This window comes from Schistocerca americana, chromosome 3 (genome assembly GCF_021461395.2).
Source record: "Schistocerca americana isolate TAMUIC-IGC-003095 chromosome 3, iqSchAmer2.1, whole genome shotgun sequence".
Taxonomy (NCBI): Eukaryota; Metazoa; Arthropoda; class Insecta; order Orthoptera; family Acrididae; genus Schistocerca; species Schistocerca americana.
The window spans coordinates 425,656,670-425,728,758 of NC_060121.1; the positions used below are offsets into that span (position 1 = coordinate 425,656,670).

At 39.6% G+C, this 72,089-nt stretch overlaps 2 protein-coding genes across 2 annotated transcripts; one reads left to right on the plus strand and one right to left on the minus strand.

The window, feature by feature from the left end:
• Nucleotides 1–10,091: 10,091 nt before the first annotated feature.
• LOC124606131 (putative nuclease HARBI1) lies at nt 10,092–10,906 on the minus strand. Its single transcript, XM_047138096.1, has 2 exons — nt 10,859–10,906; nt 10,092–10,760 (listed from the first exon to the last, which is right to left on the minus strand). The coding sequence occupies exons 1-2, from the start codon at nt 10,904–10,906 to the stop codon at nt 10,092–10,094; spliced, it is 717 nt and encodes a 238-aa protein (XP_046994052.1).
• A 13,631-nt stretch (nt 10,907–24,537) lies between these two features.
• On the plus strand, nt 24,538–54,001 carry LOC124605420 (polyprenol reductase). The gene is made up of 7 exons (XM_047137075.1): nt 24,538–24,611; nt 24,796–25,111; nt 31,092–31,240; nt 38,623–38,817; nt 44,751–44,882; nt 46,347–46,510; nt 52,566–54,001. Exons 2-7 carry the CDS (start codon nt 24,927–24,929, stop codon nt 52,656–52,658), a joined length of 918 nt encoding a protein of 305 aa, XP_046993031.1. The 5' UTR covers nt 24,538–24,611; nt 24,796–24,926; the 3' UTR covers nt 52,659–54,001.
• The last annotated feature ends 18,088 nt before the right edge of the window (nt 54,002–72,089 follow it).

Genomic DNA, 72,089 nt, shown 5'->3' on the forward strand with positions numbered 1-72,089 from the left:
TGATGAGATCATATCTGAAGAGACACTATCAACCCACACTTTCAGCATGAAGTAGGACTACAATTACCAGAATTCTGAAATGTGGATCTAGTAAACCTAGAGTTGCTCTAGGAAAATAAGTAAGATGTGACATGTGTCCCAGATCAAAGATGAGAAAATGAAAGGTTGCTGTATTAGTTATAGCACACAAATATGCAGTGACTAAGAAGTGTGAAATGACTGTGTTCAAAGCTATGTAGACTTGTTTAATTCCTGGTTTAAGTCATTCACATTATTTCATTGCTGTGTTTCCTGCTGCCGTCCATTAATACCAGAATGTCAACAACTACTTTGTTACTTCAAAATCTTCAACATGTTCACTGTGGCTGACACAAAGGTCAATAAGAGCTTTTAAGTGTCAGCTGCAGTGAATGTGCAAAACAAGAAAATTTTTGCTATTTAATTTAAAGTCCTATTCAGCTTCCTTTTTCAGGCGTGTTTATTTTTAAATATTGAAACTGATGAGAGTTTCATTACAAGACCCCTAATTTTGAAATCTGGATGACATCATCCCAGCACTGCAACAAAATATGCACCATACACAACAGGTTCAATGTAATCTCTCCTCTCCACAAATTTGCACCTCAGATGTGTTATATGTCATATATATGTTATACATCATATAATACTACAGTTAATTTTCCATATATCTGAGCAAAATGAGTTATTGTGTGTCCATATTTATCTCATCTAGGCATTGCATCTTACCCTTAACTTCAGCGTGCTTTACAATAAAATTTGTATGAAGAGTTTTCTGTGTAAATTACCTATTCTACAGCTAATGCTTGTGTAACCCAATGTGCCATTCAGGTGGGTTTACTGGTGTGTCAATATAATTGTCAGGTTTGGTTTGAAAGGGGTTCTTGAAATATATTCCCACATAAATTTTTATCTATTCTCGGTTGCAAAATATATTACACACTGTCAGTGCCATTTCAATGCAAAGATTTTAAATCATGCTGGGGAATATACCAATAACACAGTTGCAGCATAACTCAGAAATTTAATTTTAGTTGCTTCAACCAATGACGATTACGGACCAAGTCTTGCACTGCCCTGTTTTGTGTATTAACCCGTTGGCTGGCATGAAGGTGCTGGTGGTCACAGCAGATTGCTCTGCTGGGGCCAGCACTGATCTCATGGTAACAACCAGGTATCAGCAATTTTACACTTTAATCTTACCGAGGAAAAATATTTACTTATATTTGATATCCCTTACCATTTCAAGACAATTTTTCAGTTTGCGGTATTTTTATTTAAATGACTACAAAGTTATTCATGAATTCAGTTTTAGATACATATTTAACATAATATATTTAACTGTGTAAAGGATAATTCCTGAAACAGTAATTAGCATTCTAGCTGTATCTTTTTAGCCAAGGCTGTACAGATGCATATACTTCACACTAGTTCCTAAACGACTGCTTAACACATTGACTACCATGCTGCTGACAGCAGAGCAGCACACTTAATGCTGTATTCCAGACCCAATCATGTCAGGGCCAAGAAATGCAGAAGATAATCTCTCAGGGAGTACTATAATCTAATAATGTAATCTTATAACTAAAAAGGCCATTTCCAATTACGTCTACCAAGCAAATTATGCTTTGAGTCAGTGATTTCTTTTGCCGTAACTGACTAGTGAACACACATGCCATAGGATGGTGAATATTTATACCTTGCCTGTGAGAAGCAGCTATGCACATACTCCAATTTATGTTGAAATTATCACCTGGGTATTTTAATTAAATTTGGTCTACTATAAGCGACATGATAAAGGAATCAAAAGAAAGACACACACAGATTTAATTTCTTTATTAACAATGCTCGGATTTCCACATCACCATGGAGGTACCAAGCTGGATGCGTTACTCGTTTTTTTACATGGCGAGTTTCCCCAGTAGGCCTATAAACCATGAAACAGACAAAAAAGGTACTTCTCGTTGTCTTCTCTTCCTTGGACTTTCACTTCAGAAACTCTGAAACATCCATTACAAAAACACATTACACCATGCACAAACCTGGATTCAGTCACTGCAATTCATATCTATTTTACTGTCAAAAATACTGACTATGAGCAATGATTAATTGTGAACATTCAAAAGTTTTCAAATGTGCAGGTTACTGTTAGAATACAGTTACTACACAATTTTTGATCAGGAAAAAGTTACGATGATTGCAACTTAAATACCGAAGCCATTTGTTATGAGAATACGCCGTTACCACAAATAATCCACATAGATGCATTGAAAGAAACTTTACTGAGTAACATAATGCATCAGAATACTATAGGCACAAAGAATGAAATTTCTGTAGATTTACCATACATTTTACTTTCCTTGCACATGATAAGATTACCGTCCATTGTCTGGAATATAAACTATCCTTTCTCATCTGCAAACACGTGCTTTTGCAGCAAGTATTATCAATTTTTCCGTGATTGAAAAGCTTTAACGCACACAAATCCCGCCATCATACACAAATCCACAAGGCATCAGCATGCCATGTTCAAAGAATATCCGCGTTTCGAAAACTACCAGCGATATTGGCTTGCATGAGAGACGACATCATGCCATGATATGACGTCATGATTCCTTGGGGCCCGCGAGACGCTTCTGACCACAGATAGTGAAGGTAGGTTATATAATTATCTTTGAGACAGTTCTCTGGTCCCCTTTGGCTGAACCAAAGAGTGTAAGTATACCAGAGCCTGGAATATGGCTGACCAATATGGTGGCAAGGTCCTCCCCCAATTCTGCGGAAGGATGACTGGATGAACGGCCATGTTTCAGCACTCTGTTGCTGGTTCCTGAGGTGTGAAGACGTGCTTTATGTGTGCTCCAGAAAAACAAAGTTAATTGAAAATGGTATGCTTATAGAATATTTAGGCGTAGATGAACTAACAATTTCTCTTTTCAGAAACTTTTGGTGGGAGGCTGATGTAAATTTTTCTTAAAAAGATAGGCAGGTAAAAATTCATGAGGAACATAGGATTCTTTGGAAGTGACAAAGAAACCACGTGTTGTAATCGTAAGACGAAATACTAGCATGTGGTAGTATTAAGATGAAATACTTGTGTGTGTAAATCTAAGTTGAAAATAATTAAGATTTCCGTGTACAGAACTCTAATTAGAGACAAGCAATTCCACATGGTGAGTACAGTGTGAGTCTCAACCGGACTATGAGACAATAAAAAGAGTTAGAAGTGTGATTTGCATGGGACAGTAGCGAATTTAGTGGGTCAATCATGATTTTTCCCAGTACAGCACGACAGTCGGTAAATTTGTTATGTTGGTTATGAATGAGATTACGAGAATGTGGGAGAGAATGTAGTAGCAAAAGATTCCTTACCAATCCAGAAAGTGCACAGTAGCAATAGACAGAAACATTTCGAGACCATAGAATAGTAAAATGCCCATTGGGTGGAGAATCACTTGTGTTGCTATTGTGTTTGAGTGGAATGCAACAAATTTTGCAACATTAGCATGAAAGAATTTACTGTAAAAAAGAGGAGATATGTGAGACAAATAGTGGTCTTGATTATGGAGTTGTGGGTGGCCATTTTGATGAGCTATTTCAACATAACCTCCATTCTTTCCATGTTAGAGCTCATTGTATTACTTCTCTTCAAATGACATTAATCATGGAATGGAAACACACAGCAACAGAACGTACCAGTGTGACTTCAAACACTTTGTTACAGGAAATGTTCAAAATGTCCTCCGTTAGCGAGGATACATGCATCCACCGTCCGTCGCATGGAATCCCTGATGCGCTGATGCAGCCCTGGAGAATGGCGTAAGTATCACAGCCGTCCACTACATTTGGTACCGGGGTCGCGTAGACAAGAGCTTTCAAATGCCCCCGTAAATGAAAGTCAAGAGGGTTGACGACAGGAGAGCGTGGCGGCCATGGAATTGGCCCACCTTTCCCAATCCATCGGTCACCGAATCTGTTGTTGAGAAGCGTACGAACAGTTCGACTGAAATGTGCATGAACCACATGTTGTGTCGAACTTAAAAGGCACATGTTCTAACAGCACAGGTAGAGTATCCCGTATGAAATCATGATAACGTGCTCCATTGAGCGTAGGTGGAAGAACATGGGGCCCAATCAAGACATCACTAACAATGCCTGCCCAAACGTTTACAGAAAATCTGTGTTGATGACGTGATTGCACAACTGCGTGCGGATTCTCGTCAGCCCACACATGTTGATTGTGAAAATTTACGATTTGATCACGTTGGATGACGCCTCATCCGTAAAGAGAACGTTTGCACTGAAATGAGGATTGACACATTGTTAGGTGAACCCTTCGCAGAAGTGTACCTGAGGAGGACAATCAGCTGGAATGTTCCGTGCTCCCTAAGACGCCGATCAATTGTGTCGTACGGCTTCCAGTCGGGAGACCTTCGTTCTGGAAATCTGTCTCGATACAAACGTACCGCGCCACGGCTATTGCCCCGTGCTAATCCATACATCAAATGGGCATCTGCGAACTCCGCATTTGTAAACACTTCTCTGACTGCAAAACCACGTTCGTGATGAACACTAACCTGTTGATGCTACGTACTGATGTGCTTGATGCTAGTACTGTAGAGCAATGAGTCGCATGTCAACACAAACACCGAAGTCAACATTACCTGCCTTCAATTGGGCCAACTGGCGGTGAATCGAGGAAGTACAGTTCATACTGACGAAACTAAAATGAGCTCTGACATGGAAATTAAGCGTTTTCGGACACATGTCCACATAATATTTTTTTTATTTATGTGTGAGGAATGTTTCCTGAAAGTTTGGCCGTACCTTTTTGTAACACCCTGTATACGACAGGAAGGAAATGTGGCCTTGCCAGGGTGGAGTGAGTCCATCAGAAATGAGCAATAGCTCTTTGTCAGATCCGTTATTCATTCCATTCCATTAAAAAGTAAGGATCAGAATAAATTATAGGTTAACTGAAAGGCACTAGGGCTCATATTTCAAGCAGTGGGTACGATAAACACGAAAATATTTCTGATGTATGAATAATAATTGCACTTGCTTGGCAAGCCACTCACCTTGTAGGCCTGACTATTAGATGCCACAGAATGGGGTAGGAACCTCCCACTTTCTTCAACAATATTCATTTTCATGAATAGCATTCCAGTTATTTTGAACACAATTTTTATTTTTCAGTCCAGTTTCTTTCTCAACACTACTTAATTTTTCCTTTCTAGTTACAGTTGTGTTCCGATTATCTTCGCCTTCTGGGATTTTTGGAAGCAAAATTTTTCTTACTTTTTCCATTCGCTCCAAATTATCCAAATACTCCAGTCCCTCATTATTTCCCATTGCTTCCACCAATTCCTTGCTGTCTTCTGTAGTAGAACCCACAACTTGTAATTTATTGAGCCCTATGTCTTCATCCTCACATATATCAAAAATATTTTTCCATAGCCTAGTTATACTAACAGACCTTTTACTTTCTTCTAGTACACACACTTCAGCTGGACTGTTCTGCACCTCACTGTTGCTATCCACACTGTCTTCATTTACTGTATTATCTTTCTGCTTTATTATTTTGTCCAGTATTTCGTTGATTTCTTCGATGTTCCCTATTATGTGTTTACTAAAATTAACGCCACAGTAGGAAATTTAAATGTGAGAGAGGGTGTGTGCACCAGACAAGTGGCTGGTTTTGAATATCTCTTTAAAGAAAGCAGAGATGGAATGGATAGTGGAGTGTGGTGGGTTGAGGGAGGGAGAAGGATAGGGGAATGGTCTGGGATGATAGAATGACAGTAGATCTAATGGGTGCAGAAATGTCTAGTCTCAGTAAGAGCTATTTGGTTCTTTTGCAGGGTGTGGTTGATTTCCTTCTCCACGCTACCTCAGTTCAAACTTGTGTTCCATCTTTAATGACCTCATCACTGATAAGATGATAAACTATAATCACCTTTCTTCCTTCTTGCTAGGTACCAGTGCTTGTATTTGGAATTGTTATACCCTTATTACTTATGTAACTTACAAAATTCGAGTCTGGAGCTATGAAGAGACAAGAATGAGGAGAGATCTTTTTATGATGATACTCTTTGTCACCCATTGCTGGGACTGCTACAGAACTTTTTGCGAGTGAATAAGCTCTCGTATTTGACAGATGGGTTGTAGAAATACACTCAGCACCTTTTTAAGAAGAAATGTGGTGATGCTATTTTAGATTCTCACTGTTTCCTAAGACAGACGATAAGATGACCCAACACCATTTGTAGCAACAATATCTTCTGGAATAGAATGTCGATCTTCACGACATCAGTTACATCAAGTTTTCGTGTTAGCTGACTAATTAACATGCATGACATCAGATACATTTATATTTCTCGTGAAGTTCTTGATTGATATTCTTAAACTCTTAGCAAAAGGCAAGTGAAGGATCAAAGATAGAAAGAACCATCTAAATGGGACAGCAAGTGGTTCCTTGAGTGATGACAGTTTTACATATTGATTTACTTCCCAAGTTACAGGGTGAACTCGGCGACAGAAAGAATTATTAGTATACAAATATCAACTGACCTCATAATTTCTTACATAATACAACAAAATACTTATTGTACAAGGAAAGCAATTTCACCACATGAGCGGCTGACAACATTACCACTCCTGGAATCAGAAATGAGTTGTAAAGATGTGAATTTTCAACACATATTGCAACACATTTATGTTCTCAGCCAATTTCGTTGGAAAATGCGGAATATGTGGGTCATTGTGGAATATTCCCACTTCAGCCCCTATAGTCTCATGATGTTCCAGTAGTTGGTGGCGCTATACATAGCCTTCAAAATGGCTCTATAATGGGGGTGGGTTCTAAGCAGAGAGCTGTCACTGTTTTCTTACGGTGAAAAACCTGAGCATTATAGATATTAATAGGCGCTTGCAGAATGTTGGCGAAAACCTCGCAGTTAACATAAGCATATTGGTCGAGGCATCTGTCGTCATCACAACAAGGTCGGACATATCTGTCCAATCTCCCATATCCTGGCTGCACACAGCTGTGACTCCTGCAAAGTTGGAGTGTGCAGACACTCTCACTGGAGGTGATCAATAGATGACAATCAGTCATCTTGCTGCACAACTGGACGTCTCTGTTGGCAGTGCTGATACACTCGTCGATATTTGAGATACTGAAAGGTGTGCACCAGCTGAGTTACTCGTTTCCTAACAAAAGACCAACGAAGTACCATCTGTATGGAACTGATTGTGCATTATGAGGCTGATCAAGACAATTTTTTGTCACACTTCGTCACAGGCGATGAAACATGGGTTCATCATTTCGAACTGGAAGCAAAATGGGAATCCCTGGAGTGGCATCACAGCAATTCTTCTCTGAAGAAAAAAATTCAAAGCCGCACCCTCAGACAGTAAAGTCATGACGACGATCTTCTGGGACTCTGAAGAGCTTGTTCTATATGATGTGCTACCTCATGCTGCAACGATCAACTATGAAGTGTGTTGTGATTCCCTCAGGAAATTGTAACTTGTTCATGACTGCAAAAATGTAAACAAACATCTTCTCCATGATAATGCAAGGTCTCACACAAGTCTTTTCACCTGAGAGGAGCTCAAAAAACTTCATTGGATTGTTCTTCCATGCAACCCTACAGACTGGATCTTGCACCTTCTGACTTCCACCAGTTTGGCCAAATGAAGGATGAACTCGGTGGGGAGCAATACATGGATTATAGGGAGGCTATTGATACAGTGTGACATTGGCTCAGACGTCGACTGGTAGTGTGATATCATGTAGGCATACAGGCCCTCCTAGTTTTGTGGCATAAGGTCGTCACATTGAACGAAGATTACGTTGAAAAACAGGATTTTGTAGCCAAAAGAGTGGGGAATAATATTGTGAATTTGAATCCTAAATTAAACTAACTTACTTTCAGAAAAAATGTGTTGCATTATATATTGAACCCTTGTATTTTTTGCTTTGTTTATGAGTGTTTAGCGACTCTCTTTTTCCTATCTAAAATACACCAGCAAACTTTAATACATTTTTATGGTAGACTTTCAGAACTATAAGCGTCTGTCTTTATTATTATTTTCCAGTTTTGTGTTCAGTACAGGAATATTGCTTCTTCTGATGTACTGATTTTATGGAAGTTTAATAGAATATTTTATCCACCAGTGAAACTTCAACGAACAGTTGCCTTGTTATTATGATTGCAGTGTTCCTTGCTCTTATCAGTCCAGTAAAGGCAGCTGGTCAGAGGAGGAAAGAGAGGGAAGGCCTCCTCACTTCCCTGTAGTAGTAGCAGTAATAGTAATACAAGTGGCCATAGAGATTTTTGCAACAAACCTTCATGCACTTTTGTAAGTGAGCATGAAAGACTTTAGCTTGTGTTATTTCCTCTAAACTACCAACAGCAGAGAGCAAATCAAAGTGCTAAAGCTGAACCCTAACCTAAAATCTATATTATCCAAAGAATCTGGAGGAGTGGGTATTGGTACTTCAGGACCATGAGGAACAGGGCGAATGGCTGACTGAATGTTAGAGTAAGAAATATCCTTTTTGTTTTTCAAATTGAAACCTTTTACATTGCAAGACCAAAAATAGCAGTCATCTCTAGGATTTTTGGGCTCCCTCCAAACCATTGGTATTCCAAAACGTCGAAACCATTGCCTCAGTTATTCAACACACACTGAACAAACTTGTGTGTGGCCCAAGGTTTATCTTGATCGCCTAACTTTAACCGAAATAGGCGAAATATATTTTTTCAACAAAATCGGAAATGTGTCTTTGTTGCTTTCTAATGGTACAGTTACCTCAAATGTAGCAGAAGCAATCTGGCGAGTTTATACATCCTCTGGTAGCCATTGTCCATTGTCCTTAAAACAACTTCACAACACAAGAAAACAGTCACTACTTTAAAGCACTAGTAACAACAACATGTGAACAGCACAGAGTGAAGAGGTACTGTGAACTAAAGGGCAATAGCAGAAGCTCACTGCTTGGTGATGGTGGGGGAAGGAGCAGTGTGACAGATAGGCACTGACATGAAAATGCTGCTGATTTCTCCTAATTACTATTTATTTTATGTATATCTTGTATAAAAATGGCTAAATAACAGTTTATGGAGATCCTAAAAACCAAAATTCAAATTCACCATAGTGCTGAAATATCGAAAAAAGCTAAAACTAGACAAGCAGTTTGTGAAATAACTGTATGTGATAAAACCTTTTCACTATTTTCCCCGAAATCAGCGTTGAAAGCAATATAAAAATCACTTAATAAATTTGAAACAATTTTTATGTCTCAAGGTACTTTTACACTGGGATACATGTATCGCGACATGTATGAGCGACATGTCAATTTGACATGTCGCGATACATCACCTCATACAAAAATTCACGGAACTTGTATGCGGACCCTCGAGCTCATATATGTCGTGTATATATTTTGTATATCGCTTTTTGGCCATATACGCGACATGTATGAGCGACATTTGAAGAACTCGCGCATGCGCAGTACTATCATTTCCTGTCGTCTTGTCGCTTCCCGCTCATTTTTACGATTAGCGCATGCATAGTACCAGGCTCTTTGGTGGCTGTTTGAGTTTTGGAGGTGCCGACTGTCGTTTGTTGTGTAGATATTTGTGTATTGTGTCATGTGTTGTGCCCATGTGTAATACTTTAAAATTTGCCATGACTTCTTGGTCAAAACAAAATACAGTGCATTTTATAAAGGCAGTGTGCAGGCATCCCTGTATATGGGATGTGAAACTAGGAGACTATAAGAACACTCAGAAAAGGTACGACGAGTGGGAGGAAATTGCTATGGCATTTAACGTGTCAAGGAAGGAATGTGAGGACAAGTGGCATAATTTAAAAAGCCAATATAGTCGCGAGTTAGCGAAAAGGAAGAGCAGCAAAGGAACTGGAAGTGCTACAAGCAATGTGTACCACTCTACATAATATGCTTTTGAAAGTATGCACTTCATAAGAGACAATTACAAGCCACTCTCTCATAGGAGCACACATGAAGTAGTACCAGTAAGTAAATTTGTTATATCATTTTATTAATCATATATTTGGCAACATTTTTTCGTGCTAATGCTTTGCATAATGTGTGCTGGACAATACCTTTGAGATTTTCTGTTTTGAAGAAAATTATGTAAATAAACACAGGCTAGTGCTACCACTGTAGCCTTTTCCGGACTGAGAAGCATTTGCTTCCTCAGCACTCTGTAAACAGCACTTATAATCCCAAATACATTTTCTATTACTCTTCTTGCTCTGTATGCTCTATAGTTAAAAATATATTGCCAACTATTTTCTTCGTGCAGACCTGGAAATGGTTTCACAATATTTTCCTCTAGGCCAAAGGCTTCGTCAGTGCCGAAAACATATGGAACAGGCTTGCTTCTACCAGGAAGAGGAGTTGATGGTGGTAAATGTAGAGTTTTGGTTTCTAACATTTTGTAAAATGTGGTGTCTTTAAGGACACCACCATCTGAAATCCCCCCCTGTGTACCAACATCAGTGTAAATTATTCTATAATTAGTATCAGCAATTGCTAGCAAAACAATGCTGAAGCGCTCTTTATAATTAAAATAAACTGTTCCACTGTTGGGTGGTGCCACAATGTCAATGTGCCTCCCATCTATAGCTCCCAAATACCTGGGGAAATTCCATTTTTCTTCATATTCTTTGGCAATTTTCAGCCATTCCTCTTCAGTAGCACGAAGCTGGAATGAAAATTGGTACTTTTTTAAATTAATTTACGCATGGACACTCAAAAAATTCTCAATACATTAAGATACCTTGATTATAATGTATGTATAACATATAGCTCACTTTGCCTTAGAAATGTGTTATGTATTTTAAAGGACATGGAAGCCCCAGCCACAGAAGGAGATGGTGAAGGAGAAGGAGAAGGAAGCATTAGTTTCCCTTTCGATATAACAGAAATGGAGGAGGTGACATTTGCCACGCCCCAACAAGACATTGTGGAAGTGGAAACCCCTCCAGTCATCTCTGTGCCTCCACATGAAAGTGGATCTGCAACCATGTCACCCTGTACCACTCCAAGTCCGAGTGGAAGAGGTAGATCAAGTGCACTGAAGAGAGCCAGGAGAGACCTGGATGAAGACCGAGAAGGTCTTTTACAGACCTTAAGAAAAGTTGGCGACAATTTAGCAGGCAGAAAAAGGGACCAGTTTACCCACTTGGGTGACTTTGTCGCCAATAAGCTCAGATTTCTTTAATAAAATGGCCATAGTAGAATTATGGCAAGACTTGAGAATGGAATATACAGATGTTTCCAGGAGGCAAACGATGAACTAATAGACGCAAATGCAACATAATTTATGGATTCTTTAAAAACATGCATAAATGTTGAAATATGCATGTCATGTGGTGTCAAGTACTACTTAATAAAACTAAATACAAATTAATGTTGTTGGATATCTTTACTGTGCAGAAAGTGTCCTCAGAAATTGTGATGTTGTAGTACTGAGTGAAGCATGTCAGTCGTTCCAAAGAACTAAAAGCTAACCCATTTCAGCAAAATTTGAGAAATTTATGGTCCAAAATGTATGTGCCGTTAAAATTTTAGTTCCTATTCCAGCAGCCTCACGTGGTTATGTTGGCAACATCAATGACGCGGTAGAAAATTTGTGCTGCTGTTCCTGATTGACACTTACTTGTATGTATCCTCATCTGCTCGTTAAAAGTAATTGCCCTCGTCAAACGAAGATTTCATGACAAAACATTTGCATTGTCGCGCGATTGCTAATGCCAACGTCTCACACACGATTGTCGGCATTAGCAACCGCCGGAATAATAGCAAAAAATTGATATACGTGCCAGATGCATGAAAAAAATTTATAATGTGCTACATACTCTGATATATATAAAACTTTTGCCTTCACTTCTTGGGATAAAACTTGCACAATGGCCTCGCAAGCACGAAGAATAATGTTGCATGTGGCACTTTTTGATATTGTATGCAGATACACTAACGTCGAAAAGGAATCCCCAGTGGCCAAAAAACGGAGTGTTACTGCCAACTGATTCTCTGGTGGAATCGCTTCCCGAAAGTTTGTGTTGGTTTTGGACACAAGAGGAGCCACAAGAGATAACAAACACCGGAAATCCTCCATACTCATCCTAACATAATTTCTAAAATATGCGCCATCCTCTAGCGTTAATTCCTGAACGAGCATTACGTAATCTCTGTGAGTAGCGCGTTTGCGAAGAAACTCTCTCTACCGCCTTTTCTTCCTACTATCTTCCAAAAGAGCAAGTTTACCAGCACATAAAAAAGTGAAATCTTCCAAATCGTCGTCGGAAGCCATCGCACAGTGATACAAATCAACCAGTGTAAACGCACGCTCATACATGTATGAGGTTGATACTTCTCAACACATACAAGTCGCGATACATGTCGCAAAGTCGCATATACATGTACCTCATATATGTGCCGATACAAATCGCAGTGCAAACGCACCTTCAGACCTGTGTAACTGACAGTCCACACTCTAGTGCAGTGGCTACAAGAGAAACCCATGGTTTCAATAATAGCCTTCTGGACATTTTCTTTTCTCTGTTTTTTCGAAGCATATTTTTAAAGACTGAACTGCTTTCAACATCCATCAGAAAAACAATGAGGCATAGTTTTGCAACAATGCTGCCGCAGAATGCATAGCTTACATGAATAACTTTAAAAACAAAGGTAAATTGATCGACTTTTTCTAAATTCCTAGAAGCTTTCACGGATAGAGCTGAAATGGTAGATGAATACATTGGCAATCCATTGGTGTCAAAATACAGACAGGAGTACTTCGAGGTATAGGATAACATTGTTACATAAGCGGAAACAATATTTTCACGTTGTGATTAATTGACATTCCTTAACTTAGGCAGTACCACTCAGATCGCTGATTATGCTCAGCATTTCCCTATAGATGGTGTGGATTCATTGTAACAAATGTGTGGTGTGTCCTTCAGTCACTCGCAATTGCGTGTAGAAGTGGAGACTATTTTCTTCCCAGCATAAAGCAATATTTCACTCTGTCAGTTTGGGAGACACAATCAAAAGAATGTCTGTGAAAGAAACGGACCAAATTCTTCCAGAAGCTTTCAGACTACTTTGTCTAATTTCTGCCACTCCTGCAAAAGTGCTTTAGTTGAAAGGCGTTTTCTTTGTCTTCGCTTAAAAACGCATTTGAGGAATAACAGGATCGCTTAGCAGCTCTTACTTGTACTCAGCTGAAAAATCAGTACTGCGAATGCTTGAGAGCTGAGACACGAAGTATGATGACGTTATCGAAAGATTTGGGAAGAAAAAGGATTGTCAAGTGAACTTGTTTTACAAGTAGCATCACTCAAATGATCAATCTACCAGTTCGTTTGGAAATAAAAATGAATGTCATTATTATTATAATTATTATATTCCTTTCTCAGACGTTATGTCTGGTTAAAAATGGAAAGTGACGCAGACCTTGATCAAGCGTGACTTCCTTTTAACTGTGTGGTATATGTTACATTGCATTTAGGAACTTTCGGGTAATTGAACATGTATCAATAATTACAGATTTCTGTAGTTGTATATATACGTTTGGATGTAGCTGTATTGCGTTGATGTACTGGTGGATATTGTGTGGTATGACTCCTGTAGTTGGTAGTATAATTGGTACAATGTCAACTTTATCCTGATGCCACATGTCCTTGACTTCCTCAGCCAGTTGGATGTATTTTTCAATTTTTTCTCCTGTATATTTGTTGTATTGGGTATGGATATTTCGATTAGTTGTGTTACTTTCTTCTTTTTATTGGTGAGTATGATGTCATGTTTATTATGTGGTGTTGTTTTATCTGTTATAATGGCTCTGTTCCAGTACATTTTGTGGTGCATACTTGTATGTGGGAACGTGTTGTTTTATTAGTTTATGTTGTATGGCAAGTTGTTGATGTATTATTTTTGCTACATTGTCATGTCTTCTGGGGTATTCTGTATTTGCTAGTATTGTACATCCGCTTGTGACGTGACCTACTGTTTCTATTTGTTGTTTGCAAAGTCTGCATTTATCTGTTGTGGTATTGGGATCTTTAATAATAGGCTTGCTGTAATATCTGGTGTTTATTGTTTGATCGTGTATTGCAATCATGAATCCTTCCGTCTCACTGTATACATTGCCTTTTCTTAGCCATGTGTTGGATGCATCTTGATCGATGTGTGGCTGTGTTAGATGATACGAGTGCTTGCCATGTAGTGTTTTCTTTTTCCAATTTATTTCTTTGTATCTGTTAATGTTATGTGATCTAAAGGGTTGTAGAAGTGGTTATGAAATTGCAGTGGTGTAGCCGATGTATTTATATGAGTGATTGCTTTGTGTATTTTGCTAGTTTCTGCTCGTTCTATAAAGGATTTTCTTAAATTGTCTACCTGTCCATAATGTAGGTTTTTTATGTCGATAAACCCTCTTCCTCCTTCCTTTCTGCTTAATGTGAATCTTTCTGTTGTTGAATGTATGTGATGTATTCTATATTTGTGGCATTGTGATCGTGTAAGTGTATTGAGTGCTTCTAGGTCTGTGTTACTCCATTTCACTACTCCAAATAAGTAGGTCAATATTGGTATAGCATAAGTATTTATAGCTTTTGTCTTGTTTCTTCTGTCAGTTCTGTTTTCAGTATTTTTGTTAGTCTTTGTCTATATTTTTTTAGTCCTTCTTTAATATTTATATTATCTATTCCTATTTTTTGTCTGTATCCTAGATATTTATAGGTATCTGTTTTTTCCATCGCTTCTATGCAGTTGCTGTGGTTATCCAATATGTAATCTTGTTTAGTGTGTTTTCCCTTCACTATGCTATTTTTCTTACATTTGTCTGTTCCAAAAGCCATATTTATATCATTGCTGAATACTTATGTTATCTTTAGTAATTGGTTGAGTTGTTGATTTGTTGCTGCAAGTAGTTTTAGATCATCCATGTATAGCAAATGATATGCCACGCTTAATCTGTATTGGCTGTGATATGATATTATTTGAATTTGTTAGGACATTAAGTGTGGTTTTCCAATTTTTCATTACTATGTTTAGGAATTGTATCAATTTAGGATCTACTTTGTATATTTCCAATATTTGTAGTAACCATGAGTGGGGTACACTATCAAAAACTTTTTGGTAATCAAAGTATGCGTAGTGCAGCGACCTTTGTTTAGTTTTAGCTTGATTTGTCACCTCTGCATCTATTATCAGTTGCTCTTTACATCCTCGTGCTCCTCTGCAACAGCCTTTTTGTTCTTCATTTATAATTTTGTTCTGTGTTGAATGTGTCATTAATTTCTGTGTAATGACTGAAGTTAACATTTTGTATATTGTTGGTAGGCATGTTATTGGGCAATATTTAGCTGGGTTTGGTGTGTCTGCTTGATCTTTAGGTTTCAGAAAAGTTATTCTATGTGCAAGTGTATCAGGGAATGTGTATGGGTCTGCAATGTAACTGTTAAATAATTTTGTTAGATGTGAATGTGTTGAGGTGAATTTCTTTAGTCAGAAATTTGCTATTTTATCTTTTCCAGGGGCTTTCCAATTGTGAGTAGAATTAATTGCTTGGGTGACTACATGTTGCAAAATTATCACTTTAGGCATTTGTGGTATCATCTTGTATGTGTCTGTTTCTGCCTGTATCCACCTTGGATGCCTGTTATGTTCTACCGGGTTTGACCATATGTTGCTCCAGAAGTTTTCCACCGGTGTTATGTTTGGTGGATTGTCTATTTTAATGTGTGTGTTATCTATTGTCTGGTAAAATTTCTTTTAGTTTGTGTTGAATGTTTGGTTTTGTTTCCTTCTATTTTCACTTTTTTTGTATCTTCTAAGTCGTTTGGCCATTGCTTGTAATTTCTGCTTCTTTTCATCTAATTGCTCTATCGTTTCTTGTTGTGAGATTTTACCTAACCTTTTTCGTTTTTTGTCTGATATTTCATTTCTTGTAAATGGTGTTAGCTGTCCAATGTCTTTTCTCAGTTTTTCTATTCTGATTTGTAGCCTGTGTTTCCATGCTGGTTTTGTGGGTTTCTTCTGTGTGTTGGTTGGTTCTGATCTCTGCCTAGTGTGTATATTTAGTGTAGTGAGTGCTCCTATATAAACCAGTAGTTGTAACTGTTCCATAGTTGTATTTTCATTTATTTTGTTGTGTATGATTGTGTTGATAGTTGTTATTGTTGTTTCGACTTGTGGGTTATTTGGGGGTCTATGCAAGAATGGTCTAATGTCTGTATTTGTGGCTTTGTATTCTATATATGTCAGCTGAAATTTTTCTTCTATATCTAACATGTGTGTCACTTCGTGTTCTATTTGTGCTTGTTCTGGTGGCTGTCTTAATATTTCGTTTTCCTCTGATTGTTACTTGATGTGTGTTGTTCTTTGTTTGTTTGCTCTTGGATGTTTGAGTCCATTACTGTATTTTCTTCTTCTTCTGATTGCACATTATTTCGTTCCAGTATTTGTTGTACTTGTTGTTTGATGTTTTCTAATTTTGACTGGGGTATCCTGATATTATTATTATTATTATTATTATTATTACTAGTTGTAGTAGCAGTAATAGTAGGTTTTGTCGTCGTCCTAGTAGTAGTAGTGGTTGTTGTAGTAGTAATAGTAATGGTGTTGGTCTATAGGAAAGTTACGTAAGTGTACATTAAAAGTGAAGGAAAAAGGGATCTTCCAACGCGTTTCTTAGTCTATCCAGAATTTAGGCCACTGCATTCCAGAAACACATGTTATTGCTATATGTTTTAAGAAATTCAAGAATGAGTTCTTCCTGTGGTGTCACTGCAAGGCACCACACTTGCTAGGTTGTAGGCTTCAAATCGGCCGTGGTCCGTCAGTACACATCAGACCCGCGAGTCGCCACTGTCGACGCTAGCAGACCGAGCGCCGCCACTCGGCTCGTCTTAACGAGACAAGCTAGCGCTTTGGCCAGTTCTACAGTTGACTTTAATAGGAATGGTTCACTCTGATATCTCATTTGTAGAGACGCTAGGTAGCATACCCTTTAGCTAAGTCAGTAGCTACTACCTAGCTAGGTGCCATACACAGTTTATGCATTGACAATTCATCTATTTGTGTGAAGCAATCAGACTTGTAAAGAAGTATGCGCAGTTCAGTCTATAACTGCACTGGTAAATATTATTGTACAAATTCAAGATCGATGTTCACTGCTGATGCTGAATTAAACCTAAGTATTTAATTGTAATCCTGTCTACTAACTTTCTAATCACCTAAGGTGTTCCAGATACATACCGTCAAGTATAGTTCATTGATCCTCACATCAGCCTATGTGATCAACGTGTGCAATTAATGGCACCCCTCGTGATCAGACTAAGAGTCAAATTGTGTGGCTCAGCCGGGTCACCCTTTCTCCATGAGGCCAATAGTTCTGCCTCATACAAATCAGTTTCAGTCATTTCAGAATTCGATGTACATACGAATAGGGGTAACACATAGATTGCGAAGATGTGTTGTGCATAGCTCTTTGGCGCAGTCACATCGTTGCACGTGGAGTGAAAATTACAGTTTGATCTTCTTCCAGACATCAGACGATGTCAAGGAGGTTAGATAAGTGAACTGATTAAAAGGGTCTTGTTTTGTGTGTACCGCGAATTACTACTGCTGACATTTCGATTTTACTTAAAACAGTAACAAAACGATCGGCTGTATCGCCATGATGCACCCCACGCTTGGCGAATAGAAATGGGCTTAGAAAAAAATTTCTTCAACTTTCTGATGTGAGTATTTATACACGAAAGTATACCGTTCCGAAGCAGCTACTCATAACTTTCAATTCAAATGTTTTTTTCGTCTGGAATGTGTACCAATAATTTTTATACCATACTGCTTTGATTCTCACAAAAACCGTTACCTCAGTGCCGATAATCTTCAAATGTCGAAATGTGTGTGAAATATTATGGGACTTAACTGCTAAGGTCATCAGTCCCTAAGCTTACACACTAGGCCTACTTAACCTAAATTATCCTAAGGACAAACACACACACCCATGCCTGAGGGAGGACTCGAACCTCCGCCGGGACCAGCCGCACAGGCCATGACTGCAGCGCCCGAGGCCGTTCGGCTAATCCCGCGCGGCCGACGATAATCTTAATTCAATCACTATATCGGGTAGTGAGAACATTAGAAAGGTCTTGTTTTGTGTGTACTCACCGAGTTACTACTGCTGACACTTCGATCTCGCTTGAAACAGGAATAAAATTATCGGCTGTTTTGCCACGGTGTACACCAGGCTTGATGAATGAGAATTGGCGTTACAAAAATTAGTTTTCATGTCTCGGTATCTGTAAATATTCATCCACGTATACTGTTTTACAGTACATACTCACAACTGACTGTCAGTGCAACGCATTAACGATATGAGCGTAGATTTAAGACAGGGCTTTAACGGAGAAACAGACTTCTAAGACTCCCCAAGATGGCGAACTCCTGGGCCCTCTGGCTTCAACTGACGTCTGTGCTCGGCATAGATAACGCCATCTCCCTTATCCTAACCTGCTTGATCCATGGAGGTTCCATGCCTTGAACCACAGACCACAGATAACATAAACTGCACATAACGTCATTTTACTCAAACCAACATCTAACTCACATGACTCGGTGCACGAAGCCGAGCATGTCATTACGCATTTATAGTGCACAATTTATAACGTTTTTGTTACAGATCAAATGTTGTGCATTTTAACAGATACAGAAGTAAAGACCTTCACACGAGCTCAATTAGTCTTGCTTTGTATCCTACAGATTAGGTAAAGTGACGAAAATCTCAGTTGTGTGAGTGAATTACTTTAAAGTACTTGCAGAGGTATTTCCATTAGTTGAAAGTTAGGATGTAGTCCTTGGATGTAAAACTTGGGGAATGACTTTAGATTTTGAAACGACATGTCATTAATATCTAGCCCACTACAACTGTATAATCAACGTTTTATAATATATAACGCTTCCTATCTTGATATCTTTTCGGTGTCTGTACTGGACTAAGCAAAAGTAAGAAAAAATTTGTGCTTATCACGTGTAAATACCTGACATTATGCACACAAACGAATTTCCTTTCTAACAAAAGCTTACTAAAGCACTTCACACATATTCTTGTGGAATGCTGCGTTCGAAATTGTTATTTTGTCTTCCACTCCTGTGGAAGCTGCGAACTATAAGAATTCACAGTGAAAAAAGAAGTATTCACTATAGATAATCATTGTGTCGCTTATTAAAAGCACTGTCAATTCGTCTCAACTTGACAACATGTAAAAACCATAACCACTGTTTTATTATCAGGAATTTCGGAGAAACTCGGTTAACTTCACTACAACATGTGCAAGAGAAGTACTACAGTTCATTGAATTGTTAAAATCAATGCTTGATTTCAGCTGTAAACGAGAGAAACTTTAACTGTCAGCTCCATTTCACACAGCGCGTAATGACACGAACTCTGCTTTCTGCCCCGAGTCATGTGACTGGATGTTGGTTTCCAGAGTTAACACAGCATAGATGGGGAAATGCGCGGGCCAAGTTATATCTGGTCTGTGCCTTGGACGATGCATTGTAACTTCTGCGTAACTCCTGGGCGCCACAGTCTAATATAACAGTCGCGACACTCACTGCTGTAAAAGTTGTTGCCGTTTGACAGATGGAGCGACACTAGCGCTCCAAGCGGTAGGTAAGGTGAACGTCAGACGCGTCGTAAGCATAATGTTTGTTTACATCCATTTCCTACGTAATTTCCGCATTATTTGAGTTATTTTCTTGCCTCCAAGGGTTTGTGTGGTATCAGAAGGCATATATGTTTCTAAAAATGATTCTAAAATAAGCGCCATCACGGACAAAAATCATGAATAGAGTGGCAAGCTACAACACATTCGTGAAGAAACACTTGTGACATTGGACAGAATTGCAGCTTACCACGTTCATATCAAAAGAATATAAACACACAGATTCACATGTCAGAAGCACAGACATGTACCTCTACTTGCAAAACCGATCGACAGCTCGTTTATCGTTCTGTAGGCCTACTGCGTTTGTTTGTCATTTTCGCCTGTTGCCACAAGTACGACCTTCATCTTCTTATTATTCTAAGTGGGACAAGCAACTGCCAAATAGTGGGAAGAATATGCTGAAAACACTATAATGAGCTGATTACACTACATTTCACGAAAAACCAAATATTTGTATAATTTTCAAACAATCTGTCAGTGAAGAAGGTGCTGACAAAATAATGTCATCACACGAAAGAAGCAAGGGAAATTAAGTGACTAACAACAGAAGTGAACGAAATACATACCAAAGAAATCAGCAGCCCAAATGAGCCAACTTCTTCAGTTTCTTATTTGCTTTCTTGTTGTTAGAAACTACGTCTTGATTCCAATATTTCAGCCTGTAAACGAGTCTCACTTTAACAAATAACTTGATTAACAGCAGCTTAGTTTCTTCACAACATCCAGGAGGAAAACTTGGGACAGCCATCAACAAGTTCACATATAATTCACCACAGTTTTTCTTGTGAGAATGTTCATCAAAAACTGAAGCCATCTGATTTTCACAATCCCTAAAAAATAAACAAATATTTTCACTGCAAATAACCAAGCTTCCAAAATTGTCTTCGTAACTTTTGAAATGGCAATAAAATTTGTCATTTGCATCTAAGTCCTGGCTGTTGTCTACAAGTAGATTCCTGCACTTGACACAATTATGTAAAGAAAAAAGTTTCTTCAAGATGTAACCAAACAAATATCTCATACTGTTTTGTTCTCCAAGGTCTGCTGGAACTTCCACATTTGGTAGCTTTGTTGCAGAACTTGTATCACTACTGCATAACAACTGTGAGACCTTTAATGTTTGAGCAGATTTCATGTCCAGTATTGCCTGACCCCAGTCAATTCCTTCACAATTACTGCTTGCCACATTAGAAGAATTTATCAGTTTGCTTAGTGTACAGTTGTTAAATGCAGCACAAAACTGCCTTGGAGATGGGTTGCTGCAAAAACCACCTCTCTGCCTTATAGTTGAAAAAAAGTTTTCCAATGTGTCTTGGTTAATTTTACGTGAGAATAAGTACAATTTTGTTCCAGTCAGTACCTCGGCAGCAAGCATTTCCAAAGCACATATATTGCTTAGAAGCCCCTTTACACATTTTATCCTCAGGGAGTAATCTTTTCCATCAGAGCCTACAAATTTCCAAGAGTGAATCCATGGCTTCATCACATGTAGAACATCCAGATGCTCTGAATCACTCCTAATACAGTTCCTTAGATGCACAGGCCCTTTCACACTGTATGTATTAAAGATATCAAAAATGGCATACTACCACAAAACACAAGTGTGTCAATACCAGCTGCCACTGTATGGCTTAACACACGAACTGCAGTACCCACTTTCATTTTTGAAAAAGCTGGCAGTTCGACAGCTTTTTTAGTCAGCTTGGGAGCTAACTTGTATTTCCTGTGCAAGTCATTTGAATAGAGCTGAGAAATGTCCTTCCACGAAGCAGTACCAACCAAACCATCATTTGATGTATGAATTATGTCATACCTAAATAGGTTGTTTCTGATGCTCTTAAACAAATGTGGGGTGTCATAGAAGAAATAGATCTTCTGCTCCTCATATACCAAACTTGGATTGTCTTGTGTAATTCCCAGTCTCTTTCTCCAGTCCACAAAATTTGAACCCTGATCAGTCACACAGGTCTTCACAACCAAGCCAATTTCCTTAAGTCTTTTGACTACTTCATAAAATATAGCAGTCAAATGAATAGCTCCCACTGTTCCTTTACAAAAACAGTAAAGCAATGGTTGTTTGAAACATGAAAAAATGCCATTAATCATTATCACCAACACACTGTTGGCAATTTTAGCTGTGCGTGTAAACCCCAAGTCCTCAAAACCAATAACAGTGTCAGAAGTGCTGTCATATGTCAAATTTGCCATTAGTGACATTTCATCCAATGACATATTCACAAGTTTATCATTATCAGAAAAATGTTGCACCTTTTGCTTTAAAAGATGGAATATATTGTCACTTATCCCACATTTTATTTGTATGCCTTCCACATACCTTTGTAGTGTACGCACTGATGGAAGCATAAAACATTCTGATAAAAACCTGTATGCCTGAGTGCTGTAATATAGTAAATTTAGAGCAAACAGCTTATTTTCGTCTTTCCATCTTGCAGCACGTTTCTCTTTCAATGGCATGCTAATCTGGCTTAACAACAAGTCAAGGGCATCTTTTTTTAAATATCGGGATCCTATAGTCTTTAACATTCGTTTGTCCTTGTTCACTTGCTCCTTCTGATACAATTTCTGTCGCTGTCTGTAGGCACTTTCCTTGTCCCGTAATAGTTTCGCTCGAAGTCTAGCGATTTGCACATTCTGACACTTCACACGCTTTTGCAAGACACGAACAGCTGCACTTAATCTAACCACTTCATCGTCAAAGCAGGTCTGTGTTGACGATTCACACGAATCTGGCACTGATACATGGTGAGCTGAACCAGCTGCTTCTGTGTCATAGGACTGTTTTACTGCTTTAGATTGACTGTCGAATCTTTGTGGCAGTTTCCTCTTCATCGTCAGCTGAGGTGGCTTATTTGGAATGTCAAACAGGGTGGGTACTGCATTCCACACGAGTTTGTTGTTGTCTGCGTTCATGAACTGGTTTTGTTCGAAATGTAGCGAACAAAACCTAATATTACTATACAGGTACACTGGGTCTTTCTTCATGAGGTCTTCTCGCCTGCTATTAACAAGCCATTTTCTGCTCCTAAAACGAAACATTCATCATTTATACACATATAGTTTGCAAGTGAATCCTGACGATACAGTTTAGTAACATGATGGTTATACCTCTCAGGATCCTTAGGAAACCTAAAAAAAGACAGCTTTGGTGTCTTCTTTCTGTTGTTGGTGCAATTTATTGCGCTACAAACGCTCCCGCCAGTAAAAGCCATTGTAAAAATCAAAATAAACAACCACTATTCTCCTTCACGATCGCGCCGAACTCACAGTGTAACCTACCAGCCGCTTGGGGCGCTGCTGGCGCTGTACGCAACAAAATCGAGGCGAAGTGTCGCGACTGTTATATTCATGGAGGTAAAAATAAGAGGAGTTGTCATGACGTCATAAACTTGAAGCCGACCCAAGTCAAGATCCGCCATGTTAGCTACCCCAAAACATTCGCTTCTGGTAGTTTGATTTCGTGTAGTCGTGAAGTGTTTTGATAAAAAATGCCGGCTTGCGTCGCTTACTGGTGTACTAATCGTTCTGATTGTAGTCTAAAGTTTAAACAAATCACATTTCATCCCTAAGTGGACTTATTTAATCGCTATTTTCTTATATATACTTGAAATTCTGATGCACTGTGAAGTAATACAGTATGGTTTTATTTCTGTGATTTGACTTTAGATTTCCTATCAGTCCAATGCGAAGAACTCTCTGGAGGTGAGCAATATACTTGGTTTTCATTGTTTGGTTATTCCCAAGTAACTGAAAAGTCCTGGCAATAAATATCCTGGAAATGTAGACTAATGTTTTAAAATGCGATAATTTAATATAAAAGTAGTGTAACTTCATGTAGTTAATTAAATCTTCAGTAAAATCTGTGGAACACATGTTACAGTGGTTAAATTATGAGTACTTAAGGTTTACATATTTGTTAAAGCAAAGTTCCCTATCAATGTCCAGGCTACATAGATCATTAAATTAATCACTGTGTTGTCGTGTTAACCTGCAAATTGCTGTTATTTGCCACACTGAATGTCACTTGGTAGGTACAATTTAAAAACAAAGTAGATGTGTAAACTACGATGGGCCTGACAATCTTAAATTCCGTTCTTTTCCTTCGTAATTTAACGAACCCTTCACTTTGTTGACATGACAGCTGGCTTGTTTATATCGTCCCTGCATACATCTATGGGACACCAAAGGAAATAAGGCAAGTTTCTTGCAACCCTGAACATTTGAAAATGCAACGAATACAAATCGGTGCCTGTAAACTATGAATCATTGTTTTGGAGTTCTGGCTTTATCAATTATCGGCACACACACAATGAAAGTGAACAGAAATGGATTATGAAAGCACGCTTTTCACAGCACATACTTCTCTTCTCGGTTATTCGTTGTATAAACAAAAAGGAATTACAGTACTGAGGCCAGAAACTTCATATTTTGGTGTCGTATTACTGCATCGAATATGCATTTAAGACCAGAAACACGATTGAAGTTGCATTCCTTATGCTGTGTTGTTCACTAAAACAGTGTAACATTTACTATATAAAATAAATATCGCGTGCACACGACAGAAATAACGAACACGAAAGAATTTAAACACTCGTCTGCTAATGTTTTGGGGGATCCAAGATGGCGGCAGGCCCCACCCACTGGCTTCAAAACAACGTACAGCGTAAGTCTGTAGCGCCATCTCCCCTTATTCTACCTCCATGGTTATATTAGACTGTGTGGGCGCAGTCACAACGTTGCATGTGGAGTGAACGTTGCATTTTGGTCTTTCTTCCAAGCGTTAAACATCTTTGGTCAGTGCTGTGCGGCGCACGTGGAATGTGTTTGTTTATATTTATGTTAGGTTGAAATGAATAACGTTTGAAAACTTTGAACTATACCTAGTATCAGTTTTTTGATTATTTGTTATCAGAGTTCAGTAATTTACGCAGGCTATCACGTTCGAGAGGGTAATAATGCGTTACTCTCATTTTGTAGATAATGAGTTGCGGACTGGGAAAAGTGTGTTAGTAGCACGGAAAAGAAAACCACCTTTCACCAAGTTTTTATACCTCTTTCACGAGACGTCATTGCTGTGTTGCTGCCCGTTGTGAAATCTACCGTTCACAATGCTTGATCTAAACTTGCTGAAAATTGGATTTGCGTTATTAACTCTGGTGATGATAGTTTTGGGAAGCCTTATGAATACAGTTGAGAAACGTTTGCCTAGTTTTGTGAAACAGAGTTTTAGATACGGTAGATTCGCTTATCAAGGCAAAGATACGTTTCTGAAACCCATCGAAGTTCCTAAAAGGTAGGCCTATGTCGTAAGTAATTCTGACAGTTCATGCGACTAAGAACAAGTGTTTGTATGAAATTGGTTTTTAAGATGTTTTTACACAGTTAGTAATTGTAGTTGAAATCTGCTTTTGATTGTGAACGTTAATTTAAATTACCAAACTGTACGGTATTGTAAATAGGGCTAATATATGTATAGAGCTCTCTTCCTTAACTGAGAATCCCTGAATTCTTTTTTGGATGATATTAATACCGTATAAAAGAATAGAGCTAATGTATGTATGGTGTCCACGTCCATGATTGAGATGCCCTGATTTTTTGGGCATAATACGACTACCACTCAGAATGCGGTCATCATACATATTCACACCATACACGATTCAGAGATTCTGCAAGTAACAAATTAAAACTTCGAATAAAATGGAGTATACAAGGCTTTTTTCACCTTTTGAACATTTTTCAGTACAACCAGGGTTGACAAAGTTTGCATGAAACTGTAAACAAAGTACTACATAATATTTACACCCTGCATTTTACACATTACATGTTAGGCTAATTCTTTTCACATTATTGTAGGTTACAGTGCTAGTAGTAAGCCCTTTCTAAAGTTTTACTGTGTTTATTATTTTAAATAATGTAACTTCACTGTATAGTATTTCTTGTTTTTAGTCCATTTCCTATGTTTCTTTTTTTAAATTTTTTATTCATACACTCTATATGGGCACTTTGTAGAATTTTGTTAAGAGGCGTTAGAGCAAGTGAATCCCTCTCAACATGGGGTTGTAAGGGTCTTGCGCACTATACATCAACGGAAACGTCTGATTACACCCGTTGGCTTTGACCTGTGATGTAATCCTGGTGTGGTGTGTGATGTCACGATGCCGCAGAGTTTAGTTTGTGAGTGTGAAGTGTTTATAGGTGTCGTTTTGATGCGGTCGGTGGTGCTCTCTGGTGGTGTGTTTATGGGTTGCGCGTTATGTGGTGTATAGGGTGTAGTTGCTTGTTAGTCCTTGGCGTGTTAGGTATTTGTGTTGACTGTACGTTTACAGGAATAGTTTTCAGTGAGTTAACGATTTAGTTTTTGTTGTGTCTAAGTTATTGTAGTGTTGTTTGGTATTCACCATGTGTGAATTTTTTTAAATTACTTTGCTTATGCCTTTATTGGGTATGGATATGACTGACAAATTGAATAGTACATGTTTGTGTGCGTAGATGGAGGACAGTGCTTAGTCCCACATCAAATTTCTCCAGCTTTTTGGGCTGTTGGCCGAAGGGGTGAAGTGCTCTGTCTGTCTGGAGGAAATGCAATTGACGAAAGTTCCGACGTCTCGTACCAGGGACGGCTGCATGTGGAGATGCCATAGGGATAACCTATGGCGCTCTATGGTGAGGTTTCTGGTTCGAGAAGTCTAGGCTGGGCATGCGAGAAATTGTGTTACTTATCGTTTTTGTCATCCTCTCACAGTTTCTCTGCGCATGAGATTGGTGTGAGTGAGAGGACTGTGCTTGATTAGTTTTCATTTTGTTGTAAAGTGTGTTTGGAGTATATTAACTACAGGGGTAAGTTGGGTGGGCCTGGGGTGGTGGTGGTGGAGGAGGAGGAGGAGGAGGTTGATGTGTCGCAGTTTGGGAGGAAGTAGTATGGGAGTGGTAACTCTTTGGTTGGTATATGGATGTGGGGCGGCTGCTGTATCGGGGGGTGGTTTTTCAGACTGTGTATTTAGGGTTTTGGAGGGGCAGACGAAAAGGGAATTAGTGGGATTAATTGAAAAGTTCATAGAAGAGGGTAGTACCATAGTTGCAAGCGCAGATGCATTTTCATCTTTGGGTTTGGGTAAGCGGGGGTACAATCATTTAGTAGTCAATCATAGTGTTGAGTTTAACAATTTTGAGACCGGAGCCTGTACGAATACCATAGAGGGGTTTTGGGCAGTTGTTAAGTCACTTATTGGGAGGGGGAAGAGGCGCTCTTCTAACCTTCAGCCTCATTTAGATGAGTTCTGTTGGTGGAAGAGAGTCCCTGATGGCTATAGTATTTTTAGGGCTTTTTTTTAAGGGCTATTAGTAGGATGTATCGGCCAAAGGTTGTTGGTTAGGGAGGTGTCGGGGGGGGGGGGTTGGCTGCGGCTCGGGCGGAGAGGTGAGTTGTTGGCAGGGTTTTTTGGTTTGGAGGTGGGGTGGGGAGTGGTGGTTGTTTTGTGATGTTGTTGTGGAGGATCTCTCTTGTTGCAGTTGTTGTTGAGTTGTAGTGTGTGATTGAGATATTTTTGGTTTTTATTTGTTTATGGGTCTATGATTTTTTTGGGGGGGCGGCGGTGTGGGTTGGGAATTATTTTTAGTTGTGGTTTTCTGTGTGTGTGTGTGTGTGTGTGTGTGTGTGTGTGTGTGTGTGTGTGTGTGTGTCCTAGAGTGCAGTGCCGGAACTTTTTTGTAGTAAGTTGTATTTTTTGGTTGGTTGGTGGGGTATTTGTTAGTTGTTTGGTTGTTGGTATTGGTGATTCGGTATTGTGAGTTGCTGTTGACCTATGTAGGTCAAGGGAAGTGACCGATTCCAGAGGATATGGTGTGTAGTGAAATTTGGGAAGGTTGTGGGTCGTTTTATTTTGTAGTTTTGTGTCGTTTGGTACAGTGGCGTGTGTTTGTATTTAGTTTGTCCCCACCAAAAAACCTCCAATTTCCTACACTTGTCCTGTTAGTTTCATTATATATTTTTGGAGGAAGATTTGTTTGATGGTTTTTCGATCTATTTTCGTGTTTGTTGTCATGTTCACATAATGACGTCGTAGGCACGATATGGAAGTTGTTGTGAATTATTGTTTCCGCCATATTGGTGACATCATGGGTCAAAACAGGCAGGTGGAATCGGATGCTTCCGTGTTCCCCATGATGTCTTATAAAAGTTAACAGGCAGCTCAACAGGCGCACTGTCTTTCCCTTAGGAAGTAAATACATTCACATTACACAAAAAATGCACGTTTAATTGACATGCCTTACACCATACTAGCAAAAGTCCACTATAGTAAGGTGCCTTTGACTGATAGTTTAATTATCATTTGATCTGCTGTCTGCAGGAAGGTATAATGAAAGGCAAGGGACAGCTAGGTGATGAAGATACACGGGAAGGTCGTAAAATAAGTTGATAAATGGTTGTTGCTTAGAATGCGGTATACCGTCATGGTTCAGTTCTGGCAAGGGTAGGGGAATATGTAGACTGTGACTTTGTAGAACAGTTGGTTCTGAGATTGATCTGGAATGATTCAGATACACCACAAGAAAATGTAACCTTCATTATTATATATGTCATAATTGCTTACTGACGTGTAGGAAAACACCTAAAAAATTTTGGATGAGCTTTACATTGTTTTATCATGGAAGGTGAAATGATGCATTTGCAGCTGTCTGTATGAAGAGGTGTGTTGTATGTAGCTGTTGGAACTGTTAGTTGCTTTTCCAGGGAGAAAAGAGGAGTGGGAAGGGTGGAAAGTACAATAAGGTCACTCAAGACTCCAGGCTTAGGTGACCCTCCATCCGTTCTTTCCTTTAACATATAATTTTTTTTTCTAATGTTGAACTTATCAATCAACATTACTTAGAATTTATTCTCCCAATCATTTGATCTCTCTATAATTTTACTCTTTCTCAAGTTTCCTTATGATACTATTTTTCATACAGTGGTGATTATGAGCAGTGCCTAATAGTGACAGTAAAATAGTGATTTGTGAGTTGTCAAGAAAGACACATGTAAAATCTCTGCTTGAGCTACATATGCCGATGTGGTAAGCACTGATTACTTTTCATATTAGACAGAGAATATTTATTTTAGTGGCAAACTCAGCTCTGCAACAGCAGTTTATGTGTGCATGAATGAAGGAGGAGGAAAATGGAGCCAAACTTTATGGAAAAAAATATAGATTCAACAGTTTAGAGCTGAGAAGTATATTGTGTGATCAAACAGCATATTGCTATGCTCTACATGTATTGGTATAATGCTCAGTGCATTGGTGTTTTGGAGGTTATTCTAAGGCACTAAATTGTGTGGACTCCATTTTTATAGAGAATTCTCTTTGGAGTATTGCAATTTGTATATTAAAATAACATGTAAATTAGTTGTGTAGATATATGAAAATTTTGTTTGTACTGATCTCTGTAGAACATTTAACTATTTGCTCAGCTGCTCATAGCTTAATGTACTCCAGTTTTGGAAAAAGCTTGCATTTTTTAGTATGGCGTGGGCATAAAAATTAGGCTTCATTGTCAGTCAGTTTGTTACCGCAATCAGATTTTCTGCTGTCTCATTCATTGGCTTCACCAACTCACAACCAAATTGTCACCTTCAAACCGGAAAAATGGAAGCGTCCGATCCCACCCGTCTGCTTTGACCCATGAAGTCACAAATATGGGGGAAACGACCATAAACCACAATTCCAATATGGCGCATGTAAAGTCGGTACGTACACATTATGAGGGCGAAAATACATCGAAAAACAAACGCACACACTTTCCGCAAAAAGCCTAATGACACTAACGGGACAAGCGCGGGAAATGGGGTGTTTTTGGGTGGGGGCAAACTAAATATAAACAAATTCAGACACCCGCCCCTATACAAAACCACACGAAACGACGAAAAAAAACCGACATCACAAAACTCCCCAAATACCACTAAAAACAATATCATCTGAAATCGGACCCTTCCCTTGACCTATATAGCTCAACAGCAGCTCCCGATCCCATAAATTAGGATCAAACACTTCCGTTGGCCTATATAGATACCAATATCAACATACACAGCCACACATTGGGATGGGACACTTCCCTTGACCTGCGCACTGTTAATTTTATCCGTCATAGCCATACCTGAACAAAAGCAACAACTGATTCATTTTACTAAAATTACTCCACGATGTACAGCGAACAACACTAAATTAACCTTCGCACAAAATTGTTAACTCACTGAAGCGAATTCCACTACAAACACAGCCGACACACGAACAATTCTGGATAATGAGCAAAAGCAAACTGAGCCCATTACACCACACAAACGAAAACCCTAGACATACCACCAGAGAGCGCAACAAACCACAACACAATGACATCTACAAACATGCCACACCCACAAACGAAACTCCGCGCCGTCATGACGTCACACACAACACCCTTACATCACGGGTCAAAGCTGACGCGTGGGATCGGATGCTTCTGTCGACCCTTCAAACCTAACCTTAGACCTGGGGTTGCGATACAGGTCAGGCTATCACCACAACCAGGTTGGATGTGGTTGGGACTTCTTTTACAGTCTTCTCAGTCTGTGACCCCCGACTGCTCCCCCTTTTTTTTCTTCCAGTTTTTTTAATTTGGTCTCACCTTGTATGCCATTACCGTGTGATTGATGTTCATTAAGTTTTATAACTGGACTCCCCTGACTGGGTCCATCCACTTTTAGCAGACCCTCTTTCTTCTGTAACTCACTTCGGAATCACGGGACTGATGACCTCGTCGTTTGGCCCCATAACCCCTCTGTCAGTCAATCAATCAATTATCACCAGAACCAAGATTGCAGGGAGGGGGGGGGGGGAGGGAGACATGTAACTTGAGCCCTAGTTTCTGCAGGTTAGGCAGCTTCTAGGAAAGTGCTGTCTTGTTTTACAAATTGGTAGTTTCTGTAGCTGTGTAAATACGGTTTTGCATACTTTCAATTAAATTATACTTTTTTAAAAAATTATGGGACACAATTTTTGTGTAGTATTTACCATCAGGAGGTGACGGATGCGTATAAAGGTAGGCACAGTATACTTGTGTCTACAATTATATTTGTGTATAAGCAGTATTGAAATTTTGCCTCCTGAAGGAAAGTGATGGTTAGCAATTCTGTCTCATAATTTTATATAGTCTTTGGAAGTGAATTTTTCTTTTGATAATATTACATTTTTAATCAGATGATGCTTACCTGTTGGCAGAAGTGTGGTGTTTCATGCAGGCTGTTCGTTTTTTCTCTGCAGGTGGTTTCGCCATTTTTATGTTTTTGGAGCTTTTTTCACATCATTAATATTTGTGGTTGTACTGAGAGTATACATTTTTCACGGCAAGCCACATCCATTGTTGCTTGCTTTGCTGGATTTGCTTGGGTCAACTAGCCGCAGAGCAAATGGTAATTCTTCAATATTTTGTAATTTCCTGTTATGATATGGTATTGCTGTATCCGGAGTGAACTATAAACAATAGAAGAAGGGAAGATTATCAGCCAACCATTCAGGGAATACTAATGGCATTGGTAGTGATGTTGAGTGCTGTGGCCTGGCCATAATACAGAAACAGTGAATCTGTGTTTGCCTGCTGTCATTTTTTGTGTACTGTCTGTAATAATAAAAGTTCCTCCTGTTTCCAGGTTGCTCATATGTATAAGCTGCATGACAGAATAAGACTTTGAACTACACTGCCAACAATAGCCCTGTGTACACTGGCAGTACTTTAATCATTCTCGGTGTCTTCGCTGTGCTGAGTTTTGTAGACAAATGTGAACACTCGCTAAACTCACAATCAGTATTGTCTGCCAATTAAATCATGCTAGATTATCTTTGGTGAGGGAAAACTTTCAGTATCTTTGAAGTGTGTTCAGTTTGTATTGATTCAGCTAGCCCTCTTGTGCCCCTTTCCACCAGTGATTTGCTGCTCAACCAGGGAGTTTTGAGTGTCCTTGTGTTTCCTATTTTATTTTATCATCATCTATTTCTCCACTTTGTCTTTTTCCTCCCTATTTTGTACTTACTCTCTTCTGTTTTACCTGTACTTTTTTTCTCATACCACTTTCTATTTTCTTCTTTTTCAAACTTTCATGTCTCTTCCACACTGCTTACCTAGACTCGCTATTATTTGATTAGATGTTTGACTTTTGTTGATTAACTACCATGGTTTGAATACAATCCCAAAAATACACTATAAAATGAACAGTGGCTAGTGTATTGAGACTGAATGGTGGAGACAGATTGTTAAATTTCAACAAAGAATTCTGATGTAGTGCCTGGGAAGTTGTATGTCACACCAACACACAACAAAGGAAATAAAAGCAATATGCTGATTATAGACCTGTATCACTGACATTGATTTGTAGCAAGACTTTGGAACATGTAGTGTGTTCCAGCATTATGAAATACACTGGTGAAAATGAACTATTGATACACAGCTACCATGAATTCAGAAAATATTGTTCTTGTGAAACACATTGGCTGTTCATTCTTATGAGGTGATGAGTAGTATCGACAGGAGCTGTCAAATTGATTCCATTTTTTTCTAGATTTTCAGAAGGCTTTTGACACTGTACATTACAAGTGACTTCTTATGATACTGCCTGTGTATGGAGTATTGTTTCTGTGTGTGACTAGGTTCATTATTTTCTGTCAAAAAGGTAACAATCTGTGGTAATTGACGGGGTGTCATTGAGTGAAACCAAAGCGATATCTGAAGTTCCCAAGAAACTGTTATAGGCCCACTACTGTTTTTAATGTATACAGACAGTGTAGGAGCCAATATGAGTATCCATCTCAGATAGTGTGTTGATAATGCTGTCATTTAGCATCTAATAAAGTCATCAGAAGATCAACATGAATAGCAAAATGCTTGAAATAGGTTTTCTGCATGGTTCAAGAAGTAGTAGTTTAGCTTAAATAATAAAATGTGCAGAGATCCTCCATAAGAGTGCTAAAAAATCTCATTACACTTTGGTTATGCGATAAATAACACAAATTTAATGGTTGTACATTCAGTTACGTGCCAAAAGCAGAGTCGGCGAAAGGAGGTCCCTGACAGTTGACAATGCTACTGCCAGCTTTCAAGTGAAAAATGAAAATGGCTGCAAGTGAAAACAATAGTTATCTATAGAGCTACGGCATCACTGAAATGTCGCTATAGAGACATAAAAAATCAAGTTATGTGACTGGTTGAGGCTGACATGCAAAGTAGCTTTGCCAAACCCACTGCAAACGCCAGAGAACATTTTTTACAATCTCTACTCTAGCGATTACCATTACAGACATCTTAAATTGAAGCAGTCACATTGGAAATATTATGAGGAAGATGAATCAAAGACTGTGTTTCATAGACAAAACACACTTACAAGATGCAACAGAACTACCGATGAGACTGCATACACTAATGAGTCAAGAAGCAAAATCCTAAATTTATCCAAACTGGTTTTGATGCCCGAGTCCAATGATGGCACAAATGTGTACAGTGGCATAGTGACCACAGCTTGTTCACAAAGAGAAGAGCAAGGGCTCCCTAGGCCTAAAATCAGCAGAAGTCGATAGGAGTCAGTTGGCTTTGTTCATCTGGGTGCTGCCTATCTCAGCAATCTAATACAGGACATTCTGTATGTAGCCATTGTGAAGTGATTGGTGTGCCATGTTGAACTCCACAATAAGATACTACATCACTCGATGGGTGATGATGAAGCACTTCCCTGCCCATAGAGGGCAACTCCTGATACTCCTACCATTCCTCAGAGAGGGGCTAGGGGTAGCACATTACAGAGTGGACCAAGGAAGTTAATTAATGATATTGCTGAATGTTGCGAGCCAGATTGTTTCATCGTCTCTCACCTGACAAGATGTACCACGACATGGGCAAGCTTCATCTCAGTGAAAACAATTTGCAGATTTTGCAAAGAGAATCCTGGGAAATGACCAGAAACTCCTGGCAAGAAGAATTAAATTTCAGTTCATATTTTTCTGTTCGGCAGTGCTTCAAAACTGCCTTCTGCTTTGTCTAAATTACTTTAAAGTGTCATTTTGTTATGAGTGTAAAAGAATTTCTTGTTATCCAATAGGTGACACACATTTCTCTCAAACCCTAACATAGTCTGGTGGTTAAGGTGCTAGGTTGCAAGGCCAAAGGTGGTGGGCACAACTCCTGTCACACGTCAGGATTTTTTATTTTTGTGCACATCAAGCTAGAAATGCATCATGAAGTGGCTATCTGTTTTCCGAGATACATACTCACAGCTGTGGTTGCTCTGGCTGTACAGTCTTTTGTGATAGAAATGACTGCCATCAGTATTTTTATTCAATTGCTCATGGCAGCAATGTGTGATACTTGCTACCGTAACCTACACTACTTTATAAGTGGTTTCTAAAAGTGGTTCATTTCCTTTTGGGCCTCTCCTCATTACTTCTAACTATACATTGTGCATCCAGTAATTCCGACATGGCTGTCTTGAAACAAACAATTGAAGAATTCTATATGGTGCAGAGATTGCTCCCAGTCTGCAGAAACTTCAGGCAATACTTAATGAAAATATCGACTGGAGTTGGGGTATTACATCTCTGTGGAATATTTCGTTATCCATGGGATTTATGTGGAAAAAAAAGTACAGAATAAGAGATCTTTACTGCTAGAGCATTGAGACATTGTTGATTGGCAGAAATGAAATATGAGGAAAGCAGCCACAGAAATATTCTGTTTGAATGAAACTTGGATAGACAGTAATATAATGGTAAATTTTGGCAGTAGGATGATGATGCCAGCTTTAAGAGATGGGGAACCTCCTCTGAAAGACTTGTTATTGGAAGCCTCGATTGAGGAAGAGTTTGTCAGAGAATCCCAACTATAGTTCTGGACTGAACCTATGAAAGGTGATTACCATAATCAAGTGACCGCTGTAAACTTTGAAAGCAGTTCTGCAGATATGATATATGATTCTCCCAAATCTTCTCAAAAGTCAATCATTGTAATGAGCAAACCTCTATACCATAACAACAGACAGGTGGACAAAACACTCACATGATATGATACCAAAGTGAGGATGTAGGAATGGCTGCAAAAGAGGTGTGTTGCCTGCAATGAGAGCATGAGGAAGCAGGGTTGCTTGCTTTAATTCAAGAACATAGACCTGCTAGAGAAACATATGTAATTGATAATATGGCAAATGAGGTAGGTCACTCGGTTGTGGACCACAGCACTTCAGGCTAAATGTCCAAAGGTAATCTGTTTAAGATTGCAAGTGAATTCTTTCTGTCGGTAACTGCTAATGGCTGGGAAGGGTACTTCAGGAAGGTCCAGCCACTAGAAGGAGGGTACTGGAGGCGCAAAGGTGTCATCAAACTTGAAATAGGTGAAATCAGTATCAACAATGGTAATATTGAATTGCAGTAGCAAAAATAATGCACAAATGAGAAACTTAATGAGACTGAGTCATAGTGATTTATTTTTCTGTTCATAGACAGACACTGTGTAGAGCAGTTGACAACTGTTGTGGTGGTGGCTAATAGATGCACTCCCAATGCCACTAGGAGTACAGGTTGCATTTGTACGCGAGTGTGTTTCCAGCACTGCTCGACATTAGCATGTTCCCCTCACACTGCCCCTCTCCTCTAGACAGTCTGTGTACTGGCGGTCAGTGGATGGAGCTTGCTTACCATTCTCCTTGCACCCCTCTCAGAATTTGCTCTTTGTCTTGTGAACAAACTGTAAGTTGAATGGTAGTGTTCTTTAGAGGACAGTTCAATCTTCTGCGCCAGTTCTGCTGTTACATGATCATTATTAAATTTTATAAAAGACAGGAGACATTGCTTTTTGAGTCAAGCTTCTATAATACAAATGACCCAAAAGTTATTCAAATACTTACATAAAACATCAGTATCATCATCTTAGTTACGAAGGTCACATATGCAGTCCAAACAGTAATCATAATTAGAAATGTTAATGTAGTAGAAAGTATAATGGCAGCTTATATGGAGAAATGGAATGTAGATTCTTTTCTTTTGTAAGATGTCTCATCAGTATTTCTAAATGATGATTAACAGTGAAGGATCCCAGCATCCTTGATAGCGATGTTCAACTGTAGGAATGTCTAGGTGGTAGTGTTCACCCTGTTCGTTCCTTACAGCACCCAAGTTTTAACAGAAAATATCAAGATACAAATATGAGAAGTGTATTTTTAGGGTTCAATTTTCCATTTGCTGTAGTTCTCCAACAGTGCATTTACTACAGAAACATGATGTCCTTCTCTTCTGTTGCCCAAAATCTATGAACAGTGGCTTCGAAAGCAGTCCAAGAACATAACTTGACATTTGTTACTTTAACATCAAAGGTCTCATTGATCAACAAATTTCTGATTTCTGGTCTGACAAACATAGCTTCTTCTGACTCGACTTGTTCTTGAGAAAGTTTATTCAAACAGTTCAAAGCGACACAGTGTTTATCAAGCCCCTTACAAAATTCTTCATCAGTCCTAATGTAATATGAAGCGGAAGCAGCGTGACTTTGCACAGCTGATAGATTATTCTTTACATTCTCCCGCCCAGCAGTATACAGTTGTCTCATTTGCCATTCTTTGAAATTGTAGTGGTTTTTAATGTCATGCTTGTTCCACAACTTCTGAAAACAACAGTGGTTTGTGAAAAAGTAAAGCAGTCATCAACCCAAAGGTTAGTTTGAACACCAGAATGCTTTATTAGGCATGGTTTTATTGAAGGTGATATGCCCTTGCCCTTCTCTGACCTATAAACTGACTTAAACATCCAGTTACAAGGGGACCTACAGTGTAACATCCAGTTACAAGGGGACCTACAGTGTAATGTGGATTCTGAACAATGGTGCAAGTCATCATTTTCCAGCCTATAAACTATGAAGTAGCGCAACTTTTATATCACAAGTGATCAGCTACTCATAATTTAATTTCCTCCGGTAACAGGATATGAAACTCAAATTGGAGAGGCTTGCACATTGGTTGGGTTAACTCAGCCCTTTCAGAAGCTGGCAAAAAGGCAGTATGCAATACTGTTATGTTCTCCTTGTGATAACCGTGGTCCATAAATGTTGACTGTTACGGTGAGTAGAATAATATTTCTTTGTGTTTATTTGTTTCACTGAACCAGAAAGTGAAGCTGAAGTGGCTCTCATATTTTTCCAGTTGTGTTTATTGTATTGTACACAAAAATATGAAAAAATATCAAATACCTTAAGAGCATTTCTTTTTGGCTTGCCTCTAGTACTTCCTTGAAAGAGCATCCCTTTTCACTGTCCAGTAATATTCACATAATAAAGCAGTACCCCATTTCCCTTTGTACCATTGCACCAAAATTCAAATCCCCCTCTGGTCATTCAGTTTAAGATTTTCCATTGTTTCAATAAGACTTTCAGGCCAAAGCCAGAATGTTTATTTCAGACGGGCCACAGCCAATTTGCTTCCTCAACTTTCTTCACTACAAGTTTGTTCTCTGTGTCTTTACGACCTCAGAATTAAACTATTGTTTTCATCCTTCCCTTGATCAGTTCTGTGAAATGTTCCACCACCTTCTCGTGCGTCAGCTTTCATTTCCTTTCCATACTTGTAAGTGTTAGTATCTCACGTAACTCAGTCTGCAGTACCAAACTTACTAGTGTATCTGTTTTGAGATCTTTATTATCCCAACAAAGGATGGAAATTCAGAAGATTCGTGGCGGTCTGTATGCTACCTGAATCTTACCCATCACAGTGAGTAGTGGTCCATCTTCTCAGGCACTGTTCCTTTTCCATCCATGACTTCCATTGTCATAATTCTTTCTTCTGTTACCAAAGTTCATTTGTTTTGTAAGATGGGCTATGTCTTCCATAATCTAATTATGCTGTTTTTGTGACTGATCGGTAAGTGCCACGTTACAGATTCTATGGTTCTGTATTTGATAGCTAGTTAGTCCTGGTAACTTTTTTCCATATCATTTATCAAAAATTTCGCCACTGCAGCATCTTTAAGATCCTATGTTCAACTTTAGATCCCCCCTATCGGTTACTGGATAAGTCCGTTCACAGTGCTGAGTAACACAATGACATGCCACCAGCAACAGGAACTTGGGGACACTGAAGCTGAGCCCTGTTTGTGGTGTTCCAACTTTTGGTTGATGAGGAGCCAGTCTCTCTTACACCGTCATGTGCTTGATGTCTTAGGTTCGTTTTTCTCCTATTTTATGAAAAGGTATGTGTTTTCTTGCATTGTTGAGTTTAAAAATAGTACAATCAGGTATCTTACTTCCTAACAATCTGCGCAAATGTTCTGTTACGTGTTATATTTTATGCAGCACTATCATGTAAGGATTCCACTGTGCTGTAACTGATTTTGACTACACAGAGGTCATATCTAGACTGTCAATAGATGAAAGGAAGAGACTATTCTTTTGTACAAAGTTTGCCATTATCCTTTAGTTAAAGGTAAATAGCAAGTTCATAATATGCATGGGTGTGGAAGTATTTAATTATGACATGTAGATAAGTTTACTGTAACTGTGTGACAGAGTACTTCTAGTAAGTTGACCATGATAAAATAGACATTTTATTTGAAGCTGTACTGGATCAGAATCTGTATTTTCTAATGCTCAGTGTTTCGATACAGCTTTTTTGATCAGAAATCCCTCATTCTGTATCAGAATAACAGAAAATAAGACATTTCATCTGTATGTTTAGTACGATGATGGTGAATTACTTACATGAAGTGACGGCTTTTATTTTTAAAGCATGACTTCCCTGTAATATTCTTACATACTTTTTTTTTTTTATTCCAGTTTCACCTACGTCAGTATTGGTTGCTTTGTTCCTGTTAACTCTGCAGTCTTGGCACCGCTTTTATGAGACATGGTTCATTAGCATATATTCAAACTCATACATAAATATATATCATTACATCATTGGTTATGGACATTACTTCGGATCAGTTATGGCTGTCCTGTGTGAGTCTCCTGGTTTTATAAATAACCAAGGTAAGAAAATATAAAGACTTATTGTGTAATTATGGCCATGAACCAGACATAAAGGTGTTCCATTTATCTGATGATTGCAAGCACAGTGCAGTAGATGGCAGGCAGTGAGCACTCCATTGCTGGGTGAATCAGATGCCATGTTGCCCTTCTACTACTGCAGTACTAAATTTAAAATCTATGCAAATTTTGTACTCACCCATGTTATGCAAGGAGATGCTGGAAATGCCTGCCATTGTTTTCCATACATTTCTCACATCTACTCAAGAAATTAATCATCACATGGTGTAATTCTCATTGAGAAATTGAATTAATTGACTTTCTTATATTATCATTGAGTTTCTGTAATGTGTGCAGATTCATTTTGTAAACTTTATTATCTTGTGCTCCCCACAGATAGAAATCACACTGGGTTAAATAGGGACTTCAAGTGGGCCAGATATTGTTGCTAATGTCTCTGTCATGGAACACACCATGAACTGCATGCAAAGAAACATTGGCTGTGTGAGCCCTTGCTGAATCCTGTAGAGAAAACCTGGGCTTCATTCTGTGTCACTCAGTTTGTTAAAAATGGTTGCAAAATGTTTTGCATGTATCTTTCACTGTGTGATTAAAGAATTGGTCCTATTATTATGTCATCACTAACTGTGCATCTCACTCCTGTTTTCTGATTGTGAAAGGGATCTGTATGAAGCAGAAGACTAGATCTATTGTCACTCCAATGTCAACACTTTTGGGAACCATATATTACGGACTATAAGATGCTACAGACTGTAAGACGTACCTTAATTTTTAAGCAGTTTTTTTCAAAAATAACATTTTTACTATTTGTATTAAGTTACAAAGCCAGACTAAAAAAACCTTAGTTTATAAAACTGAACTGACCTTCAGAATCCTTGAAAATCATCATCTGAACTTTCTTCTTCCTCCTCCTCCTCCTCTCTGTCGTCATCATTGTCCTCTTCATATATAAGATTGTCTTCACTGTCATCAAGAGCATTACTTATGCTGCAGTTTTGGAAATATTCCACTCTCATATACGCTTTAAATGGTTTAATTATTGAGACATCAAGAGGTTGCAATTGTGAAGTAAGTCCTCCCAGAATAACAGCAAGTTCTGTATTTCCCTGTCTCAATTTCTCTCCCACATAATTTTTCAAACGACTACTAAACTGGTCTAACACAAGAAGAGAACTCTTCTTCAATAAAGCACCTTCCCTTTTCTCCCACATTCTGTTAATGCATAATTTCATACCAGCCTCGTCCGTCCAACCCTTACGTACATGCACCACCTGACGATATTTCAGAAGGTTTTGGAACTGTTTTGCACTTGAATATGATCATTGGATTAAGTTTAGTACTGTCAGCACAACATGAAAGGACAACAGCGTAGTGCATTTTTTTCATGTCTGTTTCTTTTTATAGTTAACGGTTTTCATGGCAAGAGTTCTGTAACTTGGCACATCAAATGTCAGAGGAGTTTGGTCCATATTAGCTTTTTGGCTTAGTTTCACATTGGTTTTCTTTTGATGTTGAATAATAAAGCAATGGAAAGATACTGATAATATTCTCTCTTGCGGCAATTTCTGAGATATTTTGGTTGTGGATCACATGCTTCCATGAGTATATGTCCATTTGTAAGATTGATGGGAATTTTAAATCAAACATTGAACATTTTTATATTAATTTTGAGTATAAGATGCACCTGAATTTTGGAGACATTTTTTTAAAAAGAAGTGTGTGTGTGTGTGTGTGTGTGTGTGTGTGTGTGTGTGTGTGTGTGTGTGTGTTTTCTAGTCCATAAAATATGGTACCCACTTAAATGGAACCAAGCCTCATCGTAAAACAGAATGCGGTAAAGATTCACTTCACCATCATGTAGTTGTTTCAAAACCAATCTAACCCTGCGTGTAGGATCACCGGGTTAATGTTGTTGCAATACTATTACTTCATAGGGGCTTATCCCAAGTAACTTAGCAGCTCTTTGTTGCAGAGGTGCAAGAAGTTTGTGTTCGTTGTGCAAGATGTCTAGAAGACTTTATATGGGAGTTTTCCAGACACTGTACATTGTTGTTTATGCTTCTTGTCATGACACTTCCCACTTCACGAAATTTGTTCATTAATTTTTTATTTGCATCACGACTCAGAATTCGAACACTTAAATTGTGACTGAACACTTGTTGTTGAATGAAATAATTCCATCTTGTCATTGTTGCGTTCATGGACTTCACTGTACACTTGTAATGTTTGTTTCACTGTTGGAATGACACTGACCGAGATGTGGGACCCATTTGATCGATCTGTGAGCCTCCGGTGGCCAGCAAACACAACCCTGCGTGTGCTGTCGTCAGATAAATGGAACAGTCTGTATTTAATATATGTGTATGTTTATCCAGTTATAGATAAATAAGTTACAAAATCTTCTTTATATACAGTATATGTATGCTAAGTATGCTTACTGTTTGGCTAGTGGTCTATTTTACAGTGCTTTATAGTTTGAGTCATAGTACATGGTTCCCTTGAAGAGATCTCTGTGTGACTTGGAAAGAGTTCTCAGACATACATTGTATTAAGTTCAGTACAACAGAATACCTTAATCTTCTTGTAGAATTAATAAACAGCCAGTCAGTTTGCAAAGTGGAAAGTTTACTTAAACCCCTTTACTGTGGTTCCAATGTTCATAAAAATGTCTTCTTCAGAAGAAGACATTTTTAGAAATGTTGCAACAATGGTAAGGGACTTAAATAGACCTCCCATTTTTCAACTGACTGGCTTTTTATTACTTCTACAGGAAGATTTCATCATGTGATTCCTGCTCCAGCCATGTACAAAATTTCAAAAGAATGCCTTAAGTTTGTGAAATTACAGTATTACAAAGCTAATGTGCGGGGAGCTCACCTGACAGTAGCACATGTTGACATGTACTGTGTTATAGTTCAACAAACTTGAACACATGTAACTAGAGGTTGCAGCTGTTGGTAATTGTCCTGAGCACAAAAAATTCATGATTTTCAAAGTATAATAATACACTGAAGTGCCAAAGAAACTGGTATAGACATGCGTATTCAAATACAGAGACATGTAAATAGGCAGAATATGACACTAAGGTCGACAATGCCTATATAAGACAAGAAGTGTCTGGGGTAGTTGTTAGATCGGTTACTGCAGCTACAAAGGCAGGTTATGAAGATTTAAGTGAGTTTGAACGTGATGTAGTTGGTGCACAGGTGATGGGACACAGCATTTCCGAGGTAACGATGAAATGGAGATTTCCGTGTATGACAATTTCACAAGTGTACCTTGAATATAAGAAATACGATAAAACATCAAATCTCGGACATTGTTGTGGCTGGAAAAAGATACTGTAAGAATGGGACCAACAATGACTGAAGAGAATTGTTCAACATGACAGAAGTGCAACTCTTCTGCAGATTGCTGCAGATTTCATTGCTGGAGCATCAACATGTGTTAGCTTGCAAACCATTCAACGAAACATTAATAATATGGGCTTTCTGAGCCAGAGGCCCACTCGTGTAACCTTGATGACTGCACGGCAGAATGCTTTATGCCTCGCCTGGGCCCGTCAACACTGACACTGGACTGTTGATGACTGGAAACGTCATGTGGTTGGACGAGTCTTGTTTCAAATTGTATTGAGTGGATGGACATGTAGGGGTATGGAGACAACCTTATGAATCCATGGACCCTGCATGTCAGCATGGGTCTGTTCAAGCTGGTGGAGGCTCTGTAATAGTGTGGGCCGTGTGAAGTTGGCGTGATACAGGACCCCTGATACGTCTAGATATGACTCGGACAGGTGACATGTAAGTAAGCATCCTGTTTGATCACCTGCACCCATTCAGCTTTTGTATGTCCATCCTTTTAGCAGGACGTTTCTGGGACGACGGCCGTTTACTATTGTGACAAAAAATAAAAAACACCTACAGCCATCCTTCTGATTTTATTTTATTTTGTCGCTACCAGTTTCAGTGCTTCATTGTGTCATCTTCAGGCTGTTTTGATGCGGTACAAGTTGATACGATCCCCATGGACAACCAATCAGTTGCCAGCACTACTGGATTCGCAGATAATGTGTCAGCACTCCAACCATCAACTGATGGACAGTGTGATGAAGTGTGAGGTCATCCACATGAGTGCTAAAAGGAATCCGTTTAACTTTGTTCACACTATAAATCAGTCAAATCTAAAGGGTGTAAATTCAACTAAATACCTAGAAATTACAATTATACTGTGTTTTATTGGCAGAACACTTAGAAGATGCAACAGATCTTCTAGAGACACTGCCTACACTATGCTTGTTTGCCCTCTTTTGGAGTTCTGTTGCATGGTGTGGTATCCTTTCTAGATAGGATTAGCGGAGTACATCAAGAAAGTTCAGAGAAGAGCAGCATGTTTTATATTATCGAGAAATAGGGGAGAGAGTGTCATTGACGTGATACAAGATTTGGGGTGGAAAAATTAAAACAAGGTGTTTTTCATTGTGGCAGAATCTTCTCATGAAATTTCAGTAACCAACTTTCTCCCCTGAATGGGAAAATATTTTGTTGATTCCGACATACATAGGGAGAAAGGATCATTATTAATAGAGAATTATTGTGAAGGTGGTTCGATGAACCCCCTGCCAGGCACTTAAGTGTGATTTGCAGAGTATTGAGGTAGATGTACATTTAGGAAAACAGAAAGTGTAGTTTCAAGTGAACATTGGAGTATCTTGTGCAAGAAGAGATGGAGTGAATGAAACATTATGATATGCTTGTAGGGAAGGCAGTGTGAAGCAGTCAAATGAGGAATGCTATGTGGTGAGCTGGAGAGAAGATAGGCATGTGAGGCGAGCAGCATGTCATGTCAAAGCTGGGGGGGAATATCAAAAACATGAAGCCATGGATAAGGGACTGTAGGAATGTCGCCTGCAGGAACCAGTTTAATAAAGACATAGGGATCTTCTTTCTTTCACACTGCTGCTGTTCATTGGACACCTCTTGCAAGTCACAAAGATCAATACTGTGCACACATTGTAACATGCCACTTTTCATGGGGGATGCTGGGAATGTAATGGTCACTGTTTATTATATGGGCTGCTGCAGGAGGAACGGAAGAGAGAGAGAGAGAGAGAGAGAGAGAGAGAGAGAGAGAGAGAGAGAGAGTGTGTGTGTGTGTGTGTGTGTGTGTGTGTGTGTGTGGGGGGGGGGGGGGGGGAAGCAACATCATCTCCTCGCTAGGCAAGCAGCACACTAGAGTTAACATTGCATTCATGATACTTGCCACAGTTCTGTATTACAGTAGTATGCTATGTTAACAACAGATAAAAATAATCCACACCTGACCAAACACAACTGACTTCCTTCCAGTCCTCCATTCCTGGGAAAGTTCCAAGTTACATTGTGCATGTAGTATTTCATATTCACATAATGTATTAGAGCTCTCAACACGTAGCACGTGCTGGTGGCGTAACATTTTAAACTAAATTGGGCATGTGAAATGTAAAATATTCTTGTGAGAAGCAGTTTTTCATCCCAAATGTAAATCCTAGTCTTTCATTTCTTTGTGTTTTATGTATCTCATCATCTGTCTGTTCATCCCATTCCTGCACCTTATTCTAAATCTATCCTTTCATTACACACACTAGGTCATATTTTGTATCACTATATCACATTCTAGTCATAGAAGAACTTGCAAGCAGCAAATTGCCACAGTATAGGTTTTATAAAGTCAGGTGGATAATGAAAAAGCCGAATTTTGTTCATTAATAGTAGCACATCACTATGGGGACTGGTGGTCCAGATTTTCCTCTTCCTACCCGTTTTAATACATTCATGCATGTATTTCAATGATTCTGCTTATGGTGGTGATTGTTGACTTTTGTCATTGTGCACTTTGTTTCACAAATTTATGATCATATTTTCTCAATTGACCAGAACAAAGAGTGCAGTTAAATTTTGGGGACATCTCATTCCTTGAAGTCATTGGAGTGACTACGTTTCTTTGGGCATGCTACAATCAGTACAGGTCTGCGATAATTCTTGCAAACTTGAGAAAAAACAAAAATGGTAAGTGCATACCAGTTTTACCACAAATGTTCTCCAGAATTTTGTGTAGTGAATAATTACAATGTTTTCATCTTATCTGCCTAGTTAATACTTGTACAACTTTTCAGTTGTTAACATCATTTTAGTCACTGTCCTATGTTTTTAATTTGTTATTTTGTGAAAACTTTAGTTATTTCCTTGTGCAGTAGAATAGAAGACCCCTGCAACAAAAATGCGGTATGGTCTAAATTTTCATGGTATACATTTTTTTCCTCTATTTTACAGGATAACTTTCTCTACCATGTAGAAACTCTAGGGATTGATAGAAGAGAGGATATGGAACAAAAAAGATGTAATGAACTTCTGTCCAGATATGCATGGTTTCCATGCTAGAGACCATTTATTCAGTCATACATTCTTACAGAGACTGTGGTCTAATATGCACTGTACCATGCAGCCACAGATACAGTGTGTGTTGAAAATGGTTTCCATGTGCCTCAATGCATGCTTATATGTGCCCTACCATATTCTGTCTCACATGTTGACATTGCCCAAGCTGCTTCCGAACAGTGTTAAAGGCAGCTTGAGTACGCTGCTCCATTGTTTCCACATCTGGAATGGGCTCTGCATACACGATACTTTTGAGATGGCCCCATAAGTCTGTCTCTGGTGAGTCCTGCACACGTTGTAAGTGATAAGGGTAGTAACTATTGTCATGGAGAATGTTCCACATGCTCATCTGGCTTACTCTGTACTAGTGGGACAACTGCCTGTCACTGACAAGGCGGTCACCTTCCATAGTGTTAATTGCATTTTCCTCGAAGTCTGGTGTTCAGACATTTCGGGTACATCCTCCATGATTTCCTGCTTCCTGAAATGAGCCTGCCTCGGACAAATGGCGAAGCACTGTAGCCAACATTGAATGCTGTGGTGGTTGTCGGTGAGGACACATCTCCTGATACAACCTCGCTCCCCACTGCCTGTTGTCATTTGCCTTTATGTGAGTAAACACAATGTCGGCAAGCTCTCAATTTGAATATGAAACCATTGTGTACAGTGCTGTATCACATCCACTGCAAGATAGGTCAGCAAGAGAAGTGAATCAGACACAACTTTACCAATTACGATGGCAGGAGAGGGCGCTAGGGCGTGACGTATGAGGAAGAAACCATGCGTACTGTAACTGTGGCTGCATGGTACCGTATTAGACCACAGTCTCTGTAATAATGTATGATTGAATAAATGGTCTCTAGCATGGAAATGTAAGTTCATTAGACCTTGTTTTGTTCTGTATCTTCTCTTTGATCAATCCCAAGAGTTTGTACACGGTGGAAAAAATCACCCTGTAGAAAAATATTTTCTTGTACTATTGTTGTTGAGACTATGTACTGAAATTTTGGGATAATCATGTATCATTTACCTTAACATCTTGTGTGGTTAGATGTATTAATAATTATTTCTGTTTATTTTTCATCTTTTTGCCAGGCCAAGTTGTAACAACAAAACATAGTATACCCTACGGAGGATGGTTTGAACTTGTGTCATCTCCACATTTTCTTGCTGAAATATTAATGTATATGGCAATATCAATAATTTTAAGAGCAGCAAACACGTGGCACGTAGTCTTTCTTTGGGTTCTGAGCAATCAGGTAAGGAGAAGTTTGAGTGCGCAAAATAAGATATAATCAGTTACAATAAAGATAGCTCATCTTTCAGAAAATAAAAAATAAAATAGTGCATTAACGTAATTGAGAAACTTTTGATTCTGTGCTTTTTAACGTAATAAATAAACCGCTTTCTTTTTCAAATTAATAGTTAGAAACTTACTTTAGAGAGAAAGTTGTGTTCATATTTGTTTAACATATCAGATCTTCAAAATACTGCTTCAGTTGTAAATTACTTTATTTTCTCACGACCGGTTTCGGACTGTTATAAGCCAATCTTCAGGTGTCATACTGGAAATAACAAAAGATGGGAGATTATTTTCATGTGCCGCAACACACACAAAAAATTTCTAAAAAGTTTTGAAAACTTTTAAAAAACATTTCGAAACCGCCAGTCGGGCTAGGTGCTATGAAACCTATGTCAATGCGCAAGTGGCACCAGACAGTAGTACGGACCACTGCCTGAGTAGGGAATATATACAAATGATATCACTACACTTACGCTGTGCTGTGGTCCCTGAGCGCCGCATGAACCAGGTGCGGTATGCTGCCTATGAGCGCAGAATAGGGAGTAGCAGATGCGAACGAGGCGGCAAATTGGTAAACCGGAGTGGCAAAAGTGCTGCCATCTATTGAAAGACAGAACAACACGGGGCTGCACCTGGTACACGCGGTGCTTGGGGACCACAGCACAGTGTTAGTGTAGTAGTATCATTTGTATATATTCCCTACCCAGGCAGTTGTTTGTGGTACTGTCTGGTGCCACTTGCTCATTGACATGGGTTTCGTAGCACCTAGCCCAACCGGTGGTTTTGAAATGTTTTTTAAAAGTTTTCAAAACTTTTTAGAAAAATTTGTTTTTTGTTTTTTATGTGTGTGGAGACTGGGAAAGGCAATCTGCCTAGGAAATGGTAATCCAAAATATTACCCAGCAAGCTTGGAAGCTGTGAGGTGGCAGCCCCATCACCAAGCTTAACCTGTGTAGCACTTGTAACGCGGCCAGGGGATTCTATACCTACTGGCTCACATCAACAATTTGCCTCGGATAATGGATTCAAAGGAAACGGACATAGGCTATGGAACAGAAATTCGCGAGATAGAAACAAGGAACACTGCTTCGCATTTGGGACATGGAACACTCATAGTGTTAATAAACCAACTGCAGCAGCGACTTTGATATCTGAACTAAAAACATACAAGACAGATATTGTAGCTCTACAGGAAGTTAAGCGGCTTGGAGAAGGGATACACACGGAGGATAATTGTGTCATTTTTTATGGGGGAGATGGAAAACATCATGAATATGGTACTGGTTTTGCTGTTAAGAACAGGATTGTTAATCGGGTTAAGGAATTCCATCCCATTAACAAAAGAATGTCTTACAAAACAATCAAACACCAGTGGTACGATATAACATTCATAAATGTCCATGCAGCAACTGAAGATTCAACTGAGGATGAGAAAGATGAGTACTATGAAGAACTAGAGAGAGTAGTCGAAAGTATTCCAACAAGAAATATGAGAATAATCATAGGGGACTTTAATGGAAAATATAGGTAAAGAGGATATGTTCATCCCCACAATAGGTACTTGGGATGTGTTGCAGAGTGCTGTGAGGCAGAAGGTGATGTATTTGTGAACTTCATGGCACCAGCAGGACCAGCAAGATCATTTCATTGGCCATGTTTGACAGACAGGTGTTGGATCCCTTTTGAACATATTCTTATGACAGTTCCAGTTCCTACCACAGTGTCAGGAAGACAGTACAAATTTGCCACTCAATGTACAGAGTACAGTAGCTAAAGTTTGGGAGAACTTCTGTTTGAAGCACAATCGACTGGGTTTTAGCAGTTAAGGTGCAGTGAACATTAATGATAGGTTGTGTTAATCTGTCTGTATGTTGAAACTTCCTGGCAGATTAAAACTGTGTGCCCGACCGAGACTCGAACTCGGGACCAATGCCTTTCGCGGGCAAGTGCTCTACCAACTGAGCTACCGAAGCACGACTCACGCTCGGTACTCACAGCTTTACTTCTGCCAGTACCTCGTCTCCTACCTTCCAAACTTTACAGAAGCTCTCCTGCGAACCTAGCAGAACTAGCACTCCTGAAAGAAAGGATATTGCGGAGACATGGCTTAGCCACAGCCTGGGGGATGTTTCCAGAATGAGATTTTCACTCTGCAGCGGAGTGTGCGCTGATATGAAACTTCCTGGCAGATTAAAACTGTGTGCCCGACCGAGACTCGAACTCGGGACCAGTTCCTACCACAGTGTCAGGAAGACAGTACAAATTTGCCACTCAATGTACAGAGTACAGTAGCTAAAGTTTGGGAGAACTTCTGTTTGAAGCACAATCGACTGGGAAGTTTCATATCAGCGCACACTCCGCTGCAGAGTGAAAATCTCATTCTGGAAACATCCCCCAGGCTGTGGCTAAGCCATGTCTCCGCAATATCCTTTCTTTCAGGAGTGCTAGTTCTGCTAGGTTCGCAGGAGAGCTTCTGTAAAGTTTGGAAGGTAGGAGACGAGGTACTGGCAGAAGTAAAGCTGTGAGTACCGAGCGTGAGTCGTGCTTCGGTAGCTCAGTTGGTAGAGCACTTGCCCGCGAAAGGCAAATGGTCCCGAGTTCGAGTCTCGGTCGGGCACACAGTTTTAATCTGCCAGGAAGTTTCATATCAGCGCACACTCCGCTGCAGAGTGAAAATCTCATTCTGGAAACATCCCCCAGGCTGTGGCTAAGCCATGTCTCCGCAATATCCTTTCTTTCAGGAGTGCTAGTTCTGCTAGGTTCGCAGGAGAGCTTCTGTAAAGTTTGGAAGGTAGGAGACGAGGTACTGGCAGAAGTAAAGCTGTGAGTACCGAGCGTGAGTCGTGCTTCGGTAGCTCAGTTGGTAGAGCACTTGCCCGCGAAAGGCAAAGGTCCCGAGTTCGAGTCTCGGTCGGGCACACAGTTTTAATCTGCCAGGAAGTTTCATATCAGCGCACACTCCGCTGCAGAGTGAAAATCTCATTCTGTCTGTATGTTGTTGCTTAGTGATTAAACAGTTGTGGGAGAGGATAAAAAGAGGCAGAACAGTTTACAATATGTTTTTACAAAATTGTGTTGTGGAACAATGGCCACATCACCAAATACATCTGTCAACTTCCATTGTACACAAATGTCTTGCAATAACATGATGAAATTTTGAGAAATATATCATTATGGTCTACTTACGCAGTGTTTGAAATTTGGCTTGGATGTCACTTGTCCCTTTTGTGCTACCACACTTCAAAAATCCATGTTTTTCAGGTAATTTTTGAAATTTTTGTATTTTCGTGTGCATGTAACTCTGTTTGTGTGACTGATATGGGCAAGACGAGTTCTGTGTGTGTTTAGACCATATTAAGCTTACCACAAAAAAATTTATACCCTCTTTGAGTGAATTTTTGGCATAGAGGGCACCTACAATATGTACCTTGTAACATATTACATTTTTTAATCACATTTTGGAATTTTTTATTTTCCCTCAGAAATATGTTGTTGGTGTTTTGATTCATAGTGTGTGTTCTCTAAATGGACGTTACTGGGTTGTAAAAATTTCACTGGGGTGTGTGGAATAGTTCCAAAGCTATTAAGACCTGAAGTTGGGTCTGAAGATAGGTTGCCAGATGCGGGTTGCAACTTCCGGGTCACGCCACCTTCTTTCACAAGGTCATAATTCTGGAACTAATTGGCAGGGGAAACTAATACTTTGTACACGAGTGTTCCACACATGGTAGAATTAGTGTACTGAATTTCAGTCAAATCTGAGACTATGAGCTGGAGCCCCTGGTTGAACTGACATGGAATGACCCAAAGAGTATTTCTCAGAAATGTTAAATTGCACTGATCCGCACATAACCTTCAGTTACGCAATGTACGCATTAATAATGACGAACACTCCATTCAAAAGCTCAAAAACAACAAGGCAGCAGGCGAGGACCAGATATCATCAGAGATTTTCGAGGACCAGATATCAGCAGAGATGTTAAAAGAGGGTGGAAGCAAACTACACAAAGAAATTTATAACCTTATCACAATGATCTGGAAAACTGAAACACTGCCTGAAGATTGGAAAACTGCAATAATTTGTCCCATACACAAGAAAGGAAACAGAATGGAATGTGGAAATTACAGAGGAATCAGTTTGCTGAACACAACATACAAAATCCTGTCAATGACCATTCTGGAAAGACTTAAACCTTACGCAGAAAACATTATTCAAGAATACCTGGCTGGATTTCGAACAAACCGTTCCACAACTGACAATTTGTTTACTATACGACAGATCTTAGACAAATACTGGGAATTTAACAAAACATTCACAGTGTGGGTTTAGGCCTCTTAGAGGTTGTCAGGACCAGATCTTTAGCTTACGGCAAATAATGGAGAGGTGTTACGAGTGGAACAGGGAATTGTATCTATGCTTTATAGATCTAGAAAAGGCATATGACTGGCTTCCTAGGAGCAAGTTATTTTCTGTTCTACGAGATTATGGAATAGGAGGCAAACTTTTGCAAGCAATTAAAGGTCTTAACATGGATAGTCAGGCAGCAGTTAGAGTTGACGGTAAATTGAGTTCATGGTTCGGAGTAGTTTCAGGGGTAAGACAAGGCTGCAACCTGTCTCCACTGTTGTTCATATTATTTATGGATCACATGTTGAAAACAATAGACTGGCTGGGTGAGATTAAGATATGTGAACACAAAATAAGCAGTCTTGCATATGCAGATGATTTAGTTGTGATGGCAGATTCGATTGAAAGTTTGCAAAGTAATATTTCAGAGCTAGATCAGAAATGTAAGGGCTATGGTATGAAGATTAGCATCTCCAAAACGAAAGTAATGTCAGTGGGAAAGAAATATAAACGGATTGAGTGCCAAATAGGAGGAACAAAGTTAGAACAGGTGGACAGTTTCAAGTACTTAGGATGCATATTCTCACAGGATGGCAACATAGTGAAAGAACTGGAAGCGAGGTGTAGCAAAGCTAATGCAGTGAGCGCTCAGCTATGATCTACTCTCTTCTGCAAGAAGGAAGTCAGTACCAAGACTAAGTTATCTGTGCACCGTTCAATCTTTCGACCAACTTTGTTGTATGGGAGCGAAAGCTGGGTGGATTCAGGTTACCTTATCAACAAGGTTGAGGTTACGGATATGAAAGTAGCTAGGAAGATTGCAGGTACTAGTAGATGGGAACAATGGCAGGAGGGTGTCCACAATGAGGAAATCAAAGAAAAACTGGGAATGAACTCTATAGAGGTAGCAGTCAGGGCGAACAGGCTTAGATGGTGAGGTCATGTTACACGCATGGGAGAAGCAAGGTTACCCAGGAGACTCATGGGTTCAGCAGTAGAGGGTAGGAGGAGTCGGGGCGGACCAAGGAGAAGGTACCTGGATTCAGTTAAGAATGATTTTGAAGTAATAGGTTTAACATCAGAAGAGGCACCAATGTTAGCACTGAATAGGGGATCATGGAGGAATTTTATAAGGGGGCTATGCTCCAGACTGAACGCTGAAAGGCATAATCAGTCTTAAACGATGATGATGATGATGATGATGATGATGATGATCCACTGTCTCTTCATTGACTTCCAACGAGCCTACGACAGCATCCACAGAAGTAGCCTGTACAAAACATTACGAGAATTTAGTATACCCAGTAAAATCATTAGGATGATACAACTGTGCATGGATGGCTCCCAGGCAGCAGTGAAGTTCAGAGGATCCATATCCCCCACCTTTCCAATTAAAACAGGCTTATGACAGGGAGACACTCTTTCATGTGTCCTCTTCAACCTTGCATTAGAGAAAGTGGTTTTGTTTAGTGTGTGTTGTTGGTTGATGGTGGGGCGTGTGTTTGTTTGGGAGGATTGGGGCTAGCACTTAATGCTTCACATTCTCCCACTGTCAATTCTAATCACACGTTACTTCTGATTCAATTATATTTGCCATATTTAATGAAAGTGTGGTTTAAATTTTTTACTGCACTTATTTTTCAGTTTGTGCTTTCTGTTTTAGGTTGAAAGTGGACTCTTGTCACATTGGTGGTATAAGGCAACATTCCCCAACTACCCCAAGGAAAGGAAAGCTGTAATACCATATGTTTTATGAAAGTTCTAATAGACTGATTACAATATTTTTTCTTGAGTAATGTTGGCAATAGTGTACTCTGATGAAGTTATAAGGAAACGCCAAGCACTGTTGAATTACATCTGTCTGTATATCATTATCATTTCATTTTTCTGTTTGTTCATATCTATTATTATGTGATAATCTTCTGTTCAAGTCATAATGAGGGATATTTTTGCTAAAACAAAATGTTAAAAACAATAGCTCTAATTAATAATGTAGTGGTTATTGGCCTACATGTAAAGGGAAGAGACAGTCAATTACGTTAAGTACTCTGTACTTACAGTTTACAGCCTCTGCTAAAGAACTACATGCATTTTGCATATATAAGTCATTAACTGTTCACACATTTTGGAAATGACAGAGTAAGTGCAGAAGTGTGGGGACTGTTTTGTTTGTATGCTTCTTCATTTTTAACTATTTATTTACATATTTATGCAGTTTGCATTAGTACTTTTCTTGGCAGATTGACAATATTATTTAGGTTTGTTTATTTTTTGCTTTAAAATCCCAATGTGGAAATTACACATGACATTTATAATGATAACAGTTGTATATTAGTACCTCTCTTACAATTGATACACTGTTGAACTGTCAAAAAATTCTTGAGCAGTTGTAACTTAGGTCTAAATGACATTCCTGTAGTGTGTAGACAAAAAACCAAATTTGTTACCTCAATGTAATATCTTAATTGAGAATTATTGTTAATGTTTCATTGAGGTGATAACAGATTATTAAGTGAATTTAGCAGTACAGTTTGGTACTATACCTGGAAATAAGAGTTGCCATATATTACCAATGCTGTTGTGAAATGATAACTACACAAGCAGCAGTAAAAACACTTTACCCTAACTGTAGCTCATCTTGGGTGTGTCCAACTTTTGCCATTAAGCACATGCTGAGATGGAGGACCATCAGAGAACAGTATCGATCAAGCAGTGACGAACAGAGGTTGGGAGCCACCATACTAAGATAAACTAGGGTGTAACTTCCCTAGTAGGTTAATTCTTGAGTCTCTCACAACCTATCAGATTATGAACATGATATCTTTTTATTTTTGTTCTATCGACTCCACCTAGTTCAAAATGGATCCTTTGACCTTACTATCGTACATCCACATTTTCAAAACTCCAGTAATTTAAAAGACTGCACATAGATTGCCCCCCTTTTTTTAAGTCTGTAATATCTTACTGCCCTGCGAAGTACTGGGGGAGCTAATTTAACAGTTACTTACCCTGAGGTAAAATAAGAGTTCGTAATTAGTTAATATTTTTAAATTTGTCTTGTATTTGGTTTTTTAAAATAAATTTAATCATAAAAGTGTGTTTAATGCTACTTACTCCTGACCTCGCACATGAATAATAAGCACATAGCTAGGTTTGCCATGTTTGTGTCGAAATTTTCTTACACAGATGTTAGCAACTCCAAAGTTCTTACACTCTTCTGTGCTGTGTGTTTGAAAAATAGGTAGATGTTGATAAAATCATGTTAAAATTCTGTAATACCCTTTTCAGTCAACTTAAGTTCTTTAAGAATCTGAAAATTATATGGCCTTCCTGCATTTCCATCAAATGTGCATGACACAGTATTCACCAAATTTATCATTTATATCATCTATGGAAATAATAAAAAAAAATTACAACAATAATAAAGCACTTTCCATTGTGCAAAGTGATGAGTCACAGCACACGTTACAGACCACAGCATGTGGTAGTGATTGATACTTGATGCTTGAAAGTGAAAACTGTGGGCTTAGAGATCTCTGCAGAATGGTATGTTCATAGATGTACAGCAACAAAAAATAATGTTGTAAAGACATTTTTGGACATAACTGCTATTTTTAATGTGCCAGAATGTGAAGTAAATAATGATGCTTTACTGTGGATGCATAATTTTAGAGTAAAGCAAAACAAAGTGTTAAGAAAAAGTTGTATAGTGATTGTTGTAATGACTGGATGAATATGTTTCTGTTGCATTACTCTTGCCATGAACCACTACACCACTAGTACATGCAACAATGGAATGCTCGAGTGATAGGGTACTTCCTCTTCAATCTTCTGCAGTTTGTGCAGATTGTAGGCCTTACAATCCTTAAACTAGTCGTAATTGTTGTTGTGTTAGAGAGTATTTAAGATTAATCACTGTGCCTGCCAAGTTTTTATTGAAACTGTGCTGTCAGTTCCCCGAGTAGATCCAGCATTGTATTGGACAGAAGAGTCTTCTTTCTGGTGACAGGAATGATAAAGGTGGAAGAAACAGAGACACTCCAGTGCAAGTTTTTTTCCCCCATAAGATCACTGATGTGAGTGACTCTAATATGGCACTGCAACCTTGTGGAAAATATAGTAAGATTTATTATGCTTACCAATTACAAACAAACATTTTTTAATGAAAATTACTTATCCTTGTGGATTTAGGGGTGTTGAATCCAACAGTGATAACAAAACCTCTGTAACCCACAGTTATTTGCAGTAAGACTCAGTATTTGGAAAAAAAATATTTTAATGAGTTGTCTGTACGTATTTTGTATATGGTTTCAATCAGTAATGTAATTAATGTATGCAATAGTAGGGCAGGGGCTCAGTATTGGTCCAGAATAAACTAACCTGCAAGAAAATCTTTAAAACGTGGAGAGAACAACACTCTGGATCTAAAAAAATCTGTTACCAGCTTTACATGTCAAGTTGGGTTTAATGACACAGTTTGTGAAAGCCATATCCAAAGATGGAGAACTGTCTTGTCCAGTGAGCAGTCTAGATGCTTAATGACATAAATTCTGAGGAAGATCTGTTTGGTTAGTTAAGCTGGTGATGGCTAACTGACTGTTTTGAAGGAATTATGGAACTCTGGCAGGAAATATGCACACAGTAGGAAAGACTTGAACATCAACTATCTTCAGGCCCGAGGCCTGATCTGAACTGAGTAGTGTCTACTCCAGTAGAATTTCCTGAAATGAACTTGCAGGCAGCATGCCGCTGCTTTTAACTCTCATGGGTGGCCTAGCTCTACCGGCCACACCTTTTGGCATTGAGAGTCCATACATGAAAAATCCAGGATGGACTGTAACAATGAGAGAGAAGGAAAGTTGCTACTCACCATACAGCAGAGATGCTGAGCTGTGATAGGCACAATAAAAAGATTCACACAATCATAGCTTTCGGCCATTAACGCCTTTGTCAGAAGTACACACACACACACACACACACACACACACACACACACACACACACACCCACACACGTAAGCGCAACTTGCACACACATCTGCAGTCTCAGGGAGCTGAAACTACACTGTGAGCAGCAGCACCAGTGTATGATGGGAGTGGCAACTAGGTGGGGCTGGTAGGGGGAGGGATAGTGTGGTGGGAGTGGCGGACTGTGAAGTGTTGCAGTTTAGACGGAGGGTAGGAGAGAAGGTGCGGAGGGGGGGGGGGGGGGGGGTAAGTAGCGGAAAGGAGAGAAATAAAAATAAAAATCAAAGAAATTAAAAGGCTGGGTGTGGCGGTGAAATGACGGCTCTGTAGTGCCAGAATAGGAATTGGGGGGGGGGGGGCTGGATGGGTGAGGACAGTGCCTAACAAAGGTTGAGGCCAGGAAGGTTACGGGAATGTAGGATGTATTGCAGGGAAAGTTCCCACCTGCGTAGTTCAGAAAAGCTGGTGTTGGTGGGAAGGATCCATACGGCACAGGCTGTGAAGCAGTCATTGAGATGAGGGGTATCATGTTTGGCAGCGTGTTCAGCTACAGGGTGGTCCACTTGTTTTTTGGCCACAGTTTGTCGGTGGCCGTTCATGCGGACAGACAGCTTGTTGGTTGTCATGCCTACATAGAATGCAGCACAATGGTTGCAGCTTAGCTTGTAGATCACATGACTGGTTTCACAGGTAGCCCTGCCTTTGATGTGATAGGTAATGTTAGTGACCGGACTGGGGTAGATGGTGGTAGGAGGATGTATGGGACAGGTCTTGCATCTAGGTCTATTACAGGGGTATGTTCCATGAGGTAAGGAATTGGGAGCAGGGGTTGTGTAAGGATGGATGAGTATATTGTGTAGGTTCGATGGACGGCGGAATACCACGGTAGGAGGGGTGGGAAGGATACTGAGTAGGACATCTCTCATTTCAGGGCACGACAAGAGGTAATCGAAACCCTGGCGGAGAATGTAATTCAGTTGCTCCAGTCCCGGATAGTAGTGAGTTACGAGGGGAATGCTCCTCTGTGGCCGAACTGTGGGACTTTGGGAGGTGGTGGGAGACTGGAAAGATAAGGCACGGGAGATTTGTTTTTGTACAAGGGTGGGAGGATGATTATGGTCAGTGAAGGCTTCAGTGAGACCCTCACTATATTTAGAGAGGGACTGCTCGTCACTGCAGATACGACGACCACGGGTGGCGAGGCTTGGTATGAAATGGGTGGCAGCTGTCGAAGTGGAGGTATTGCTGGTGGTTAGTAGGTTTGATATGGACTGAGGTACTGATGTAGCCATCTCTTAGGTGGAGGTCAACATCGAGGAAGGTGGCTTGTTGGGTTGAGTAGGACCAGGTGAAGCAAATGGGGGAGAAGTTGTTGAGGTTCTGGAGGAATGTGAATAAGGTGGCCTCACTTTCAATTCGGATAGCAAAGATGTCATCAACGAATCTGAACCAGATGAGGGGTTTAGGATTTTGGGTTTTTAGGAAGAATTCCTCTAGATGGCCCATGAATAGGTTAGCATAGGATGGTGCCATGGGGGTTCCCATAGCCATACTGCGGATTTGTTTGTAGGTAAAGCCTTCAAAGGAGAAGTAATTGTGGGGGAGGATATAGTTGGTCATGGAGACTAGGAAGGAGGTTGTTGGTTTGGAATCCATAGGGCGTCTGGAAAGGTAATGTTCGATAACAGTAAAGCCATGGGCATTAGGAATGTTAGTGTACAGGGAGGTGGCATCAATAGTGACGAGCAGGGCACAGTGTGGTAAAAGGAGAGGAACTGTGGAGAGTCGGTCGAGGAAATGGTTGGTATCTTTTATATAGGAGGATAGGTTCTGGGTAATAGGTTGAAGGTGTTGGTCTACGGGAGCAGAGATTCTCTCAGTGGGGGCCCAGTAACCGGCCACAATGGGGCGTCCTGGGTGGTTGGGTTTGTGGACTTCAGGAAGCATGTAGAAGGTGGGAGTGCAGGGAGTGGTGGGGGTAAGTAGAGAGATGGATTCTGGGGAGAGGTTCTGGGATGGGCCTAAGGATTTGAGTAGTGACTGGAGATCCTGCTGGATTGCTGGAATGGGATCACTGTGGCATGGTTTGTAGGTGAAAGTATCTGACAGCTGACGGAGTCCTTCTGCCACGTAATCCTTGCGGTTCAAAACTATGGTGGTGGAGCCTTTGTCTGCAGGTAGGATTATAAGATCAGGATCAGATTTTAGATGGCAGACTGCAGTTCTTCCTGCAGATGTAACGTTAGTATGCATGTTGAGGGATTTGGGGAATGATGGTGAGGCAAGGTTTGAGGATAAGAAATTCTGGAAAGTTAACAGCGGGTGGTTTGGAGGCAGTGGGGGTGGATCACGGTTGGATGGAGGAGTTAACTGAGTTAGGCAAGGTTCAATGTTGGTCTTTGGTTGAGTCTGATTGGTCGGGTTGGTGGCGAAAAAGTGTTTGCACTGTAGGGACCGGGAGGAGATAAGGTCTTTAACTAGTCCTGCATGGTTGAATTTGGGAGTGGGGCAAAAGGCGAGGCCTTTGGAAAGGACTGATATTTCTGTGAGACTAAGGCTTCTGGAGGAAAGGTTCATGACTGTGTTGCGGTTCTGTTGAGGATTTGAGTTCTGTGTGGTGGTGGGAAGGAGTTTCGGAGGGTGGAGTAAGTGTAGAAGGTCTGCGAGACAAGGTTTGTCAGCTATGAGGGGGCGTGGGAGATGTTTGGAGGTTGTTGTAGAAGTGGTGGACAGTGGTGGACAGTGGTACTCCGAGGCGGGAGTAGGAAGTGAGCAGGATGGAGAGCTTTTTAAGGTGGTGTTGTGCATGTTGCTCAAGTTCCTGCAGGGCAAGAGTTTCAATGTGTGTAATGGGTTCCAGGAATCTGGGATTACATAGCAGGAGAATTTTGCGGATGGAGAGAAGGTACTGCAAGGAGGATTGGGCTTGGTTGATATGGTTTTGCAGGACTATGTTGGTGAGGGCTAAGGATTGGCGGAATCTGAACAGGTGGAGGTCATTGTGGAAGGAGGGATGGTAACCAGAGATGGGTAATTTTATGGTAAGGCCATTAGGGGGGATTTCATGACCCAAGCAAAAACGCAGGAACAGTATGTGGGACTGGGATCTGGCTAGGGACCAGGAATCTTTTCTGTATTGACGCAGATGGAAAGAGCAAGGATCCATGGTGGTGCAAAAATGCGAAAAAATACATAAGAAAGTAAAATTACGTTCGAAAAATTATGCAAAAATACACCAAAATACGTGTGAAAAGTATGAACTTTGCTTCTACATACAGGCCTTAAGAAGTTCTTGGGTGGTTGCTGTGTCTTAGCCTCTCACCTCTCGTGGTCATATATGTTCCACAATGTGTCAGCTCAGAGTGCTTCATTACTTGCATGATAAGTTTTTATTTTTTCACTGTGGAGCTTACTGTTTAGTCAAACCTAGTTAAAGTTGTTTTAACTGTGGTCACTTGCTCCTTCAAAAGTATTAGAAGCTGTTTCTGTTTCCCTTCTAGAACACGCCTCTTACATAGAAGTGTGTGACGTCATGTTCATCAAGCACTTCCATCAAGATTTTGCTGACTTTGCCCATAAAATTCAAGATTCCTAGCTTCCTCAAATCTGATTTGCATCATGCCAATTGTCCAACTAGACCTTGCACTTTTTTAATGTACCTTAAATGCCAATGTAATGCACGTTCTGTACTTTTACATTCCACTGTACTCATATTAAACATTGCCAATCTTCCTTTACGGAATTAGATGCTCACCTTGCAAGGACCTCAGTTTGAAGATTTTCTCTTTCAACTATAGCAAATTGAAAAAAAATGACAATTCTCTAAGTTACATTGTAAATTTTCACTCTTTCTATGTTGTCATAATACAGTCTGGATGACAACTGGAATTTTGTTATCTGCGTGTACAGTTCTTCTGTGTACTCATGCCAATTAGCTAGACAACAGTGTTGATGACCACTATCCTGTTGACATCTGGAGTTAGAAAAATCCCTTCAGTCTGTTCATTTCAGACAGAGTACTACACTAGATCTCCATGTTCATACTATTGTGTACAGACTTTGCCATTGTGTATCTGACTTACCTGATCTGCCTCATCGTATGCTCTCATCAAACAACAAAACTGTATCGCTAAAACAGAATTGTTTTGAATTCTGTATCTTATCATAATATTCCTCGTTCCTTATTATGTACTGTGTGTTCTCTCACACACTGATGCATTTCTTGCATTTGCTCTTTTAGTTCTGCCAGGTAATGGTCAAAATAATACCTTAGTTGGCCGGATCCTTCTGTAATATCCCTGGAATGTTACAGGCTCTTACAAAGAAAAATACATGTGGTGTATATCCTGTTGCACTATGCAATGTCATATGAAATACAAAAATTGTATATGGATTCCATCTGTCCTATCTGTTTGCAGTCTGTTTACATAATGTCACAAGATCTCTGTTGATGTTTGATGGAACTTCTCCAATGCTGTGTGTATTTAAGGATGGTAGCTGGTAGTCTTTCCATGGTTTTTCTCATAAAATTACTTCCTTTGTCACTCAGCATTACTGACAGTATTCTATACCTTAGTATAATTTTCTTGACTAGCATTTGTGCTAACATGTCAGGATCTTGCTGTTTAAAAGGTTCAGCTACAATAAAAAAAAGGTTCAAATATCCTTGAGCACTATGGAACTTAACATCTGAGGTCATCAGTCCCCTAGAACTTAGAACTACTTAAACCTCACTAACCTAAGGACGTCACACACATCCATGCCCGAGGCAAGATTTGAACCTGCGACTGTAGTGGTCGCGCGGTTCCGGACTGAAGTGCCTAGAACTGCTCGGCCGCAACGGCCGGCAGCTACCATAAACATGGTCGCACAACCTGAAATGTAAGAATATACTTATTTCCTTGGTCCGTCTGATTAATGGATCTATGCTGCACCTTTTCCGGTGCCTTCGTGATCTTTAGAGCATCTTTAGGTGCCTCCTAATTATTTTATTATAATGACAGCTCTTGCATATCTAGATGTATTCTGCTATATCCATCTTCATACCATTCCGTGGTCGGCAAAGTTTTATTTGTTCATAGGTTCTTCCAATTCCTTGGCATCCTACTGGATAATCGTGACACTGTTATGGTATCATGGGTTGTGTTGTTCTCACTTATGCCGTTCACAGGTCTTGTACAGCTGTCTCTTGTTGTGTATACTTGGCAGACAGCCTGCCATCTCTTGTCTTGTGTCAACAGCACTGCTGTTGTTGCCTGCCTGTGGATCCCTGACCCACACAACAGCTTCCTCTTCTGTTGCCCTCTAATGTAGCCTCCTGTCGCCTTCCAGTCGTGTGCCAGCAGTCCTGGCCTTTCTCACTTGCGGGAGTGCGTTGACTGCTTGATTTCATTTGCTACTTTTATATGTTACCTGATAGTCATATTCCTCCAGCTTTAATCTAATTTTTTTTAAATTTTGATAGTGGACCTGATACACTACCTACCAATGTTAGGGATTTATGGCCAATACATATCAAGAACTTTCTGCTAAATGTGTATGGTCTGAAGTATTTGACTGCCCAACAAATGGCTAACATCTACCTCTCAATAGTACTTACTCTCTGCCTTATTCTGTGTCCTTGAAGGATGTGCAACAGGTAGGCCCCTTCCCATTTTTGCTTGACTTAAGGCCAGCCCAATAGACATCTGACAAGTGTCTGTGGTGATTATGAAGTCATTTTCGAAGTCTGGATACTGCAGTATCAATGGATCAGTTTCTGTTGTAATAGATGTAAAGTGTTTTCCTGCTTGACACCCCATGTGTAAGGGTTTCCTTCTTTAATAATTTGTGTAATGGTTTGCAATTGTGCTGAAGTTGCTTATGAAATAGTTAAGGTATCCCACAAGGCCCCGATTAGCCTTCAGTTGTTTCATTGTTTTAATCTGCGGATATTCATTTATTAATGTGATGTTCTGTGGATGTGGCTTCAAGCCATTGGCTGACAAGATATGGCCCAAATAGCATTTTGTAATCTGAGGTTTCACAAGTAGCTTTAAAGTGTGAAATCTAGATTCTTTCAAATACTTCCCTCAGCCACACATTACATTCGCTAACAGGAGCAGCCAAATATCACCAAGTTATCCAACTTGTCACTCTGTAGCCCTGTCAAAATCGAATTCATCAATTACCAGCTAAGGGAATTCCACCCATTCTAGTCCGTAAAGTTCAGTACACTTTTACCAATGCCTCCTTGGAGATCTGTTTTGGATTGATAGCCTCCCTCATCCTGTTCTTATTCAACACACCCATTCCTCTGACTCCGTCAGTCAGTCTTCCTTCACCTAGCTTGTGTCGCTTATGCTTTTCTGCAGCAATCTCTTTTGCCTGCATCTGTTGTGCATGGGCAGTTTGCTTTCTGCCCCTACTTGCCCTCGCATTTCTACATGTTTTTCACTTCACACTCAAGCCTTTACCTAAAGAGCCCTCTGCACTGTGCAGGGCTCACCCTGTGACTCTTTGTCTTCATTTCTCTATGTGAGTGTCATGCCATGTCTGAGCCTATTCTGAAAGAGCCCTCACTTTCCTGTAGTTGTGCAATTGTATTAGCAATAATCTGATTTCTAATACATAATTACATTGTGCAGAGCTCACACTCCCGCTCTGTCTTTATTTTGATCCCTTCCCTGTGGATCTACAGCCTTCAGGTGGTGTAATTGATCATGACTCCATTTTCTGTAAAGAAACTTACATAATGTTACTGGCATACTAAGTACATAATTTGAAATTACATTTATAAACATATATAAGATATTTATCATTTTTCAAAATAAAGTTTTTCACTCTTTATTCATCAGTCACTTCATTTCTTAATACCAAGATTCACATGTATGTGCATATTTAAGTTTGGTCCATATTTGCTTATAACAATAAGTGAATGTTCATTTCTCACTTCAGGGGACAGAATTCAGAATTTACATTCTCTTGAGCTTAACAACTAATACATGAGTACAGTGAGTGTTTATTTTTACTAGAGTGGACAATGTTCAAGCCTCTGTTGACTCATCGTGGTTCAATTACAGTTTAATAACGTAGCATTACACTTCGTGAGGCCTTCACTTTCTGTGTTAGTTGTCTACGGCGTTCATCATGCAGTACATCTGTCCTTTCCACTGTGGTGCCAGGAATTAAAGTGGTTTCCCGGATTTTTAATTACAATATGAAACAAGAGAAGTGGAAAATTATTAGTATAACTTACAACCTATTGGATACATTTGTTAAGGTTTGGCACTGGTCTGGAGTTCAGAGTCTTCCTATAGTGCATATTCGTTTTCTTTGTGCATCAAGAGACAGGATTATAATTCATTTTAGCAGTGTTCAGGAGTGCCTGTATTAATGGCTTTAAGGTCTGAGTAATCTGACAATTTACTTCTTACTCATCGTAACTTCAACTCAAGAAAATTGCTTAATTTACGTATGAAAATGTAGTCACGCAATTGTGCAGATGTCTTTCCTCCAGTATGTACGATTAAAATCATGGCGGTTAGCAGTTTAAAGTTTGGATTGTTTCGTCACCCACACTTCAGCCGCTCACAGCGGCTGCATAGTGTTGCGTGAGCCCCAATACTCAGTATCCGTTTGCACTCAGGCTGTAACAGATCTGCCGGTCATCGATCGCGCCCCCCCCCCCCCCCTTTTTTTTTTACCTCGCGCGCGTTTCCATCGGAGGAGCCGGGCACTGAAGCTGCCTCCATACTTCCCTGTCAACTGCCTCCCATGAGGCTCACAGGTAAGTGACGATGGACAATGAATATTTTAGCTGTCGCTGCACTTATAACAACACGGAACTTTGCGTTGCACCTGTTGTCGTAGCCTTGACTTCTTTTTACACTTGCAGTACAACACTACCACTAATACACACTGAACAGTTATTTTTATTATGCACGTCGCACTTGAGTGTGCATCTTCACACAGTATTCGTGCTCAGTTCCTTCGTCGATAGTGTTCATTTACAAAACAATCAGTTTTGCAGGTTTCCTCTATTGGTACAGAAAGACTTATATTCTACTATTTACAAAAGATCACTTACGAGCAAATATATACAATTAATGGTCACTCCTTTTGTTAAGTCCAGTGAACAACTGCTTTATGAATGGACTCTTTATGTCTCAAGGTTTACTTTCACTAGTGAATCTAAAAATATTCTTTCAAACTTTATTTTAAGAGCTCATCTCCTCATTATGAAAACTACAGATTTCGCAACACTCGTTGCATTTATTCTTTAGTGCGCCCAAGATCATTTTCTACTGCCACGTAGCATATCTACTACTTAACGAATACGCATTTAATGCTGAACCTTTTCTTTTGTGCTTTCCTTTGTGCTTGCCAAAATTTTTATATTTGAGGGTAGACTGGATAACAATAGGTCTCCCTCTTCGCTTCATGTACTCAGCAATCGTTCTCTGTAAAAAAAAATTAGGGTAACGCGAGTCTACTATTTTTTGCATGAATGGAATTACCCACATTTCACTGGGTTCACGCAACCTGTCCATAACAAACATTACCAAAGCTAGCGAAGTTCTTCGCACTACGTGTCTCATTTCTCATAAGCACTGCTTTGGCTCCAAGCACATGTGCTTTTTACAAGTCGACCCTTGGTCTGGGTTAATGAATCAGGATCAAAAGGAACAGGCACAAGGGAAATGGATTTCATAAGAGGAGTGTCTTAGGAGACATTTTTACAATAAAATCTGCATGTAAATAAAATTATCATTATAAACATAGGCTCATATATAAATTTTATCCTCTTTCATCACAGCATGCTTTGCTACTTCTACGTCTTACTCTGGTTATAGTCAGTATTAAGTTTAAATATCACTGCATTGCTTGTTCTTTAGATTAGCCATCAATTGGGGTATTGAATGGTCACTAGATTACACTACAAAACTTCTGAAGATCTTTACTTGGACTTATTTATGATACAGGGGGCTTGCTGTGTGGTTATTTAGTACCTTGATTCTACTGAAGTCAATTTGTCAGCTAATATTCCACATATACTCTTTAGATTGGGCTCAGATCACAAGGAAACAGTTTACTTTCATAGCAATTAATGGCCTCGTGGAGTGTACTTACGCTACATTATTCATACTTTATGGTTTGCCTCTCTTTTTGTACTGTACTTCAACTAACTTAGTTTACTACAGCTTATCGTCCCCTTGCATGAACACGTGAGGGTTACCACTTGTTTTCTCATTTAACAGCACGCTTTAACTGAACTTTAAGCTAAGATATTTCCTCCACTCCTGTTCACTGTCTGCACGTTTTGAATATGTATTTTTTTAAGCAGGTAATTTGGGCTTTTACAACAGAACTTCAAGTACTTACATTACTAAAAATAAATCTATAAATCTTCTTGTACCTTGAGAGAAGTGCATCCTCCTCCATTTCTCACCTTTACATATTTATATAGCTCTGGGCAATCACCTTGCAAGCACTTTTTTTTTGTATACTAACGTAAAGTTAAATTAAAATTCTTTCTGCAACCTTAATTTCCTGCTTCAGCTTGCTGAAGAAATATCAGTTCATGTCCATCACTATAAACAATTTTTCCACACTTAACATTTAATAGTTAAAGTTTCCACGCAGCAACTATTACCATGTAGTCCGGGGCGCTGTTCAACACAATACTTATCGTAAACAGTTCACACAAGGAAATTTCCAGTACGCAAGAAGTAAGAAACCAAAACAGATTCTATCTGCAGTTGAAGCTGCGTCTGTAAACTAACTCTTTGTTTCAATGGATCTATCACTCTCGATATGGAGCAACCCTGAATCGGCAATGATAAAGCTTTTGAAACAGAAGACACCTGTCTGAAGAGACATGATGACATGAAATTGATGTTTGTTCCTGTATCAATAATGGCTGTGACAGGAATGTTGGCAATAGAAATTGTAATCGAAGCCTGGACCTGTTCATCATAATTGTCATTAATGTCTTGAAATTCTTTGTCAGGTGCAAGGTCATCTCGTAAGTCGGTCTCATGGTCGTACCGAATCACATTAACATACTCAAGAGTATTCGTTCGTAACCCCACTCAAACCGGCAGCGACCTCTAGGAGGCTGAAAGGCGCTGCCTCTAATTTTCCGCAGGATGTTTAGTCTGTTTGTCAGTCATAGCCTTAAGTGTTTGTTCCGTTTCATATTGGTGCTGGTTATGTGGTACAAATGCCGGTGTAAAGGGGTCAAATCCAGTGGGTGTATTCACTTGTGAATAGAATACTCGGGACGGCTGCTGTCGCCCGGTATTTTGGTTGCTGGCAAAACCATTTCCTTGTGAAGGAAAGTTCGCATTTGGGTGCCGTTTGAAAATTGTTCCGCGGTCCTCTATCCTGTGAAAAGTTGTTCTGGGCCTCCGCCTTGCCCATGCCACTTGCTATTTTTCCACCTATAAATTTGATTGTACACTTGCCCATTTGAAAAATTACCACTCGTTTGTGGAGAATTTCCATACTGCTCAGGCGCAGAATTAAATGGCCTGTTTCCATACTGCTGTTGTACCTGGTGGTTATAATTTGGATGGTATCTCTGCTGATTATTGTAATTGGTTTTCTGCTTCCGTTTAAAGTTATTGCCGTTTGCGTTTTCATAACGGCTGGCAGGTTGGTACCAGCAATTGCAGTAGCGCGCTCTCTCCTTCGACGCATTGTTGTCCGTGTGCGATGCATTCTGCTGGCTGCCAGGGAAGAATTTGCCGCTGCCAACCTTGGAACGCACATCCTCGCTAATTAAATCTAAGGAATCCAGCACAGAAAGGAATGCATCTGTGTCTTCTTCGGACACATTTACTAGTTTCTCTCTGATAGACACAGGGAGTTTGCTTTTGAGAATCATAATTACGTCCTTGGAAGTAATCGGAGAATCCCAGCATTTAATTTTTGCTAGATACTTCTCGAAGTATCGCCAGAGACATCCATGCTTCTCATTGAAAATTTCTGCACCATACACCTCCTTCCTTCCTTAATCCTGCTGTACCCCATTACTACAAAATTTTGTCAAGAACATTTTCTCAAACTCTTTATAATTCCTACACGTGTCTACCATTTCTGTTCCCCATAATGCTGCATCACCGGAAATAAATCCAGTGACGAACTGAATACGCTGTCTGCCTGTCCAGCTCCTGGGAAACATGCCGGAAAAATTCTTTAGGAACACGATCGGGTGTATTTCTCGCTTCTGCGGATGAAAAACAGGAAAAAGTGCGATGCTTAATCACACTTTCCTCTTGCATTAAATTCATAATTGTGGGCGGATCATTTAATTTCCTCACTCGGGGCTCAACAGGACTGTTGTTTTGCATGTAATCAGGCGGTGAACCACAAGGAGTTGACTGACATTCGTCACCGTCTATAGAGTTGTTTCCTAAAGTTTGTGTATGCGTGTGCGGATTTTCTACCCAGTTTCTCAGCATTCTGACTTTGTCCACTACTTGCTGCTTCCATTCGGGGAAGATCCCGTGTAAGGGTCCTTCGAATCTGTCCCAATTCAGAAACCACTGTCTCTCCCGACTTACCAGGAGCAGCTAAGATTTCATATGTTACATCCTTGACAGTCTCCCTAAGCTCCTCCCTGACCTTCTCTTCGATAAAAATATCTTTACCCTTTATCCATTCACTGTAGTGTTCCGACAATGCCTCCGCGTGTGCTTTCACGGTGCTCTCAACCTGTTCTTCAATATTGATTGAGTCTATCTGCCTCGACAGATCCTCTACTACACCTTCAATGTCAGATACCGCATTTCTAACTGAGTTTATTTCTTTGGTAGCCGCCTGAATTTTTGTGTTTAATGTTCCACATACTTCAGCTATTTCACTTTTCACCTGTTTCTGCATTTTCTGAATTTGTTCACTGATCTTAGTTTGCACCTCACCCAAATAGGTATTTAATACAGCTGTAATTTCTTTATGCAGATCTGTTTTGAACTAGAACTATTTAAACCTAACTAACCTAAGGACATCACATACATCCATGCCCGAGGCAGGATTCGAACCTGCATCTGTAACTGTCGCGCGGTTCCAGACTAGTGCGTAGAACCGCTCGGCCACTCCGGCCGGCACTTTTTTGATTATGCCTAGTTGTGTTTTTACTGATTCACTTACAGCATCTAATCGGGCGTTAAGTCTCATTCTGTGTTTTTATAGTCTCATGTACTGCGTCAAACTGTTGATTCTGCATTTTCATTAACGCATCGAAGTCATTAGTAGCGGCAGCGGGAAGAGTTTGGACTTTAGGGTAGGGTGATTAAATTATTTTCGGTGAAAACCGGGACACATTCACCCGGGTGCCAATGGACACCTCATTCCACATGTAGCCCGGTTTCTTAATTTTAAATATTAATGTTTTGTTGATACATTTTTAACCCGATTATTATAACTAATAAGAGGATACAAAAGATTGATATAATCTAGATTATCTGCATAATTAATGACATTTAATAAACGTATACAGTAATAAAGGAATGTATTACGATTTTACAAAATTTTACAGCCATTCAACTTTTAATCAGTTAATATTAACATGAGCTTTAATATTACTGACAAGGGAACCTCCCCATCGCACCCCCCTCAGATTTTGTTATAATTTGGCACAGTGGTAGCCTTGAAAAACTGAACGCAGATCAATTGAGAAAACAGGAAGAAGTTGTGTGGAACTATGAAAAAATAAGCAAAATATACAAACTGAGTAGTCCATGGACAACGTAGGCAATATCTAGGAGGAAGTGGGTACAGGAGCGCCATGGTCCCCTGGTTAGCGTGAGCAGCTGCGCAACGAGAGGTCCTTGGTTCAAGTCTTCCCTCGAGTGAAAACTTTACTTACTTTATTTTTGCAAAGTTATGATCTGTCCGTTTGTTCATTGACGTCTCTGTTCACTGTAATAAGTTTAGTGTCCGTGTTTTGCGACCGCACCACAAAACCGTGCGATTAGTAGACGAAAGGACGTGCCTCGCCAATGGGAACCGAAAACATTTGATCCAGGAAATTCTATACGACACTGGTGATGGCATGTGCGTCACATGACAGGAATTTATTGTCGACCCACCTAACTTGCACACTTGGCGAATGGGTAAAAAGATTCTTCTAACTTGCCCAATTTAGGTTTTCTTGTGGATGTAATAATCACTCCCAAAAAAGTGATGAAAACATAAGTGTGTGTCACATAAACTGCAACAAATGAATGCAACAGTTTCACAGTCGCACAGTTTACTCTGTGCTCTGTCAAAACATATGTTTTTAACGTTTTCAAAATTTTTCATGTGTTGACCGTCAAATCCTGCACGTGTCCAAGCAAATCTGAACATGTCCTGGAATTTTGGAGAGCGAAGTTGATTATGTGTGAGTGTCTGAACTCTGATAATTGTCTGAAAATAAAAATTTAAACTTTTCACTCGAGGGAAGACTTGAACCAAGGACCTCTCGTTCCGCAGCTGCTCACGCTAACCACGGAACCAGGGCGCTCTTGGGCTCACAGCATCCTTTATGTGGCCTATGTTGCCCATGGACTACTCAGTTTGTATATTTTGCTTGTTTTTTCATAGTTCCACACTTCTTCCTGTTTTCTCGATTGATCTGTGTTCAGTTTTTCAACGCCTATCCACTGTGCCAACTTATAACTAAATCTGAGGGGGGTGCGAAGGGGAGGTTCCCTTGTGAGCGCTTGTAGATGGAATTGACTGTCCTTGGAGAAAGGGGTATTTTTCACTGCCTCCAGCCTTTTTGATCATGTCTTTGTTCTTTGAGACACAGTGATAAAACTCGGCACAATCCATTTTGTAGTTGTACAGGATCTGCAGGACTGCTTCAAGAGAGTCCACCTCCACTCTGTTTCTTTCATCAGTCCACTGGATATTCATGAACGAAAATATTCTTTCCACATTGGCATTATGGGCTGGGATTGCAAATAAATACCTTGCAATTATTACCAACTCAGATCAATGCTGAAGACAGTCACAGCTTTTAAAAAAACTCACCCACTTCTCATGACATTCCAATGGCGTTTTTCTTTCTTTTTTTTTTTTTTTTTTTCATCATTCCACTTGTGAAGACTTTCTTCAATAAAATTTGTCAGTATGCCGAACTGATCAAAGAAAATGGAATCATCGATTTCAATCTCTTTACTCTTCAAATAAGAAACTGTCTCTTCAACACTTTCCCATTTTGGCACTCTCTTCAGTAACATCCAATCAAACACAGGCGATGAGGGTAAATATGAGGCGCTCCACTTGCTGAGATATTCTACACAAGTGTCATAAAAACTTCTTAACTTCTTCTCTAAAACTCCTTTCCGCTGCTTCTGATACTTCTGCTCTTTTAAGGACAGATTTAACATTAAAAGAAATGTACTGCTGTTCTCTCCTCTTAGTAACAGTTTCCAGAGTATTTTTCAAAACATCATTTACCTCTATTACACTTTTCGTGCTTCCCCCAATTTCCTTTATCCATTGCTGCAAAGTGCTAAGCTGACTGTGAATGAACCATAAGTAGGCTTCACTTAAAGGGTTACTGAAAAACTGAACCAATATTTTGGGGGCTTTGTCTTCATTTAGGAAAAAATCTATTACGGTTCAAACAGGTGGATTACTCTTTCAACTACTGGAAACAGTGATAACCAGCGAGTTTTCGAGTGACACATTACATTCATATATTCAGTTCCCACATAATCACAGAACTCCTTAAGCCTCTCTGTTCTAACAGTATATATGTAAAAGTGTGAGTATACCTTCATGACGATAGATTCAACATCACAGCTTAAACTGTCAGCAGATGTCTGCACACTATTGTGTAAAACATGTGCAGGGCACCCTATGCCTTCAATGTTTTCATGCAATGTTGCCTTTAATTTGGTAAATACGTTGCATTTGCCTTGTCTTTTTAAACCACCAAAGTTTGTGTTGGTGTTGTCTCCAAAAAATACCACACATTTATTTTTCTCAAGATCAAACATTTCGATAGTATTCATATAAAATCTTGAAATTTCGTCAGATGTTTTATTAGGTAGGGAACGCACCTTCAAAAGTTTGGTCAGAATTCCCTGATTAATGTCGAAAAACTGAACAACAAACGGAAATATTTTAGTGACCTTATGACTGCTGGCATCAGTGGATATCCCGTAGAAGGAAGACTTTACGATGTATTCAAGGCTTTCCTTTACACTCTGTGGAGCAATAACTCCTTTCACTAAGGCTGACACTTTACTTCTTGCTGAACTAAACTTTTTTGCAATGGAAGAATCATCAAACATAATGCTGTTAAGCTTATTAGTACAATCACTAGATCTATAAGTTTGGTGATGTTTTAGCGTGTGGTAGGCTAGTGTAAGCTCGGCTGCTCGAACTTTCGTCGCTTCACTTGACTGATGTCTCTCAAAATAATTTTGTAGAGTTTTTTTTGCAGCTCGGTGCACTGTATCTGTTAATGTGTTTCTTTGACCTGATGTGATCAACTATGTCGGAACGTCCACCATGACTTATACTAATAAAACAATTACATACGGAACACTCTGCTTCGTAATCGAAACGACCTTTCTTAATGAAATTCCATTCCTTGGAATAACAGTCACTGAACTTGCAGGCACGTTTCGGCATTGTGTTTCACAGTACTGCAGCAATAATACCACAAATATGAGAAAAAACTATTGCAGTTTGTCCGACAAAACAACTACTACACTGTTCTGACAATGAGTGTGTGAGTAAGTGGCGCGACAATCGGACGGTTTCATAGCTCTGTTACAATAATACAACTTACTACTTGTTGGCCAAAGTACCGCTCAAAGTAAATTATTGCCCGAGTGTATCAATACTGATACTGTGATTACTAGTATGGGACAATGGAGGTTTTTGACAAATAAGCTAAAATATATTAGTTTCTTGTGTTGTATTTCCTTTAATATAGCGAAATCCCAAAAATTTGAGAAAGTTTCACGAAATGTATTTAAAAACTGATTTCCGGGACTTTTGACCGTCCCAAAACAAATTTTCGGGACACTGGAACACAGGGATGAAAACCGGGACAATCCCGGTTTTCCGGGACGTTTGGTCACCCTACTTTAGGGTCACTTTCCACTGTTGCAGACATGGTTAGTTCAGTTTCCACACGAGAACCTACCGTTCGCGATCGTAAAGGGTATGGAATACTGTTAACGTCTTCACTCCGTCTCCTGTTGTCACCTGTCTCTGTTTACTATCTG

Bases quoted from the DNA above. Each gene is read 5' to 3' on its own strand.
- LOC124605420 (XM_047137075.1), top strand. From the start codon at position 24,927: ATGCTTGATCTAAACTTGCTGAAAATTGGATTTGCGTTATTAACTCTG. The intron at 38,818-44,750 runs GTAAGAAAATAT...TCAATTGACCAG, and splicing joins TGGTTTTATAAATAACCAAG to AACAAAGAGTGCAGTTAAAT. The intron at 46,511-52,565 runs GTAAGGAGAAGT...TTTCTGTTTTAG, and splicing joins TTTGGGTTCTGAGCAATCAG to GTTGAAAGTGGACTCTTGTC.
- LOC124606131 (XM_047138096.1), bottom strand. From the start codon at position 10,906: ATGTCCTTTAAAATACATAACACATTTCTAAGGCAAAGTGAGCTATAT. The intron at 10,761-10,858 runs GTTATACATACA...TTTTCATTCCAG, and splicing joins TAAGGCAAAGTGAGCTATAT to CTTCGTGCTACTGAAGAGGA.